Raw genomic sequence first — 72,089 nt, 5'->3', positions numbered from 1 at the left:
CGGTGTTTAAGGAGAAAAGCTTCCATGAGGCAACAACATATTACTTTTCCGAGTGTCGGTAATGATGTTGCAACTACTATTTTGCCAGCTTTAAGTGGGAAGTTTGACATCTTGAAAATGAGGGAATTGATCGCCCATTGGGTGCTCATGCATGAGCATCCATTTACAGTTGTGGAGGAAGAGGGTTTGAACAATATGATGAAGTATGAGATTCCTGGATGGACTCCGATTTCCTGCCATACTTGTAAAAAAGATTGTATGAAGGTATATGAAAGTGAGAAGGCTAAATTGAAGACTTTATTGAAGAGTGTGACAAAAATCAGTTTGACTACAGACTTGTGGAATTCAAGGAATCAAAAGATGAAGTATATGGTGTTGACCGGGCATTGGATAGATAGTACTTGGAGGCTAAATAGATGTATCCTCAACTTTGTTCGTCTACCTCCTCCCCAGACTGGCATTGCTATTACGGACGACATTTTCAACTGCCTAGTGGGATGGGAAATTGAAAATAAGGTATATACTATTTCTGTGGATAATGCTTCAAGTAATGATGTTGCGATTAAGGTTTTGAAGGAAAATTTTGAAGTTTCGCGGACACTCCTTTATGGAGGTAAACTGTTTCATGTGAGATGTTGTGCACACATCTTGAACCTGATTGTTCAAGATGGACTTTATCAAATTAGGCATATCATTGACGACATCTATGAGAGTGTGTTGTATATCAACAGTTCAGAAAGTAGGCTTAAGGTATTTTCTGAGATTGTTCAACAACTTAAATTGCCTTATCGGAAACTTAATCTCTATTGTAAAACAAGGTGGAATTCTACCTATGAAATGTTGGCAATGACAATTAAGTTTAAAAAGGTTTTTCCAAGATTGAAAGAGAGGGATATCAATTATCATAATAATCTGAGCAACGAGGATTGGGAGAAAGTGGAGAAAGTCTGTGAAATTTTAAAAGTATTTAGTGGTTCCACCAAACTCATTTCAGGAAGTGATTATCCAACGTCTAATTTATTCTTGAAGGACGTGTGTGTAGTGAAATGTATGTTAGATAGTAAAAGTGAATCTAAAGATGATTTTATTAGGGTAATGGTTAGGAGAATGAAAGAAAAGTTTGATAAATATTGGGGGGAATGTAATGTGTTGACGTTTGTGGCTGCTGTATTGGATCCTCGGTTGAAAATGAGGGTTATTCAGTGGGCATTCCCTAAGATGTATTCTGAGACAAAAGCATGGGCAAATATGATGACGGTCCGGGATGTATTGTATGAGTTATATGGGGAGTATATTCAAGCTAATCAAGGTGTGACTATCGCCCATGCTTCTACATCACAAGGGGATGTACATGGAGCCATTGGTGAGGGACCCGAGGCCTGGGATGATTTTAGCAGTTTTTAGGACGTGATTGAAACTGTTGAGCCTAGTATGTCTGAGTTGGACTGTTATTTGGGAGAGGGATGCCATAAGTGTGTGGGAGATCATGACTCATTCGATGCCTTACAGTGGTGGAAGGCAAATTCAACCAAGTATCCTATATTGTCTACGATGGCTCGTGAGATACTAGCCATTCTGATCACTACGGTTGCTTCAAAGTCTGCATTCAGTGCTGGGAGTAGGGTTATTGATAGCTACCGAGCTTCTTTGTCACCAACTACGGTGGAGATGTTGTTATGTGGATCTGACTGGTGTCGCACTTTGAATGGAGTGAAGAAAGGGTGTAAAGTAAATTCCATTGATTACATGTTTTGTTTAATTCAATATTTAAAATTACTTTATTCTAACCTACAGATTATTTTTATCTCTTTTTCATTTTAGAAAGAGGAGGATCACTTGGAGATTCAACTTCTTGTTCTGTTAGGTGATGGGAGTCAGCAGATTGGTTGATTCACCCGTGAGTTATTGCCTGTGGCAGTAGGATTCTACAGGTCTATATTTATTATTTTTGTGCTAAGGTTTGCATTTTCATCGTTACGGTTTATATAAAATAACAATTGTACTTAATGTGTTTCATATTGATTTGTTTGTAGGAGGAGTGGGGCTACAATGGACATACAACCAATTATCTTTTGCTGTTATATATATTTTTTGATGGATGGGGATGTCACTTGATGTATAGTTATGCTAACCCCCCATTTTGTTTTGATGAAAACTTAATTAAGTCAAGTGAACTAAACAAAAAACCTTTAGTTCACTTAACTTAATTTGTGATACATATAGTATGTTGAATGATAAATTATTAATAGCAGTAGCATTTGATTTAATATTTATTTTAAGTAGGTTTAATTGTTGGGTGATGTATGAGGACATGAGAAGAAAAAAATTACAATATGTAGAATTGAAAAGTTGTTTGAGGATGGCCAAAAATCAAAATGAATCTTGAAAATTTTACAAAAAACTTCAGAGGATTAGACTTGCGTGTTGCCAAGGTAATTAAAATTTTTTTTTTTTTTGATTTTTTCTTAAAAAATTGAATTTTTTCGAGCCGGCTTAACTCAACTCTATAAGCCGGCTCGAAATATTCCCAACTCTTTCCCGAGCTGAGTTGAGCCATGAAATCTGCGGCTCGGCTTGTAACGCCCCACTTGAGGTACGTAGTTACTGTTCTTTCGTTTGCTCTTATTTGAGATGGTTTAGTGGTAATATTGTTTGATTGACATTAGTACGAGTGTGGTGTTGACTAATTGCCTTGAAATTGGTTAAAAATAGAAGAAGTGTAGTGTGTCAAGCTTCGCCGGGGCGAAGAAGAATCTTCGCCGCGGCGAAGATATGTTGAAACCAAGGGAAACTTTCTGGACAGTTTCACCGCGACGACAGAAGTTTCCTCGCCGCGGCGACGGCCCGACCAAAATGTTTACTAAGTTTTAGATATTTTCTTCATTAAGGGCAATTTGACCATTCTACCCCTAATTAGCAGGAAAAGTGGGGAGTAAATTGTAAGGAAATTTCAAGGAGAATATGTTAGTATGGGGGTGTGTTAGTAAGGAATCAAAGGATATGGATGGAATTTCCATAAAAGAGCAAGGGCAAAATGGGAAGAATGAGTATTAAGAGATATTAAAAAGGGTTTAGCCTTTGATTGTTCTTATTTTTCCAGTTCCCCACGCCTCCTTTATTCTTCTAAACTCTCTCAAATTTCCTTCCATCTTTCAAGGATTCCAAGAGCCTTTTGAGAAACTTTTAGTAGGGTTTTAACCTAAAGCCCTAAGGTAAGGGTTTGTGCTTTAGATGAGAGTTTTCCTATGTTTTGATTAGAATCTCATGTTGTGATTGTTGGTGGAAATTTAGAGAGAAAAGCAAGTTTCCAAAGGAAAGGAGAAGTGTTAAAGAAGCAAATTTCTCATAAGGTAAGTAAACTCAACCTAAGTTGAGATCAAGAACTCTTTTGAGTAGATTGAAATACATATGTGCTTTCTTTTAATTGTTGAATGAGAGTAGTATTATGTTTGAGTTATGAGTTATGAGAAGGTGGTATTTGCTTGATGTTGGGTTGAGTTGATAGAAGTTGGAGGAAGTTTTGAGCAAGCTTATGGAAGTGTTTTTATTGTGACAGGGAATTTAGATGGTTGTGAGGGAGTTTCTCCCATTTGGTTGATTAAAGAAAACAGAAAAGTTAAATTAGAGTAGAGTTACTTATGCACATGAGTTGCTTGATAAAATGCCAAAGAATCATAAGTAAGGGTAGAAAGCCTTAATTGTTGCTAATGTCATAGTTACTTTCATAAATGCATTAATGAGTATGAGCCATTGATGTGCATTAATTATGCTTTACTTATGCATTAGAAAAGAAAGAGTAGAGACTTTTGAGTTTAGACTACTCTAAGAGTAGAAAGAAAAAGAGAAGGAGCACTATAGAGTAAGCTAGAGTAGTGCTTAATAAGAGAATAGAGTAGGGTGTGCGATGGGGAACCGGTGAGTACGGATAGAGTATTCCGCATGTACGCCGCATTAATAAAGCGGCCAGAGTATCAGAAAGAGAAGTGGTGTAGCCGTAGTGTACATGCGGATGAGGGCTATACCCGAGTTTACCCGAGAGATTCTATGCACTCACATGGCCAAGGGTTTCGAATCCATGCATAACCAAGTCCGATCGGCTAGAATGAGTAGAAGTCACACGGAAGTGGGAGCGAGTCCAGCGTGCCTCCGGTCAGATGGGGCCGTGACTCTAGAAAGAAAGTTAGTATAGAAGAGTATGAGAAAGAGTAATTAGCTAGTGATTAAAGAAAGAGTTAAGAGATATTTGAGTTCAGGGGTTTACTTACTGAGCCTTGTTTGTGCTCATCCAGTTGTTCCCTATGTTTTTGCAGGTTCTAGATGAGGGCACAGTCGGATGGACATCGGCACACGAAGAGAAATGGCTACACTGTCCACCCTCTTTTGATAGTTTTGCATATGTCACAAACCTTGTATATATTTGTATAAAGAATGCATATGTTTAATGAAAGAAAAATTTTGGGCCCAACTTTTTATATTATGGTTACGTGTATTTTCACTGTGCATGTTTTTATAAGAATCGAGTCGTTACACGGCTCAAGCTCGGCTCGATTAATAATCCTCTCTCACGAGTCGAGCTCGTTAAGCGGAAAACTCGGCTTGTTAACACCCCTATCAGTGAGCATACGACGACAATTATGTTGGGGTTTTTGGAGAGTGAGTGTTGGTGAGTCCAAAGGTGGTGAAGTGAGTGATTTTCATTGAGTGAATCGACTAGAAAAGGCAAAAATCAATTGGCCAAAACAACGATATGTTGCCAGTGATTGGCAGAGCGAACATGGGAAGGGTGAGATGAGTTTTGGTCAGGAGGTTGAGGGGAGTGTTTTTGTGGTGATGAGGAGTGTTGTCATTGTCGGAAACATGCCTTAGTTGGCTTGGGTTGTCGACGTCGACAGTGGTGTTTGGGGTGTTTTTACAAGATTTCAAACTTGTAAGAACCTATAGAAATTTTAGGGGTATTTTTGTTTAATTTCATACCTTTGAACATCGATTCAACCTGTCAATCCCGGACTTTTCTGGGTTTCACCCCAGGTTGGTTATTAAAACATTGAGTTAGACTACAAGATTCAGAATTAATTATGTACATGTGCATGTGCATGGTTTAAAATTATTGATGATTTTCTCTTGACGCAAATAGCTTTCCATGTATGAAACTAATGAGCACGTTGGTACTTTGCCTTTGCTTCAGAAACAAATATAGTTTCAGTCGGTTCCCAATTCTAGCCGACTCTATAGTTTCATTTTCATTGACCATTCTCTTTTATATGCATTATCAGTGTCACTCTTGAGACCAAGAGCGGACCTAGGATTTTTGCCCAGGGGGACCTCTGTAACTTCACCATTGTTTGTCAAGCAACCAGTGACAATTTTAAAAAAATCACTAAACCTTAAGCAAAGGAAATAATATAATATCAATAATCTGAAAGAAAATAATGCACCAATATAATACTTTACCACTTGAATAAATCTATGAGAAACAAAATCTTGAGTAAATTATGTTGAAAATAACATTCAATTCATGAGGAAACACAAGAAAATTTTTATGTGGAAAAACCTCTTCAAGTGAAGAGAGCAAAAGACCACGGAATCTAACGATCCACTTAAATCCAATATAATTAAAAGAGTTTACAACAATCACAATCCACAAAAAATGTTCTACACAAACTTCTTATTTCTTTTTTTTTTTCTTTAATATATATATATATATATATATATTTTTTTTTTTTTTTGCTTTTAAAGATTATAATATAAAATTTCATGACTTTGATCAAGCCTAACCTAAGCTAAAGTTAACCAAAACTTAAATTAAGTCAATGTTGCCTTGACTTTTAATATGAATTAATAAAAAAAAGGGAATTTTTCTTAGTATAAACATAGATAATAACTCAAACTTCTTTAATAATTTTAAGCAGTTAGACGGTGACGTTTGAATTGTAGGAAAGTGGGGAGTGAAGGGTGAAGAATAACATTCAGTAAAATATAGTTAAGGTTTAATTTAGGAAAGCAGAAACATTCTTAAACACAAAATGCAAAACAAACATATAAGATCCATGTCTTTTTCCATCAAATTATAATAAAAAACCTTAAAAAAAAAAAGCATAATTCAACCCTAAAATAAACTAAAATGAAATGAACAATACACATACCTAAAACTGAGAAAACATAAAACGAAGCTAGTTGTTACACCTTGATGAGTGAAAGCTTCAATAATTTTAGTTTTCAAAAATTTTAAGAATGAATAACATAGAGAAAGTGAATGAAAGAATGAGAGAATAAAAAATTTTAGAGATAAAATCATAAAATACAGATACACGTAGAAAAAAAAGTAGAAAGAGTTTTAAACTTTTAATATGATGTAAACATGGAATATATATATTAATAACAAGTTTTTTATGAGTTTGAATATATGTATAATATTTCTTATCTTTTAAAAATTTGAAGATAAGCTATATATATATAATTTTTTTAACAAATGTGAGGGTAGGCCTAGACCTGGCAAACGGGCGGGTGTACCCGCGGGTCAACGGGTACCCGTACCCAACGGGCGAGTACGGGTAATACATATCTCGACCCGTGGAAAATTAACCCGTACCCAGCCCGCCCGTGACTTTTACGGGTGGACCGGGTACTACCCGCGGACCCGCAAATTCAAAATTAAAAAAAAAAAAAATTAATATTTCACGGTAGCGGCAGCAGGTCACGGCAGCAGCAAGTCTCACTCACGGCTATACCTGGGCAAGGGACCGGTCCCTTGCGGGCCCAGGCTTGGGCCCGTTTGGGACTGGTCCCAAATGGGACCAGTCTCTCATGGGCCTGGGACCGGTCCCAGGCCCATGAGAAAAATCAGGACCCGGACCAGGCCTTAGGCCTGGTCGGGACTGGTCCCATGGGCCCAGGACCGGTCCCATGGGGTTTGGAAAATTTTATTTTCCCCCCTCAAATTTTTTTATATTTTGGGGGCAAAACGAATGTTTCCGCTGCGTATACGGGACCGTTTACTAACATTTTATTCTCTATTTCATTGAGCCAGCAAGCATTCTTCATTTCATTTCAATACTATTTTCATCTCCAAAGACCAAATTGCATCTTCCATTTTCATCTTCTATTCTTCTTCACTTACGCTAAAATCTCCCATGTAAAAAAGAAGACGTAATGGGAGAGGAAGGAAGAAGAAAGAGAAGAGGAGACGAAAAAGAAAAGAGGAAGGAACAAGATTAGAAGAAAGAGGAGGAGAGGAAGAAGAATAGAGGAAGGAAGAAGATTAGAAGAAAGAAAAGAGGAGACGAAGAGAAAGAGGAAGGACGAAGAAAGAGAAAAGAGAAAAACGTTATTGGAAAAAGGGGAAAGGGATAGAAGAAAGAAGAAAGTGACGGGGAGAAAGAGAAAAAATGAGAAAGATGAAAGTGAAGAGAAAAGAAAGATGAAAGTGATGGGGAGAGAGAAAAAAATAATTAATAATAAAAGTTGCAAGTTATTTCCAATATACAGGGACTCATGTGTAAATTTTAGGAGTGTATTTGCGGGTTTTTAAACTTATAAGGACTGAAAAATTATTCAGAGATCTGTTTGTTATGTACCGGTCTAATCGGTTGAACCGGTCAACCCGAAAACCGACCCCTTGATCGAGTCAAGAAACAGTCCGATTTTTAAAACAATGTCCCAAAGTCAAAAAAGAAACAAAATAACTTACAAAATGGGGCTCTTGTTGGTCCAAGGATAATTAGAACACTACTATAAACAAAGCCATCAAACTCGACTCTCTAGTCTCTCCTAAAGGCTGAAGTCATAGTCAGTGAGGACAACTCTTGCCATAACAACTCAATTTACTTGTTAATTATAATCGACGAACTATAAAACAAAGCATGGTATATCTGTAGCTAGCATTTATGTAAAACTGCTAATGTTGCTACAGTTCCTAAAATGAAAATATTATTATTTTTGAATAGCCTGAAGTTCGTGAAAATAAGTTTGAGATTTGTTCAGCAGATAATGTAACAATCTCAATGATGGAAGGAAGATAAATATAATTATGTCGGTGATTGTAGGGATTAGTTCATATATTTGTTATTGTTAAAAAGATGAACCTATTTTGGTAGAAGGAATGCTTGTCGTGGCGGTGGAAAAGGATGTCGTGGCGAGCGTGAAGAAGTTCTCTGAATTCAAATCAAAGAACCCATCACCACAGCAACATAAAAGTTTGTTGTGTTGTTAGAGTCATGAAAGTGACTCTATTTTGATGATAAAAAGACCCGTTTGTGTAATTAAATTGAAGTTATATTGAGACAATTAAAGAATTTATGAATTTATTTACGAAAAATAGCATCCTAATGTTTTCTTATGAATTTAGCATATTTGGAATGAATTTGGAAATGGTTTGAGTTGATATTAGGTTGTGGTTTATGGATTAGGGGTGATTTTGTCTCATTTATGCTGTTCAGGGGGTAAAATGTCATGTTTTCAAGGGGTTGATTTTGTCACTTTTCAATCATGCAAGGACAAAAAGGGAAGTTTGCCACATTTTGTATAAAAAGATAGCCAAAAGTCGTAGATTGGTGGCTACTGCCCACCAAAACCTTTCACTTTCTCTGATCGAGCTTCGGCGAGCATCTCCGGTGACTTCCTACCATCCAAAATCACCTCATCCACAAACCAAGGTTGGACGATGCTTCTCCTCCGCTTACCGGCAATGTTTCTCCTTCCATCGCCCACCACGTCACATTCCATCCATGATTCTCCAATCTTTGATGACATTGAGACTCCCCAAGAGCCGATCTACCTTCCCCAAGGTTCGATCTATCCTTTCCAAGCTTCAATTGCCACCAAAATCATCGGAATCCACCATTGCCGCCGCCGCGCCTTTTTCAGCTTCCATGCTGGTTTTCATGCACTTTCTAATGACCTTTCATCTCCCTAGGACCTTTTCCAAACTCCCCATCACCTGAGCTTTCCATCAGTACCTTCAAATCCCACTTCTGCCACCATTTGCCAGAAGACCCATTAAAAAACTAACGTATTTTGGGGAGTTGCAACTGTTTGTATTCTGGGCCATCCATTGGTCGTCTCCGCTCCTTCTTCACATCATCTCGTTGTCGGTTACATCCTCTTCGCCATGACTAGCTCCGTTCCCAATGTTCCAGCCTTCGTCAACACCACCATGAGTGGCTGAGCTCTTGGTTGCCTGTTACAGCGTAGGCAAGATCATGATCGACACTGATGGATCTTCTCAATAGTTCTCGACTAGTTGGATGAGCTCGAATGTTGGAAATTTTGTTAAGTTTCTTGTATTTAGATTATATTTGCTTTCGTTTCAGTTTGTTTGCGATGCTTTAATAATATTCTGATGCTTGACGTACTGAATTGAAAATGTCCATTGAGAACGTCTATTGATATACAACTTTTTGCATAATTGAATGTCGGTTTGAGATTATTGAATATTGATTATGACTTTAAATTGCTTAAGTACTGATTGCAATCAAGTTGTATTAGCGTTCAATATCATTTCTACTAGGAATGCATTTGTTGTGTAATTGGTTGATTGGATGATACAAGTTGATAGGTTGTACTTGTTAGCATTGTACCAACTAGTGGTGTTTAATGGTTTAGCGTTTTTCAGTTAATCAATGATAGTCTTTAACCAGTCGATCTGTAACTAAGACAACGGGAAGATAGGATAGATTATATCTAGATTGCCAAGAGATATTTTTATTGATTTGCCTAGCCTTGTAGGTTTAGGAAATTGAACAGCGAGGAGAGGAATTGTGAGAGTTGGTCTCGAGTCAAATCGAATCTGTAGCGGCAACGCTTTTAATATTGTGTTTTAGTTAGCAATTTATTTGATGCTTTTAATTTCCTACAATTAATTAGTTTCCTTAGTTTTAATCAATCAATTCACCAATTCCCCTTTTGTTAACTCAAATATACATTAGGTAGTTAGTCTTTGCTCCCAGTGGATTAGATCCTGCTTACCGCTAGCTATGATATTTATGTTTAATTTTACAACTGTGATGACAGGTTCGACATGCGTCGATAGAAGTTCACTGCAGCGAAAGAAAGGTTCATTGCTGCTTGCATTGTGCAATCTGCAGTTTTTTATTTCTTATCAAATTATGTTATTTTCAGCTTTAGATTGAATCAATTTCTAGTCATTGTTCAGTTATATTTAATCTTCTCTTAACTGATGTTTGAACAGTTAAAATGGTTATGTGATCTAATCCCTTTGTTTACTTATTAATAAGGGAATTAACATTGTATGTAATGTGGAGTTTATGTTGAAATAAAAGTTTTCTTTCTTTAGTTCAGAAGCGTTCATTTTTTTCAAGTCTAGATTTTAGTTTTCACTCCTCTGATTTCCAATAATTGGTACTAGACTAAAGTTTTCTTAAAGGATCTGTGGAAGTGTTTGTTATTTCAATTTGTGAGGATACATTAGAGGGAAAGAAAGGGTAGAGGAAAGCTTGAATTGTGTAATGGCTTTGTCAAGTTCTTCGTTACCACCAGTTCCATATTTTACAGGAATTCATTACCATATTTGGGTAGTGAAAACGAAAGGTGTTTTACAAGCTGTAGATTTGTGGGATGTCACTGAGACAGGAAGAGATTTTCCTAAATCGCTAGAGGATCCAACAGTTGCATAATTACAATTGTATAAAGCAGAAAGCAGGAAGAAGATCAAGGGCCCTATCTTACTTGCATTCGGCCATATTAGATTCAATCTTTGTGAAGATTGTGGCTTGCACTACCGCCAAGGAAATATGGGGAAAGTTGCAAGAAGAATATAGAGGATTCGAGAAAACACAGAACATGAAGTCTATTACTTTGAAGAGGCAGCTTGAAAATATGAAAATGGAAGAGATAGAAAGTGTAGTGATGTATTCAGACCGGTTGACGAAGCTTGTGAACAAAATAAGGATCTTGGGAGAAGATCTATTTGAAGAAAGAATTGTAGAGAAAGTCTAGGTGAGTTTGCCAGAGAAATTTGAGTCAAAGATTTCATCTGTTAAAGATATAAGAGATATTAAGCCATGACATTGGTTGATTTGATGAGTGCGCTTGAGGCGCAAGCATAGAGAAGAAAGATGAGAGATGAGAAGATCAATCCAAGTTATGAAAACTCAAAGATGAAGGACAAAATCAATTCTCTTATAGCAATTGCAAGAGAGATAACCATTCAGAGGTCGAATGCTGATTTAAGGGGAAGACTCCACCACCCTGAAATGCAAATTCTACAACATAACTAGTCATAAAGAGAAGTTTTGTTACCGGTGGCAAAGGCAACAAGAGCAACAACAACCTTATCAAGAACAACTATAAGCTAGTGTTGTTGAAACTGAAGAGGTATTATTCTCGGCCTTGATAAGTAACCAACACCTAAGCATGAAAGGTGTTGGATTTTAATTTGATGTTGATAGAATGCTTTTTATAGAATATAACTCTAGCAAGAAGTTTGGAGTGAAAAGAAACCAACACTCAAACAGTAAAGTGTTTGGTTCAATTTGTTGATGAAAAAAAAAAAAGGCTTTAGACTCCAACATAACTTTTGAGTAAGAAGAAAACCAACCCTCAAGCTTGTAAAGTGTTGGATAATTTGATGATGAAGAACATGCTTTTGACTAAAACAAGAAGTTTGGAGGGAGAAGAAGTCAACACTCAAGCATGTAAATTGTTCGAGTTTATTTATTGAAGAGATATGACTCCAGTTGAAATTTAGAGATGAAACCTGTTAGTGCATATGCCCTAAAACACTTGATAGATGTAAGGTTTAGGGAAACGTTTATATATAAACTTTGTAATGTTTTATCATTAATAAATTGACGATTATTCTATGCTACTTTGTGTCATCTATATTTAATTATGTTACATATGTCCCTGAGCTTGTTCTAGAAAGAATTCTATTTTCAAAGAGTTTGAGAATATGAGTATCAGGATTCTTTTGGTGTGACTCACTTTTAAGTATGTTCATGATCGGATCTGATAATAATCAGGGGCAATATTAACACAAGATCAGCATTAATGTGTGCCGCCATTGATTAGCATGAGATGTTGATGGTCGGGTGATGAGACTTATATTGTAAGGGCATGAGTGATGAGTTGATTTATTAGAGAATGAAGCATCGAACGTGACCGTTGGACGATTGATCACATTAGTATAATATCTTCAATCAATGATCATCATTATGTGCATTAATGTCATTTTATCCTTAGACCTGAGATGCGATTATGTGTCTTGTGCATGGGTGCTTGTGGCTCTTCAGTACGTTATCACTAGATTGTTTATATCCAGTGTGTAGTGCTTGTTGATTGATTGCGGCCATGATATACTGCTAGCTGTCACTCATGGTCTGTAAGAAAGATGGATATTAGGAGTTGATATTTACCTTACTATCGATCGATAAATGAACCTAGAAAGGTCACACACATTATGGATTTCTAAGCTTGATGGGAATCAAGGATTTTCTCATTAAAGAGTTAATGAGGATATTAAAGTTTCCAAAAGTCCTAATTGACTAATTAGTAGAATCAATTAAAAGGGTATTTTTTGTAATTGGATATATTAATTGTTAATTAATTAAAAAATATAAAGTCCAAATAAGGAGACTTTATAAATGGATTTAATAATTAAACTTGGAACCAAATTGGGCTAGCACTCAAATGGGCATAGGTTCAGTTATTAGTTAATCCATCAGCTAATAACTTAAACTGGAATAAGATATTCTAGGAATTGCCTACTAATCCAATATTTGGTGGTTGTTTAAAGGAGGCTTAGGGTTGATTATTTCATAAGAGAAAAATTATAAAAAACCCTAGACACCAATATTCTCTGCCATCCTACGGTAGAAGTTGTTCTTGATTCCATTATAGTAGGTTAATTCCCATCAGCGAGAGATCCTTTGTGTATAGATCTAGAGGTACTACACTTGGGGTACTCTGTGAGGATTCAACAGGGAGAAAGAAATAGCAAAGGAGTTGGTAACCCTTTCTTATTGACTTATTTTGTATTCCGTGTTTTTTATACATCTATACATGCATGTGTGTAACGCCCCACTTGAGGTATGTAGTTATTGTTTCTTCTTTTACTCTTATTTGAGTTGGTTTCTTGGTAATATTGTTTGGTTGACCTTTGATTGAATGTTATGTCGAGTACTTGCCCTGAATTTGGTGGAAAATAGAAGAAGTTTAGTGTTTCAGTCTTCGCCGGGGCGAAGAAGAATCTTCGCCGCGGCGAAGAGGTGTTGAAGTCAAGGGGAAGCTGCTGGACAGTTTCGCCACGGCGACAGAAGTTTCCTCGCCGCGGTGACCGTCCGACCAAAATGTTTACTAAGTTTTAGATATTCTCTTCACTAAGGACAATTTGACCATTCTACCCCTATTTAGCAGGAAAAGTGGGGAGTAAATTGTAAGGAAATTTCAAGGAGAATATGTTGGTATAGGGGTGTGTTGGTAAGGAATCAAAGGATATGGATGGAATTTCCATAAAAGAGCAAGGGCAAAATGGGAAGAATGAGTATTAAGAGATATTAAAAAGGGTTTAGCCTTTGAAAGTTCTTCATTTCCCATTTCCACCGCCTCCTTCATTCTTCTAAACTCTCTCAAATTTCCTTCAATCTTTCAAGGATTTCCAAGAGCCTTTTTGAGAAACTTTTAGTAGGGTTTTAACCTAAAGCTTCCTAAGGTAAGGATTTGTACTTTAGATGAGAGTTTTCTTATGTTTTGATTAGAATCTCATGTTGTGATTGTTGGTTAAGTTGTAGAGGAAAAGCAAGCTTCCAAAGGAAAGGAGAAGTGTTAAAGAAGCCAATTTCTCATAAGGTAAGTAAACTCAACCTAAGTTGAGATCTAAGAACTCTTTTGAGTAGATTGAAATACATATGTGCTTTCTTTTAATTGTTGAATGAGAGTAGTAATTATGTTTGAGTTATGAGTTATGAGAAGTGTGGTATTTGCTTGATGTTGGGTTGAGTTTGATTGGAGTTGGAGGAGGTTTTGAGCAAGATTATGGAAGTGTTTCTCTTTTGATAGGGAATTTAGGGTTTATGAGGGAGTTTTCTCCCATTTGATTGATTAAAGAAAACAGAAAAGTTAGAGTTAGAGTAGAGTTATTTATGCACATGAGTTGTATGATGAAATGCTCAAGAGAATCATAAGTAAGGGTAGAAAGCCTTAATTGTTGCTACATGTCATAGTTACTTTTCATAAATGCATTAATGAGTATGAGTCATTGATGTGCATTAATTATGCTTTACTTATGCATTAGAAAAGAGAGTAGAGAAAGAGTAGAGACTTTTGAGTTTAGACTACTCTAAGAGTAGAAAGAAAGAGAGAATGAGCACTATAGAGTAAAGCTAGAGTAGTGCTTAATAAGAGAATAGAGTAGGTTGTGCGATGGGGAACCTGTGAGTACGGGTAGAGTATTCCCGCATGTACGCCGCATCAAGAAAGCGGCCAGAGTAGCAGAAAGAGAAGTGGTGTAGCCCGTAGTGTACATGCGGATGAAGGCTATACCCGAGTTTACCTGAGAGATTATATGCACTCACATGGCCAAAGGTTCCGAATCCATGCATAACCAAGTCCGATCGGCTAGAATGAGTAGAAGTCACAGGGAGTGGGAGCGAGTCCCAGCTGTGCCTCCGGTCAGATGGGGCCATGACTTACTAGAAAGAAAGTTAGTATAGAGGAGTTACGAGAGAGAGAAATTAGATAGTTTTATTAAAGAAAGAGTTACAGAGATATTTGAGTTCAGGGGTTTACTTACTGAGCCTTGTTTGTGCTCATCCAGTTGTTCCCTATTTTTTTTGCAGGTTCTAGATGAGGACACAGTTGGATGGACATCGGTACACGAAGAGAAATGGCTACACTGTCCACCCTATTTTGATAGTTTTGCATATGTCACAAATCTTGTATATATTTGTGTAAAGAATGCATGTGTTTAATAAAAGAAAAATTTTGGGCCCAACCTTTATATTATTATTACATGTACTTTTACTATGCATGTTTTTATAAGAATGGAGTCGTTACAATGTGTTATTTGCATTAAATCGCCATCACCTCGATCATAATGGCACAATTGAAGAGGATGTTTTAAAATCCGGGCAACCGAGTGCTTCCACTAAATGTTCCTAACCCCAACAAAACCAACAGTTGGAGCATGTAAAAGTGTTTGGTCATTTTGTGCTTACACGGTTGTATCTATTGGATTGTATTTGTGATTATTACATACCTAAAAGCTAGGAGGAGCAAGAGATTGAAAACATGCTTTCAAAGACTCCAAAAGCAAATTTGGAGAACAAGAAACCAACACTTAAAGCATGTAAAAGTGTTTGGTTGTTTTATGTTTACGCGAGAGGAGGAGTAAGCTTGATGAAGGTTGTGAATATGACACTTTGAAACATCCTTTGAAGTTGCTACCAAAATGGTTCAAGGAGAAGTGTTAAAAAGATGAACCTATTTTGGTACAAGGAATGTTTGCCCCGACGGTGGAAAAGAATGTCGCCGCGAGCGTGAAGAACTTCTCTGAATTCATATTAGAGAACCCATCGCCACGGCAATAGAAAAGTTTGTTGCAGCTACAAAAGTTTGTTGTATCGTGCGTTGTGCAACCTCAAGTTTTTTAGTTCTTATCAAATTCTGTTTTTTTTTTTTTTTTTTTTTTTTTTTTTTTTTTTTTTTTTTTTTTTTTTTTTTTTTTTTTTTTTTTTTTTAGATTGAATCAATTTCCATGTATTGTTCAGTTATATTTAAACTTCTCTTAACTGGTGTCTGAATAGTTAAGATGGTTATGTAATCCAATCCCTTTGTTTACTTATAAATAAGGGAATTAATGTTGTATGTAATGCGAAGATTATATGAAGTTTATGTTGAAATAAAAGTTTTCTTTCTTCAATTCACAAGCTTTCATTTTTTTCAAGTCTAGATTTTGTTGTTCACTCCTCCGATTTCCAACAATAATTTTATATGCATAGCACTATTCAAATTAATAACCATCAAGCTTTATGAATTTGACTGAAAATTAAAGATCAAACAATTCTAATTTAGCTAAAATCGTAAAATCTAATTTTCGTGGGCTAACTAAACTAAAATCAAGTGGATTTATCAAGCTAGAAAGAGTAACATGATAACGGAAGAGTTTGAAAACTAAAATGGAAGCTAATTGGAATAAAGAGGAAAGAGAAAGGAAATTTAGCTAATGAATTGAATAGATATAATAAGAAACATATAAATTCCTTTGTTAGGTTTTTAAAACAAGCCCGATCTCAACAATTTTCAAAAATGAAATTTTTTTGGCCTTACTCACCAACCACCACCAATTCTCTTCTCTTCTCCTTCCGGTGGCCGAAAATTGCTCACCGTCACTACTTTTCGGGCCACCACAATCTCTCTCTCTTTTCCTTTTCTTCTTTGCTTTCCCTTCCCTTCTTTTCTTCTCTTCTCTTTTCTCTTCTCTTTTCTTCTCTTTCTTCTTTCTCTTCTTTCTCCTTTTTCTTCTCAAAAATAAAAATTTGTTCTTCATGTGCAGAATTTTATTATGGCGACATGGCTAATATTCTTGTTAGTGCCTTCTTACTCCCAGATATATTCTGTAACACTGATACTGTTGCAACAATTTTTAAAATGAAAACCGAGCATATTTTAGGTGCTGTGCATATAAATCTGCTATTCCGGATAACATAAGTTCCTTCAATTAGTTCAAGAATTTCAGGCAGGATTTCTATTTAGATAACTCTTTTCTAATGCAATTTTTTCTTCTCTCTTTGCATATAAAGCCGAAGCGTCCGAATCCTGGTCTCTCTAATACTACATTAAATACATTTTACAGCACAGGGGTTTCACAGCCAGTATGAATCCAAATTCATTGAAACTTGTGGGGTATAGCATAGCATTCCAGGCATATTGATTTCAAGCAAAGCCTCATTTAAACTTGGGTCTAAATTTGAAAGTCCAGGCACTAGGGTCGGCAGCTTTGGAATATTCACAAGTATAAGTCTCCCAAAAACCTGCAATGTGAACATTCCAAGAAAAATGTACCTAACACTAATAGTTAATAGACTTGACCTCTATTGTTCTTTTTTCTATTTGCATGAGCATGTACAAAGAGCAAGGCTCATTTCTACGTCTACAAAATTCTTTTAATGGCAATAAGAGGAAGAAACGCTAACTTCTTGAGCTTTTCATGCCTCGTATGTCTGCTAAGGGCATCTTATTCCCAGACAGACAAATTACTTCAAGGCCAACTGCTTAAAGATAGGGATCAGTTGGTTTCTACTTTTGGGAACTTCAGGTTGGGATTCTTTAGCCCTGAGGGTACAAGAAACCGTTATTTAGGAATTTGGTACTATAAACCTATAGATAGGAATTCCAGTTGCTACACATAAAGCTTCAATAATCAGCCAGTGTGGGTTGCCAACAGAAATAATCCAATTTCAGACAAATCTAGAAAACTTATAATAGACAGCGTGGATGGAAATTTGAAAATTTTGCACAACAAGGGAAATCCTATTGCAATAAGTTCATTTCAAGCAGCGGGGAATACAAGTACTACTCTGTAGAAATCTGGCAATTTTGTGCTGTATGAAATGTATTCAAATGGATCTAAGCAAGAGTTGTGGCAAAGCTTTGACTATCCAACAGATACACTTCTTCCAGGGATGAAACTGGGAATTGACTTGCAAACTGGGAATAGATGGTTCCTGCAGTCATGGACTGCCGATGGCTCTCCTGCCTTAAGGTCTATACACTTGGCATGTACCCAAATGTCACAAACCAGTTAATTATATGGTGGAATGAGGAAGTCTACTAGAGTGGTAGGCTTGGGTCAAATGGGGATCCCATTGTCTCTTATCCTAGGCGTGATTCTGACTCCTACGAATTCAGTTTTGTTAAATGAAGCTCAAAACGGTGGCGTTTGAGAAAGTGGGAGTTTTAATTCGTTGCTTGTTAAAGAAATCTGACGGCTGCCATTTGTCCAAGAAAGTCAAACCTATAAAAGAGGCCAAATTTCCAGATTTGCTTTTTCTTCAAACTCTCTCTTTTGCGATCAACATAGTGCTCTGCTAAGTTTTCAAATTGGGTCCCAATTTCTTCTAATCTATTTTAGATTTCTATAATCTTGGGTTGAAAGTCGAGCTTCCTTCAAGGGTAGAGAATCTAAGTTTGATTTCTCTTGTGATTAAGGGTTGCAATTAGGATTTGAGGATTGATTAAGTGTGTAAAGATTTGGAGTTGATTCGGTCTTGTAATCTGTAAACTTTTAATCTCTTAGTGTAGTGAGCCCCAAAAGTTCTTGGAGCTCAACGTGAATGTAGCTTATTCCCAAATTTAGAATAAGTGAACCACGATAAATCCATGGTGTTCTTGATTGTGTGTTCTTGCTTCTTTGTGTGTGTTTTAGATTCTTTAGAATGTGTTTGATGTTTGTTCCAGCATAGTGCATTCTAATTTTAGCATAATAGTGGTATCAGAGCAAGGTCTAGAGTTTGATAATTGTGGGGCTTTTTGATCTATGAGTCTTGATTGCAACTTAGGGTTAGAAATTCCTAAAATCAAAGTCTCAATCTCGTGAAAAGGGTCAGAAAACATTTTCAATTTCTAGGGTTTCTCTCGGTAAAATCCCAAATCAAACACTGAGTCTTTAGAATGACTATCACACATGATGAGATCAGGCAATATGATGGGAACATCAATTTTAATAGCTGGAAGAAGAAAATGAAGGCATTGCTATCTCACAATAAGGTATCAATTGCACTGGAGAAGGGCGCAAAAAAGTAGATAGAGGAGAAATTGAAGAAGAGAGCTGAGGTGGATGAGGAAGCCTACAACCTAATCATCATGAATCTCTAAGTGTAAAACCCCTCCCTAGTCAGGTATTTCCTAAGTATTCCTTGGCCATTGAGAACCTAGAAAATGCATGCCTAAGAAAGAAGTTTATTTTAAAACCCTATTGAAAGAATAAACCTGTAATTTAAAAACACTTCTTTTTTTTATTATTTCTAAACTATAATAAGTTTATTGTACAAGTCAAATAATATAGTTTCCTTTCTTTGAGTAAATTATGAAATCCATAGTAATAATTACTAGAACATACACACTTTTACAAACTTTACTAGCAGTTTGATTTCCTTTATTAACACAAACATATTTACTCTATTATAGAATATGGACATATTTACTACATTATGAAATATGAACATAATTACTTCACTAAATACTAGTAAAATCATTCAATAGTCATCATTAAAACATCCCTTCATGCTCATGGCATCACTTGGAATCCTCTCCTAGCTTCATGCCTTAATCCTTACCTGCAAAACATATAAACATCGTGGGGTGAGCGCTAATCGCTCAGTAAGGGGATATGGCTATTCTAACTTTCATGGATTTCTTACACATACAAAACGTTCATACATTCACAACATATTATTCATTGTCAATGTCATAAATCATAGTCATGATATTCACATTGACTTTCTTATACACATAAGTCATAGTAAATTTAAAACATCCTAAAACACTAAACATATATGACTCATGCAACATTCACAAACATGACATGCCTATTTTTTTTATCTAGGTATTTGACATTTTGTTTATCTTTACAAACCCATCGGATTCATTTGAACCATTATCTTGCTCTTGATTACCACCTCAAAGTACTCATGGTTTCATAAAATTCCAATACTCTGATCTTGGTTTCACACCTCAAGAGACTTATAGAATTCATATACCATTACTCTGGTCTTGGCCTTACGCCTCAAGAGACTCACGAAACTCATATACCATTACTCTTGTCTTGGCCTTACGCCTCAAGAGACTCATGGAACTCATATACCATTACTCTGGTCTTGGCCTTACACCTTAAAAGACTCATGGAAACCTTTCTTTAACATTTCATAAATCCTCCATAAGTCAACTAAAATAGGCTATATATATTATCATTTAGAAAGCATTCATAAGGGATAACATCTCCCATTAACATACATAAACATTACATATGCATTCAACATACATGTCATTTATAGCTAACTTATGGACACGTTCATTCATCTAGCATATACCGATGACCACTTTCATAAATCTTTAATCAATTGAACGAAATTACTTGTCATGAATATTTTCTTAATATTTCTCATTTTCTTAATTCGCTTAAAATTTCATGATACATAAGGAATTTCACTATGTGTCTTTTAGCATTCTTGTTCATGTTAGGCCATAGGATTTATTTAGTGCCTTAACCGAATTTCTTTGGAAATTCGGATTTTTTTTTATTTGGAAGGTGGATGCCGCATTCTTTTGCATGCCTATTATTCAATTATCATTCAAGCATTTCCCAAACACAAACCAAGTCATAAAATCACATAAAACCCTCCCTTTCACATTCAAACAAGTGTCAACCATTGTCCAACTACAAATCTCTTAAGTGGCAATATCCTCCTCCTTTTCCAACACAAACCTCAACCAACACCAATTCACACAATACATAAACAAACCATAACTTTATACATCAAATTAACATAACAAAAATTAAGGTTTATTAACCCTAGGTGTTGATAACATAGTTTAAAGGAAGGTTTTCCCCTTACCTTGTCAATCAAAACTCAAAAGAAACACTACTCCTTGGCTCCAAATAAACACCTTCACTTATAACAAGCATTAACACTCATGAAATTGCTTTAATACATTCAAACTCATCAAGCTAGGGTTTTAGGAATTACCTTAACCCTTCAAATTGAATCTCCTTAAGGTGTATCTTGATCTCCTTCAAGTAATTGCTTGGAACCCGAAGAAAATTTGAGAACAAAATGCTTGGATTAGTGGCTTTTATGGTGGATTTGAGAGAGGAAGAAGAAGATGATGCATTTGGGGTGTACAAGGCCGACTCTGCTCTCTTAAAACCTTATAGATATTTATTTTATTACTACTCTATTGTGATTGGTCATTAAAAGTTAGATATAAGGGTCATTTGGCGTATATTTTTCATATAAGGGCATTTTGGTCATTTCAACCACACCATAATGATTAACACTCATTTAATGTCATTTGACTTCTTTTAAACATTTGGTAATTAAGCAATCCCAATAGGTAAATGACTAATTTACCCTTAGTGCACTTTTATGGATACTTAATTCTTATAGATTTGTGTGAAAAGACCATTATACCCTTGGTTACTGTTTAAGCCTTTTAACCCTATCAATCTACTTTATGACCATTCTACCCTCATTTCTCTTCAATGACATCACCCCTTACACTTTATAATGGCCACATCTCAAAATGCATGCAAAATTGACCATTTTACCCTTCCATTCAAAAAAGAAAATTACTTGTAAAGGTAAAATTTCATACCTTAGGACATCGAAATAATAACGTGGGGTTTACACTCCAACAACATCTTAAGGAAGGTAGATGGCTTTGAAATGCCTATCATGCTCTGGGGTAAGCTTGAATCTCTTTATGCTTCGCAATAAGCACCTAATCTTGTATATCTTAAAGGTGTCTTATTTCCTTACAAGATGGATAGTTCTAGGACAATAGATGAGAACCTTGACGAGTTCTTGAAAATGACCCTAGTGCTTAAGGGTACAGATCAAGAACCCGGAGATTCCAATTTAGACATGATATTGTTAAACTCCCTAATTGAGGAATATCAGGTTGTAAAAAGTGCGTTACAATACACTGGAACTGTCCCTAGTCTAGATTTAATAATCTCAAGATCAAAGACTAGGGAACTAGAACTTAGAGTGTACAAAAGGAGTGGTAACAATCTGTTTGTGAAGGGAATAAGGGAGTTAAGCATGTTAGGTAGTAACACACAGTTTGAAAATGGCCCTAGCAATAAAAAGAAGGGTAACAACAGTCACAAAACAAAAGAGGAGACCAGAAAATATTTCTTTTGTAATAAAATATGACACTTGAAGAAAAATTGTTTTGCTTGGATTAAGAAGCAGAAGTAGGGAAATACAGAGAGCAACCTACATCCACTAAAAACAATATTGAAGAATCAGATGTCCTTACAGTCTCTAAATCTGATAATGTAAATGAATGGGTACTAGATTCAGGTTGCTCACTCCACATGAGTCCTAATAAAAATTGGTTCTAGGACTTTGAGGCTAATGAACTAGAAACTGTGTTTATGGGAAACAATAATGCCTACAAAGTCCAGGGAATCGGTAGTATAACCTTAAGGCTTGAAATTGGAAAAATCATTAAATTGACTAAGGTTAGATACATTCCAGAATTAAAGGGTATTTGATCTCTTTAGGAACTATAGATGAGTCTAGGTGTTGTTATAAAGTTGAGAATGGGTGCCTAAATGTCTAGGAATAACAACATAGTCCTCAAGAGAGTGATAATAAATGGACTATACATTTTATGTGGGAACCATGATTTTGAATGTATAATATTGCTATCATACTGAACGCCCACTCAATCTAGTAGGATATGTAAGTATAATCCGTCAAATCTTATTTTCAGATTGTAAAGGTCAATGGCCATTTATTAAAGCTCTTTGAGGGATATTATACAAAATCTGTCCTTTATCACATCTTTCATGCATGGTTGCTGTGGACTGAAGGAAAAGGCTTAGAGCTCATAGACACAGGTCTTGAGGATGGATCAAGCTCTACTAAGGAAGTACTGAGATGCATTCATGTAGGTCTCTTGTGTGTGCAAGACCAAGCAACAGATAGACCCATAATGTTTGATGTTGTTTCCATGCTTACAAATGAATCTGTGCTACTGCCTGTGCCAAAACAACTAGCATTTTATATCAATGAAATTACTGAAATGCCAGAAATTGCTGATATTAAGTAAGAAAATTGTTCCGCTAATGATGTGACAATTATAGAGATAGAGGTTAGATAAATATTCTAGTGATACAATTATATCGGCATCAGTGTTGTTATACAAGCACAGACATGCATTCATATAATTGATGATTTGTGGGAGTGGAATGTTATTCACCACACACACACACACACACACACACACATATATATATATATATATAATCTATTTTTGTAGGGAACATAAGATGCCTTGATTCAAGTCACGGGTTTCAGGCAAGATTTCTCTTTAGAATAACTCTCTTGTAGATTTTTGGAGCCAATTTTTGTTGTTCCCTATCCAAAGTGAAGCTAAAGCTTAGAAATTTAGGTCTCTGCGTCATTACATTGATGATGCAATATCGAAAGCAAATATCACGAATGTGGAATATGGCAAGCTAGAATCAAGGCTTGATTTACTGAATTATTCTTTATTAAATATGCTGATTACATGTAATCTCACCATTAAGGTGAAATATTGTATTTCTTAGTTTATACTTTACTTTCTGTATAAATAGAACTTTGTATAAACATACAATATATCAAAATACATATTACAATTGTAATTCCTCTTCTCTATTCCAGCATACTCTTAGCAATTTAATTGCAGCTCTTGCCTTTCTCTGATCAACTTCTGACATGGTATTAGAGATTTCAGCCTAGCTTTGCTTTTGCCCAAAAACAAACCTCTCCAGTCTTTGTTTTCCTAATCTGCAAAACAAGGCACTCAAAGTTAGTATCAATCCCATAAAATAGAACAACCTTTACCTTCATCCACTATGGATTAAACCAAACTGCCAACAGCCTTGGATCACAACCAAACTAGTAGCCACACAGAGTCCACAACCAATTCAGATGGCCTCACCCAAATGAACCAAACTAGCCCTCAAAACCCAGACCTGTCAGGTCTGAATACCAACCCAATAGGTCCAAATCCTTACTCTCTCTTTCAACTTGTGTCACCCTTTGTCAAACACCCAAAACCAGGTGATCCTCTCTATTCTCTGGAAACTGACGGCTCGGAGCTTATGCTTGTGAAGCAACCTCTCACTGGTTCTAACAACTATGCAACCTAGGCTCGCAGTTTTCGACGAGCCCTAATCACAAAAGACAAGGAGGGGTTCATAGATGGAACCACTGAACCTCCAAAAGATCTCCTTAACTGCTTAAACATTGGGTAAGATGCAACACCTTTGTCCGAGCATGGCTGAGCAATTCCGTGACCTAGGATGTTGTTGTTGGACTCCCACAAATTGAAGAGCCCATAAAATGTGGGCGAATATTGCCGAAATGTATGGTCAGCTTGATCTCGCCAAGATCTTCACCCTTTGGCAAAGACTTGTCGAAACCAAGCAAGGTAATCTTAATATTACAACTTACTTTAATCGGCTTTATGCCATTTGGAATGAACTTGATGCAGTAGCAAAGCCCTTTGAAGGGTCGTCGATGACACTCCAATAAATCTAGAGAGCCAAAGACCAGGAGCACCTTATCCATTTTCTAATAGGTCTGAACGAGGCTCTTCTCCCATTTCATACCCAAATGTTGGCAACCACACCAACCCTATCTTTGTACTGCACTTACCAGTTGGCGGTGTAAGACGAAAGTTAGCGTCAGACCACCCAAGAACAGTCACGATCTGCTACTCCTGCAGCATTCGCTGTCACTCATAGAGATTCTGATGGTGCAAAGAAAAATGGCAAGGGAAAGGTGCATGGGAATGTGAGGGCACATATGGGTTCAAGAAATGGCAATGGAAATGGCAATGAAGGAAATGGTTTTGTGCTGCTAGTGATTCAAGAGGAGAAGAGTTTTAATTTATATGGGAGTCAAAATGTGATGCACGGTCCAGATCAACCCACTTCATCCAATGGCCCAAATTTCTCATTTCACATCAATGCATCCAACGGCCCACACTTAGCCACATTTAATGGGTCCTATCAAGCCAATGGTTTTGGATCATCAAAAAAAGATAAATTATGGTGTGATCACTGCAGGAGGAGGAATCACAACTAGGAAAATTGTTAGAGACTTCATGGCCGACCATCCAATCAGAATTTGGCAATCCAACCGTTATTCAAACTACCACTAATTCAAAAAATATGGTTACTGCACTGATGATCAGTTTAGAACAATACCAACAGCTCATCCAAATGATGAACAATATTCCTCAAGCAAACACGACATCCTATTCAAGTACAACCTTTTGTTTGAATTTAATTAAAGATGATATCTGGATTATTGATTCAAGGGCCAGTGACCACATTATTTGCAACCCCAAATACTTTCCCACATATCCACATAGTCCTCAATATTTGTTCCTCTACCCACCAGAAATGTTACACTAACCACACACATAGGAGCTGTCCAACTCACACTGCACTTAATTCTTAAAAATGTTTTATTTGTCCCAACTTTCCGTTTTGATCTTGTATCTGTCTCCAAAGTTTGTCGTGATAACAATTGTGTTTTAAAATTCCTTCCTAACATGTGTGAATTTCAGGATTTGACTAGGAAACTGGTGGGCTTGAGTAGAGTTCAAAATGGTCTTTACTACTAGATGGGCGATTTTGTCGCAACTTTTAATAAAATATCTTATATTACCAAAAAATAATATTTCTGATTGTAATACAAGTATTAATAAAGATTCCTTTATTTTCCATCAACGATTAGGTCATAGTGCATCTGTTCCACAACCTAAGTGTCTAATTTGTCCTCTTGCTAAACAGTCTTGCACAACTTTTCCAAAGAGTACCACCCACACTACATGACATTTTGCTCTTGTTCATCTCGATATATGAGGAGCTACCATACACCCAACTAGGCCTGTAATTGAACCGAACACGAACAAACAACCCCGTTCGAAACTCGTTCGATAAGCATGAAGGGGTGTTTGATTTCGTGTTCGAACTCGAATGAACACATGATGACTGTTCATGTTTGTTCGATTAACAAAAAGTCAGGTCGTGTTCGTTCGATTAACAAAAGGTCAGTTCGTGATTGTTCGACTAACTCGTAAATACCTGTTCTAATAACTCGTTCCATAACACGTAAATACCTATTCGAATAACTTGTTCAAATAAAAAATATACACTAACTTTCCAATTCATGCTCTAAAAAACAAATATACAACAATTTATAATTCATACCCATTTAATTCAACATTTGAAAATAAACCAACTCTCTATCTATATTTATATTTTAAATAAATCAATAAAAAAACTCAGTAAATTAAAATAACTAACCATCATAAATAATAAAACTTCAAAATAAATTTAATAGAACAATAAATCATTCAAAACAAATTTGGTTCCATATCAAACATGACACAAACAAAAGGAATTTGCATTTTGCATAGATATATATATATATATATATATATATGTGTGTGTGTGTGTGTGTGTGTATACAAAATTATTATCATACATATATTAATCATAGGTTAAATATGTTATTAAATTATCAAAATTATAGGTTATTTTATATATATATATATTATTATTGTCTACATATATATTTTGTATCAACACCTATAAATTAATGATCAATACAAATATGTGATTAATTTAGGTTTAATTAAGCTATTATGTTATTAAATTTGTTATGCTATATATCACTTGATTATACAATATGTTATATTCATAAATTTGTCATATTATATTTAATTAAACTATTATATTATTAAATTTGTCATGCTATATATCACTTAATTATACAATATGTTATGTTCATCAATTTATCATACTATATTTAACTAAGCTATATTATATTATTAAATTTGTTATGCTCTACATTACTTGATTATACAATATGTTATGTTCATCAATTTACCATACTATATTTAACTAAGCTATTATATTATTAAATTTGTTATGCTATACATCACTTGATTATACAATATGTTATGTTCATCAATTTACCATACTATATTTTTTTATTTATTAATTAAAATGCTATCTTATAATATTTAATTATTGATTACATTTGGAAAAATATGAAGCTATTATGTTATTAGATTTATTATATTACATATCACTTGATTATACAATCTATTATGTTATTAAATTTGTCGTGCTATGTATCATAATAATTTATTACTTTTTAATTAAAATGCTATATACTTATATATTTAATTATTGATGACATTTGGAAAAATAAAATCCAAACATATTGTATATATAAGAAAAACAAAAGTATCATAATATTTTATTATTGATTACCATTAAAAAAAATTCATCCAAGCTAAACCAAACATAATATAAAAATGAAAAAAAAATATAAATTATAATAATGCATACCATGTTTTTCGAACATAAATGAACGAACAATTGAACAGATTGTTAGCGAACGAATGGATCAGTCAAACGTATAATATTCGCGAACATAATCGAACGAACAACCCATGTTCAAACTCGATCGAACATATTATCGAACGAATATCGAACTGTTCGCGAAGAGTGTTGAATAGTTATCGAACAAACATCTAGTTGTTCACAAACTGTTCGGTTTGTTTGCTGCGCTACACCCAACCATGATGATTCTAGGTTTTTCCTAACAATTGTAAATGATTTTTCTCGGGCAACTTGGGTATATATACCTCATGACCTCAAAAACACAAACACTCACACATATTCGAAACTTCCTCTCCATGGTTACGACTCAGTTCAACTTGTCTGTCCAACGCATTAGAACAGACAATGCGTGAGATTTCTTTAAGTCCCATTACTCGTCTTTATTTCTATCCATGGTTATCCTCCATGAAAGCTTCTATGTCTACACCCCTCAACAGAATGGTATCGTTGAGCGAAAACATAGGTATCTGTTAGAAGTCGCCCATACCCTCAAACAGCAAGCCAATATACATATTCACTTTTGGGGCGAATGTGTGGTCACCGTCACTTACCTGATCAATCGGATGCCATCTCGGGTTCTACAAGTTAAGACCCCATATGAGGTTATCTTTGGAAAAACACCAAACATTAGTCATATTCAAGTCTTTGGGTGTTTATGCTATTCCATTATCCTTGGTTCCCATGACAAGTTTGGCCTCCGAGCTATTCAGAGCATAATTATGGGGTATCCAATGCATCAGAAAGGATACCGTTTATATGATCCAGTTGAGCAAAAGTATTTTGTGTCCAAAGATGTAATATTCCATGAAGACAGTTTCCCTTTTTTGAATGGCCACTACCTCAGATACTAGTTATGAATCTGCACCACCATTTTTGGAGGATAATCCATCTCCAACAGGTCTTTTCTTTACCATGCATCTTGCCATTGATACTCATTTGCCTTCACCAACTCCAAACAATACATTAGATTCTCCCCTAACTGCTCTATAGTCTCCTACATTAGACAACAGCTCATCTCCTTCTTCTCTCGTTATGACACCTGAACCTACCCCAAGGCGGTCTACACGCTCCACTCGACCTCCCATCTAGACTGTTGATTATGCCTATCCTACCATACAGGCCACTTCAGGTACCCTTTATCCAACTTCTAATTATGTCAATTATAACTGTCTATCTCCTACCCACAGGATTTGTATTAATCAGATCCAGCCATGAACCATCTTGCTACACAAACGCACGCCGTCAAACATGAACAATGGCACCAGGCCATGGCCAATGAGCTTACAGCTCTTGCCCAAGATAATACATGGGAACTTATTCCTCACCCTATCCACAAGAAACCAATTGGCTATAAATGGGTCTACAAGATCAAGCATCGGGCTGATGGTTCCATTGAATGTTACAAAACCCGTCTTGTTGCCAAGGGCTTTTCTAAATGGGAAGGTTTTGATTATCAGGATACTTTTTCTCCCCTTGCCAAACATGTCACAATGCGGGCCTTCCTTTCCATTGCTTCTATTCGAGATTGGTCCCTTCACCAGATGGATGTCCACAATGCCTTCCTCCATGGTGATTTACATGAAGAAATTTATATGGATCTACCTCCGAGACTTCACCGACAGGGGGAGAATACTACATGTCATTTGCGAAAGTCCCTCTATGGTTTGAAACAGCATCTCGACAATGGAACACCAAATTCACAGAAGCTCTTACTAGCATAGGATTCACTCAATCTAAGCATGACTATGCACTATTCTCTTGGAAAAGAGGTAACACATTCATTGCCTTTATTATCTATGTGGATGACATCCTAAATACAGGAAATCATGATGTTGCAATCAAAGCTTTAAAAGAGCGTTTACATAGACATTTTTGTATAAAAGATCTAGGGAAGCCAAAATATTTCTTGGGAATTGAGATTGTGAGATTCGTAGCAGGGATATCCCTTAGTCAACGAAAATACGTACTTGAACTTGTATCAAACTCAGGATTATCTGCATGTAAACCAAGTGCCATACTCATTGAACAGAATACCAAGCTCACCACACAACAATACAATAATGCGACTTCAGCCTTAGAAATTGATCCATTGCTGAAAGATCTCTTCAATTATCAGAGACTTATGGGGCGTTTAATCTATCTCATTATGACACGACCAGACATCAGCTATGCTATCCACATCCTCAGCCAATTCATGCATGGACCAAAGCAATCTCACATGGATGCTGCAACAAAGGTACTCAAGGATTTAAAAGGATGCCTTGGCCTAGGACTCCTCCTACCTCGAGATGGAAATCTGAATATGGTAGCATATTGTGACTCTGATTGGGCTACATGTCCAATGACAAGGAAATCTCTTACTAGTTTCTATATAAAGCTTGATGGGTCTCTGATTTCCTGGAAAACAAAAAAGCAGTCGACAGTATCCCTTTCCTCAGCAGAAGTAGAATATAGAGTCATGGCAAAGGTCACATGTGAAATCACCTAGATCCTCGGCTTATTAAAGGATTTAAGAGCTCAAGTAGAAAATCCGGTCATCCTGTACTATGACAATAAAGCCGCAAATAACATTTTAGCAAATCCTGTTTTCCATGAGAGGACAAACATATTGAGATTGACTGTCACTTTGTTATATTAGGAACAAGAATCAAGAGGGAGTAATCAAGACTAGGCATATTCGCACCTCAGAAAAACTAGTAGACATCTTCACAAAGCCATTATGTAGTCAACAACATTTGTATTTGCTTGGCAAGCTCGGTGTTCTCGACATCTACAAACCATCAGCTTGAGGGGGAGTGATGCAATATGGAAAGCAAATATCACGAATGTGGAATATTCCAAGCTAGGATCAAGGCTTGATTTACTGAATTATTCTTTATTAAATAAGCTGATTACATGTAATCTCACCATTAAGGTGAAATATTGCATCTCCTAGTTTATACTTTACTTTCTGTATAAATAGAACTTTGTATAAACATACAATATATCAAAATACAGATTACAATTGTAATTCCTCTTCTCTACTCTGGCATACTCTTAGCAATTTAATTGCAGCTCTTGCCTCTCTCAGATCAACTTCTGACAATTGAAATATTTATTATTATTTTGGCATAATCCAGGATTCGAGACAAGTACTGACTGAAATTTAGTTAAATCCTATGCAGATAATTGATGATTTCAGGGATTTTTTTGGCCATATATTTGGTGCCATGATTAATCAGTTTCAACCCCTTACATATATTTTAAAACACTGTTACCACGTGCATGTAATGAAAACAAAGCACAGTTCAGTTACTCTGCATATGAATAAATTTTTTCCTAGATAACATAAGATGCTTTGTTTCGACTCATGGTTAGAATAACCATCCCTGGTGCCAGTTCTTGTTCCTTTTCACTCTTTTGAAGCTAAATATTCTGAATTCGAGTGGAATATTTGAGTTGAATTTGGGGTGTTTGGTTATTAGTGTGCAGATCGAATTAGAGAAATGAATATATTTAATAAACAGAAGGAAAAAAAAAACTAAGGCTAAGTTATTGTTGCCAATGTTGTGACAGATTCCACATTAACCTGGCAAAGCTAGTATTAAATATAAACATGTCCGTTATGTAAGTTTTAACAGAAAAGTTCAATATTAGAATGATCATCTCCGAAAGCTTGCTCTGTTTCTAAACAAAAGGAAATAGAACACCAAAATTATTCAACAAACATGAGCTGGGGCTCTAATTGGAGAAAAGCAAAACGAAATTTAAGATATATTTTGAAAAATGAAATTTAGCATATGAATCTAATTTTTTCCAGATAACATAAGATGACTTTTTTCAACTCATGAGTTTCAGTCAGAATTCATGTTTACAATAACTGTCCTATGCTGCCAATTCTTGGTAATCGCAAAGCTAAAGATTTTGAATGTCGGACTCTACGTCACTACATGAAATATTTTATGGGGCATCAGGATTTTCAATATAAAATTTATAAACAAGTTATATAAAATTTCCAAATAATTCTTTGCAGATGAATTTATGTACTTACTTTAGTTTGTAAAGCAAGTTATTTTAAATATATCTCAAAAACCTTGATCAAATTCAGCTTGAAATTCTTTAGCCCTAAAAATTCAATAAAACTGCATAAAATATAATATGTCCTTCCACTAAAGTTTCATCATTGAAACCAATACAAGTATCAACAAAGTATGACACTGTCACATTTTTACCATTAAATTTTATAAATTTAATAGTAGAATATTAAAAGACGATATTACTTTTATTGAATTTAAATATGATGACGTGAAGATAACCTTTTTTTTTTTTTCTTTTTTTTTTTTTTTCGTTGAGCAACTTATGTATTACATTAAAATCTCTCAATAATGATACTCTATATATGAATAATCGCTATATAATCATAAAAAATTATAGTCTCAACTCAAGATAATTATAAATAAGAATAAACTCCATATTATAATAAGTTATAATTTTTTTTAATTCCTGTCCTAAGAAAGTTGTCTTCACATAGTAATAATTATTTGTATATTGCAAAAATATATATGCTATGTTATGTTAAAGTTTTAAGATGAAATAAAATATTTATTTAAAGTTGTTTGGGACAATGATATATTTAAGAATTGTTACTCTATCTTTTAACTTGCGGATACGTAATAACTCAATAGCATGAGAACCTTCTTGTTGAAGTCAAAATATTTCTAGTCTTTCAAGCATATTTAGAACTTCTTGGCACGAATTTTTTTGTATTTCTGTACTATCATTCTTAGGATTATTTCATTTCTCTTCTTGTTTAATTGCAGTAATGAGTAATAATTACTATAACAATGAATTGAAATCCTAATACTTGCTAAAACGTAAATTATAAAATAAAAAATCAAAACAATAATTTTTGTAACTACACTTCTCTTAAGTTATAATCTCTTTATAATAATGTTTGATCCCACCATTATAACTATAGAAAGGTTTTACTATATAAAATTTAAATACTTTATTATTATAAATATATTTAAGTAAAAAGTCAAACCGGTCAAACATATCAAACATGTTTTAAGATTAAACTAGAACACGATCCATTATGAAATGGATTATTAACAAGTTAGCCCATTAATGACTCAAATTGAAAAAACCAAACCCAAACCCATTTTAACGAATGGGTCCTATCGTTTAACAAAATAGCTAGGATGTGACGATTTTAATATTTCCTTCTTTTTTCTTGTTCTCTCTTTAATTTTTTTTTTTTTTTTATTTCCCTCTAGTCTCCCTTTTCTTTTTCCTTCCTCCCCTTTGTTAACAAGATAAAAGCATGATCAAAACGCTGTCGTTCTGCAGTTTAAGTGGCAACCAGAAACGCTGACGTTTTTACAATTTAAATGTTAAACAAAACTGTGTCGTTTTTGACCAGTTTCTTGTCTTCTCTGTTTTAGTAAAGTTGAGCTGAAACTTCTCTGCATATTTAAAAGAGAAGTCAGCTGCATTTCGTAAATCTTAATCAAAAGAGCAAGTCTTTTTCTTCTCAGATCTTCACTTTAAGCTTCAAACACTTTCAATCTCAAAATTCCACATGGTATCAGAGCCTTGACAAACGTCAATGGCTGAAAGATCCTCCTAAGTCCATCAACACTGACAAGATGCTGAATAACTTCAACAATTCCAGTAACTTTGCTTCGATTGTGTTCTCATCCAGTTTACAAGTAATTAACCCTAAGCTCACCATCGACAACTACCGATTCTAGAGATCGCAAGTTCTGTTTTCCGTGGGTGCTCATGCATTGGAAAATCACTTGATAGGTACTGTTCCTTGTCCTCCACCACTTATTTGTGTTAAGAAAGATAATGCTGGAACTGTTGGTGAAACTATAGACAAGGAAAATGTAGTTACGGAAGAAGTTAATCCAGCTTATATTGCTTGGAAACGTACTGAAAGAGTCTTGTTAGTTGGCTGTTAGCTTCAATTTCAGAAAGTATGTTTGGTTATGTCTCTAAGTGTCGTTATGAAATATGGTTTGTACTAGAGAATGAATTTGAAATAGATTCTAAGGCTAGAGCTTTGCACTTAAAGAACTTGTTGCAAACTACTCATAAGAAAGACTTACGCATTAATAGTTACTTCAAGAAAATGAAGGAGATTGCAGACAGTTTATCTGCTAGTGGACAGTCCATATCAGATGAGGATCTTCTTCAATATGTCTTAGATGGTCTTGGCCCTGAGTATGATGCTGCTGTTGTGAATTTAACCTCACGAATTGAGTCTAAAGTGGATTCTGTCTCTTTGCAAGAAGCAAAGTTTTGCTACAAAAATATGAAATAAGGCTAAAAAAATTTAATACTTTGGACTTCTCAAACAGCTCAGCTAACTTAGCTATTGCATCAACTGGAAATCAGTTAATATCAGCTGTGAAACATGAGAATGTTCCAGTGTTTAATGGCTCTACATTGAATGCTCTTCATAGCTTACAAAGTCAAAAACCACACTCCACTTATCCTGTTCCTGTAAACTCAGTCTCTCAAAATGCTTCAACATAGCAGCCTAGTGGCCAAACTAATATGTCCTGGAATGCTTACAGACCTGCTATGTTTAATAATTTTGGTAGAGGTAGAGGTAGAGGTAGGTTCAACAATAGAGGTAGACCTATTTGTCAAGTGTGAAGTAAACCACGACATATTGAAGGATTTCAGTCAGGAATGTTTCCGTCTCAGTCACAGTTTAGCAATGGGCACTATCAAACTGGAAATTCCCATTTTAATCCTGGTTCCTATCAATATGCATCTTCACAGTTTAATCCTGGTTCCTATGGAAATTCAGGACACTCTAGACAGTCTGGACAATTTAATTATGGCTCTTATGGAAACTTTGGATACTCTGGTCCTATTGGTCTTCCAAGTCAGCAGATATCATCTGGTCCTGTTGGTCTCCTAAGTCAACAGATGATGTCTGGATCACAAGCTCACCAAGCACACTTTGCTATGCAGTCCCAACAGGTTCCTACTTTACCTACACAATAGTACCCAAATATGCCTCCACAACTATATCCAAATATGCCTCCACCACACTGCCCAAATATGTCAACTTCCCTTGCAAACTCAACAACACCTACTGATCCTATCTGGTACATGGATTCAGGTGCAACAGAACACATCGCCTCTGATCCAGCTTAGTTGAATGCCAGCAAACCATATGAAGGTACAGATCAATTGTAAGTGGGAAATGGTGAGTTCTTAAACATTTCTCACACTGGTTTTTCTTCATTACCTAGTGTATTACAGTCCAAATGTTTGTACCTTAAAAATATCCTGTGTGTGCCTAAAATCACCAAGAACTTACTAAGCATTTCAAAATTCACTAAGGATAATAATGTGGTTGTTGAGTTTAATTCTAATTACTGTGTTGTGAAGGACAAAATTTCTAGGACTGTGCTACTCCGAGGAGATCTTAAAGAAGGGCTTTATCGACTAATGCTACCTTCTAGTATGTCCATTCGACCCTCACTTTCCTCCCAAGTCAAACCTCCAAATTTACCTTCTGTTAATTGTGCATTGTCTAAACAGATTCAACATTCAGGAGAAGAACCTTTAGGGTCAGCAGTGTTAGAGAAGTCAAAATCCGTAATGTCTGATGACAATACCATATATAGTAATGACATTGTTTGTGTTAAATCTTCTTGCAATAAAAATAAAACTCCAGTTTCAGTTTCAGATATCTTAGTACCTGTTGAAAATTCCAAGATTGATAGCTCGAATGAATGTCAGCAACATGATTTATCTGATAAAACATATCATATGAATGCTCTGTCTGATGTTGTGTTTTCTGATGCTGATTTGCTTAATTCTGCTCTTATTACTCCACAAAATATTAGTCAAGTCTCTTTAGACAGCTCATCTCCTCATGCTGAAGCACTTGTTACTACCAACACTAGTATTAATTCATTGATTTGGCATTAAAGACTAGGTCATCCTCATAGTAAAGTTTACAATCAAATCATTCATCAAACTAATTTTCTATCAAGAAAATTACATCCTGTTGAATTATGTGATGCTTGTCAATTAGGAAAGATGCATCACACTAGCTTTCCCAAATCACATTCTAGAGCTAACTTTCCTCTTGAACTCATCCATAGTGACATATGGTGTCTTGCGCCTATTGCCTCAACTGAAGGTTTTAGATACTATGTGCAATTCTTAGATGATTTTAGTAGGTTTACTTGGCTATTTCCCCTTAGAACTAAGGCTGAGGTTAGGTCTATATTTATCAAATTTCATCATTTAGCCGAAAGACAATTTGGTTATAAGCTTAAGTGTATTCAATCTGATCAAGGAGGTGAGTATAAGGGATTATTGCCATATCTAACTAGTGAAGGAATTCAATTTAGATATTCTTGTGCTTATGTACATCAACAAAATGGAAGAAGTGAAAGAAAGCATAGGCATGTTGTAGAAACAGGTTTGACACTATTAGCCCATGCATCTATGCCTTTAAATTTCTGGTGGCTTTCTTTTGAGACTGCAGTCTACTTAATAAATAGAATGCCTACTGATGTACTGCAACATACATCTCTTTATCAGCTATTGTTTAAATTTCCTCCTGTGTATAATACCTTGAAGGTCTTTGGTTGTGCTTGTTTTCCTTTCCTAAGGGTTTTTAATAAACATAAGTTTAGTTTCCATTCAAGTAAGTGTGTTTTTGTTGGATATAGTTTGATGCATAAGGGTTAAAAATGTCTTAGCTCAGATGGTCGAATCTTTATTACTCCTAGTGTTAGGTTTAATGAACATGAGTTCCCTTTTTCTTCTGGTTTCACCACTGTGAAATCTGTTCAGCCCACTTCATCTGAATTCCCTTCATCTACATCTACATTTTTCCCTTTCATTTCCATCCATAATCCTACCAGCTCAGCTAGCTCTGGTTCTCCTGGAGTAGCATGTCCTTCAAATGATTCTCCTCCAACAAGTGGTAAGGATTTACTCTTCTGCCCATCTATTATTCCTGTCATTCATCAATCTCCATCATCCAGTGCATCTCCACCATCAAATACACTGCCTATACCATCATCTAGTACTTCTCTACCATCAAATACACTACCTATACCTATGTCATCATCCAGTGCATCTCCACCATAAAAAACACTACCTATACCATCATCTAGTACTTCTCTACCATCAAATACACTGCCTATACCATCATCTAGTACTTTTCTACCATCAAATACACTGCCTGTACCTATATCATCATCCAGTGCATCTCCACCATCCAAAACATTGTCTGGTACTATCACAATAGACTTAACATCTTCACAACTTCCTAATCATTCAACAACTCCACACAACTTTCACAACACTGAATCAGCCTTATATAGTTCTCAAAAACCAGAATCAGTCATACACAATTCTCAAAGAAAAACAGAACCAATCATACACAATTCTCACAGAAAAGCTGAACCATCATGTTCCATTGAAATTGATCTGAACCTGTCCAAGTTTGCTGCCATTCCAAGCTCTTCAAAGGTGCCCATAAACACTCATCCTATGGTTACAAGAAGCAAATCTGCTGCTGTTTTTCCCAAAACAGCATTACTAGCTACTGCCTCTATAATACTTGAACCCAGCACTGTCCAAGAAGCCTTATCTAGTCATGAGTGGAAGTTAGCTATGCAAGCAGAGTATAATGCTCTACTTGCCAACCAAACCTGGTCTTTTGTCCCTTTTTCTTTGGAAATGAATGTTGTAGGGAATAAGTGGGTCTTTAGGACAAAGTTCAATGCCGATGGATCACTGCAAAAGTATAAAGCAAGGCTTGTAGCCAAAGGCTTTCAACAAACCCCTGGCCTTGACTATTTTGAAACCTTTAGTCTAGTAATCAAGCCTTCCACAATACAGATTATTCTTACCTTGGCAGTGACAAACAATTGGGATATCCAGCAGGTGGATGTAAACAATGCCATTCTCAATGGCACACTAAATGAAGTGGTTTACATGACTCAACCTGTTGGTTTTGAAGATACTGTACAACCCACTTCAGTTTGCAAGTTAAATAAAGCCCTTTATGGACTTAAGCAGGCTCCAAGGGCTTGGTTTGACAAGCTTAAACAAGCTCTTCTACAGAAAGGCTTCGTTAATTCTGTATCAGATTCGAGCCTGTTCATCCTGCATCAAAATGGTCAAGTCACTTACATTTTGGTTTATGTTGATGACATATTGTTAACCGCTTCAGATTTGTCCTACATAAAGCAGTTAGTGCAGGAGCTTAATGACCAATTTGCACTCAAAACACTTGGCTCAATTCATTAATTTTTAGGACTGGAAGCAATAAGGACAGCCACTGGTATACATTTAAAACAGTTCAAATATGCTAATGATTTACTTGCCAAGACAAATATGTTAGAAACTAATGCATGTGCTATTCCTATGGCTACTAGTGCAAGACTGTTTTCAGGAGATAGTGATCTGTTTTCTAATCCCAGCCTGTTTAGAAGTACTCTAGGCGCGTTACAGTATTTGACTTTAACTAGACTAGATTTGAGCTTTACAGTTAATAAGTTAAGTCAATTCTTACAAGCTCCTACCACCCTTCATTGGCAAGCTTGTAAAAGAGTCCTCCGATATATTCAGGGTACTAAAGATCATGGGCTGAAAATCACTCCTGTTGTCTCTCTTCAAATTGAGTGTTATGCTGATGCTGATTGGGGAAGTAATATAGAAGATAGAAGGTCAACTAGTGGGTATTGTGTGTTCCTAGGTCCTAACTTAATCCAATGGAGCTTCAGAAAACAAAAAGTAGTGGCTCTTTCCTCTACTAAAGCTGAGTATAGGGCATTGGCACACACAGCCACTGAAATTGCTTGGCTGAATAGTGTGTTTACTAAATTAGGACTGTCTTTCAACAAAACTCCAGTTATATGGTGTGACAATGTGAGTGCTGGAGCCTTGGCCTCAAATCCAGTTTTTCATGCTGGTCCCAAGCACATAGAAATTGACACTCATTATATTCGTGAACAAGTATTGGCTAATAAGGTTGTTGTTCAATATGTACCTTCTAAGTTGCAAATTACTGACATACTCACTAAGCCTCTTCCTGCTGCTCAATTTGAAGAATTAAAAGCAAAGCTGACTGTTAAATCTGACGGAATCTACTGCAGTAAGTAAGTAAAATGTTGAAATGTTGGCAGTAGTGACTGAATCTGTTGTAGTAAAAAAGTTGGCAGTAATGAGTAGTGACTGAATATGCTGCAGTAAAATGTTGTGAGTAGTGACTGAATATGCTGTAGTAAAATGTTGAACTAGTGAGCTGTTTATGTTGGTTGTATGTTTGTTAATGTTGGCAGCCGTTGTGAGTTGATTAATTGTTGTGATATGTTGGCTGTATGTTTGTTCATATTGGCAGTGTTGTGTGTTGATTAATTGTTGTAATAAAGATACTGCTGTCTAAAGCAGTATAGTAGTGATTGATGCATTATGGCATTTGGAAGATTGGTTAGTTATTGTGTTGCAGCTATTGGTTGTAAAGGCAGTGAAGAAGTGAAGTTAAGCAGTGAAATTGTTACTCTGAAGTTGTTGTTTTTGGAAGATTGGTTAGCTATTGTGTTGCAGCTATTGGTTGCAAAGGCAGTGAAGCAGTGAAGTTAAGCAGTGAAATTGTTACTCTGAAGTTGTTGTTTTTGGTGAAGTTGTTGTTTTTGGAAGATTGGTTAGTTTTTATTGTTACTCTGAAGTTGTTGTTTTTTGGAAGTGAAATTGTTACTTTGAAGTTGTTTGTTTTTTGTTCTGAAGGTTATTGTTCTAAAGCTTTGCTCTGAAGTTGTTGGCATTGGTATTTGGTGATCAGTTTCTACTCTGAAAATCAGTTTCTACTCTGAAATTGTTACTCTGAAGTTGTTGTTTTTTGGAAGTGAAATTGTTACTCTGAAGTTGTTTGTTTTTGGTTCTGAAGGTTATTGTTCTAAAGCTTTGCTCTAAAGTTGTTGGCATTGGTATTTGGCATTGGCATTTGGTGATCAGTTTCTACTCTGAAAATCAGTTTCTACTCTGAAGTTTATGTTGCAGCAAACTTGAGAATATCTGCAGATTTTATAAGCATAATTTATAAGCAGTGAAATTGTTACTCTAAAGTTTATGTTGCAGCAAACTTGAGAATATCTGTAGATTTTATAAGCAGAATTTATAAACAGTGGAACTTGAGCTTCAAGTTTTTTTTTGGCCTGAGCAGAATGTAGCTGCAAGTTGAATTGGCAAGCTGAAGCTACGAAGTAGTTCAGCTTGAGGGGGGCTGTTAGCAAGATAAAAGCATGATCAAAACGCTGTCGTTCTGCAGTTTAAGTGGCAACCAGAAACGCTGACGTTTTTACAATTTAAATGTTAAACAAAATTGTGTCGTTTTTTACCAGTTTCTTGTCTTCTCTGTTTTAGTAAAGTTGAGCTGAAACTTCTCTGCATATTTAAAAGAGAAGTCAGCTGCATTTCGTAAATCTTAATCAAAAGAGCAAGTCTTTTTCTTCTCAGATCTTCACTTTAAGCTTCAAACACTTTCAATCTCAAAATTCCACACCCTTTACCTTTTTAATATATATTATTTTTTTTCCTTCCTTTCCTGCTTTTCTCTCAGGTTTCTTTTCCCATTCTGTTTTGTTTTTGCCACTCATATATTTTATATTCCTCTATTATGCCTTGGCGACCCTCCTTTCCCTCTCTTTTTTCTTCCCTTTATTTCCTCTCCGTTCTTTCTCTTCCTCTCAGTCTGTTTATTTATTCTTTGTTCTCTTTCGACGACTCTCCTCTCCCTTTCCACGTTCTTTCATTTCTTTTTCTTTTCAATATATATTATTGATGCTTGATTTTTTACACTAATTACTCGCACATGTGAAATGCTAAGCGGACTTAGACGTCACACGTGATATGTAAATATTTAGTTAAATGAATAGTGAAAGACAATGTTTAAAGTGGTTTGGATGCTCAAAAGCGAGTCCTACATCCACTGCTACTGTATTAATAAGAGGGTAAAGGTCAAGTCGCATTCCGCGAGTTGAGCTACCGTTTAGAGATAATACAAGAGAGAGAGAGAGAGAGAGAGAGAGAGAGAGAGAGAGAGAGTTATTTTAGAGTAAAATTAGCCAATCTTGCAAACGGGAGAGAAGGCCCCTATTTATAATGGGATAAACCAAGGTTATGATTACTAAATCTGCAACTGGGTGGGTACCATGCAAATCCTTCTCTGCATTCCATTGCTCCTGCCAGAGTGATTTCCTCAACTTATGTAGGGTTTGGACACAGGGACGATTTCTAACCATCTGCTAACGTGGCACTCACCCACTGCACTGACAAGGGCGTGCCACTTACGTCATGACGTGGCTACGTCTGAACGGTCGCAGAACCTTCCCAAATTCTGGCCACCTCATGCTAACAAAGCTACATGTCAGTCTTACCTTTTTAGGCATAACAGAAGTCTCCTAGTTTTTAAGGTTTGAGGATCAAACCTTGAGAACTTCACAATTATGCCTTGATTTGAAATGTCCCGAATGATGCTCGGCCGAACCGACTTGACTATAAGGAGGTCGCGATACACATTCTTATGAGCGACTGATAATAGGGATGACGATATTCAGTGTTTGAAGCTCGTGGTACTTTGGAACTGTTAAGCCTTTTTAGGTGATAAGTCCCTGGTCGTATCACCTTAGTGATACAGTATAGGCCTTCCTAGTTTGGCCCTAATACTCTTGCACTTGGTTCCCTTGTGCCAAGAAAGAACTTCTTTCAGAACCAGGTCGTCGACCTAGAAGTCTTTTCTCCTGACTTTAGAGTCTAAGAATCTTTTCGTATGCTGCTAATAGGCTGTTATCCTTAGCTGAGCTTTTCCACGATGTTCTTCAACTAAGTCCAGACTTGCATGCATAAGTGTTCCATTGTCTGTTTCATTAAACAGGTCTCTTCAAAGTAAACTAGTCCCTACTTCCATTGGGATCATTACCTCGCAGCCATATGCTAGCGAGAAAGGTGTTTCTGAAGTAGAGGTTCTCGAAGTTGTTTTGTATACCCATAGGACTTCTGGGAGGTCATCGACCCAATTACCCTTGGCGTCGCCAAGCTTAGCTTTTAGAGTATGCTTGGTGGTTTTGTTGATAGCTTCAACCTGACCATTAGCTTGCGGTCTTGTAACTAAGGCGAATTTTTTATGTATCTCCAGCTCATCATAAAACTGCTTGAATTCTTTATTGTTAAACTATTTCCCATTATCAAAGATGAGGGTATGAGGAATTCTGCAGCGGCACAATATATTTTTGAAAACGAAGTCCTTGAGCTTCTTGGTAGTGATCGCGGCTAATGGTTCAGCTTTTACCCACTTGGTGAAATAAGCGACCACTACATACTTAACCCCTCTCTTTCCAGCTAGCATGGGTCCAATAAGGTCAATCCCGCACATGGAGAATGGTCGGAGGCTGGTCATGGTTATCAGCTGGTGGGAAGGAACTTATGGTATGTTCACAAACCGCTTTGTCACACTTTTTTACAAAGTTGAAGGTGTCTTCTTGAAGTAGGGGCCAATAGTACCCTTGACGAACAACCTTGCTAGCGAGGGATCGTGTGGCCATGTGATTACCATAGATCCCTTCATGTATCTCTCTCATGATGTAGTCTGCTTTCTCATCGGTCACACATCGAATGAGAGAAGTACTAAACCCTAGCTTGTACAACTGATCCCCTATGAGTATGTAACGAGCAGCTCTGGTTCGTAGGGTTATTGCTTCAATCTTATCGCTAGGCAAGGTCCCATCTCCGAGATACTAAATAATTGGGGTCATCCAGGAAACTGACTCGGTCATGACCACAGCCTGTTCAAGCGAGCTGATACTTGGGATCTCTATGTACCGAACAGGAATACTTTCTGGTGCATCCGAGTCTAGTGATGAGGCTATTTTTACCAAGGCATCCGCGGCTGAATTACTGTCTCTAGGAATCTGAGTGATCGTGAAGTGCTTAAAAGACTCGAGCGCGACCTTAACTTTCTTTAGATAACTAATCATGTTTTCTTCTTTGGCTTAATACTCCCCCAAAATCTGATTGACAACCAACATGGAGTCGCTGTGAATACTGATCGCAGTTGACCCCATTTCTCTTGCCAACCGCAGTCCAATTAGCAGTGCTTCGTATTTGGCCTCATTGTTCGTGGCTTTGAATCCAAATTGAAGGATATTGTGGATGCGAGTCCTTTCAAGACTAAAGAGGAGAAGGCCTACCCCGGCCTTCCTCCTGTTCGAGGAACCGTCAACATAGAGGCTCCAATCGATAAATTTTAGACAATTTCCTGGGTGACTTCGCTGGCTTGTTGCTCGGATTCTTGGGTCGGTTGGTATGTAAACTCCGAGATGAAATCGACAACAGCCTGCTCTTTAATGGTTGCTTTTGGTCTGTACTGTATATCGAACTGACTTTGTTTTATTGCCCACTTGAGCAACTTACCCAAAGCTTTTGGTTTCTAAAGGACTTGCTTGAGCGAAATGTTTGCCAATACATGGATTGTGTAGGCATGGAAATAAGGCCGCAACTTCCTGGAGGGGATCAGTAGGGCATAAGCTAATCGCTCCATCTTTGGATACCGCATCTCAGCATCCAGTAGTCTCTTGCTCGCATAATATACCAGCCATTGGACTTTGTCTTCTTGCCGAGTTAGGGCTGCACTGACCGTATGCTGAGAGACGGATAGGTATAAAAGAAAAATCTCCCAAGGGAGAGACTTGGACAAGAGAGGTGGTTTCCGAGGTGTTCTTTAATGCTCTGGAAAGCCTGTTCGCAGTTCGGAGTCCATTTGAACTTTTTGTTGGCCCTAAGTATATTGAAAAAGGGCAAGCAGTGATCTGTTGCCCTTGATATGAAGCGACTAAGAGCCACTATTCTCTTATTGAGACTCTGAACCTGTTTTTGGTTAGTTGGGCTTCTCATATCGAGGAGCTTGAATCTTTTCAAGGTTAATTTCTATTCCCCTCTAGTTAACCATATATCCCAGGAATTTTTTTAGAGGATACTCTAAATGAACACTTGAGAGGATTGAGCTTCATTCTATACCTTCGGAGTATACCAAACATCTCAACAAGATGTGTTATGTGATCTGAAGCGACATGTGATTTGACCAGCATGTCAGTAACATAGACTTTCATTGATTTTTCAATCTGTTCAGAAAACATTTAGTTAACCAATCGTTTGTAAGTCGCCCCAGCGTTCTTTAAGCCAAATGGCATAACCTTATAGCAATACAACTTCTGTTCTGTAACAAAAAAGGCATGTTCTTCATCTGGTGCGTGCATCAGAATTTAATTATATCTCGAGTAGGCATCCATAAAACTTAGTAGCTCATGCTTGGAGGTGGCATCAACGAGCTGGTCGATCCTCGGCAAGGGAAAGTTGTCTTTTGGACAGGCTTTGTTAAGGTTGGTGAAGTCACCGTAAGTCCACCATTTTCCATTAGGCTTCTTTACTAAGACCGGGTTGGCAACCTAGCTTGGGTAAAGTGCCTCTCGGATGGATCCGTTTAAGAGGAGATTATCTACCTCAACTTTCAAGGTAGCATATTACTCGGGGTCTATTGCTCTTCTCTTCTGGCGAAATGACTTGACCGCACTATCAATATTTAGGGCATGACATATAATATTAGGGCTGATCCCGACCATGTCGGCATGTGTCCATGCGAATACATTGATATTTTCCCTGAGGAAGCTTGCCAGGTCGTTGGCAAGCTAAGGGCTGAGATTACTCCCGATTCTCAACACTCGGCTTGGCTCGCTTTGATCGACCGATATCTCAGATGGGTCCTCGACTGGCCCACTGCTAGGGCATTCCTGGATGTGAGGATCCATGTTATCCTCAACTGGGCCAGGTTGTGGCTTGATCCTGCTGATCGCCATTACCTACTCAAGGATACTAATTGGAGTTCCTTTTCCCTTGCATGCCATCTATACTACCCTCATATAGCAGTCGCGAGATACGCATTGAGATCCACTTACTTCCCTTATTCTCGTCAGGGTAGGGAACTTCATCTTCAGATGGTAGATCAAAGTAACCGCTTTAAAGCTTCGTAGTAGAGGTCGTCCCAAGATGCCATTGAAAGCGGATGGACGGACTACTACTAAGAACTTGGTTATTTTGGTCATCTCGTTGGTCTCTCCCAACATGACTTGGAGCGAGATCGTCCATCTGGGAATCAAATGATCCCCAGTGAAACCATACAGAGAAATAGAGGCAGGCTTCAGATCTGCCTCGTCCAGTTTCATCTTTTCAAAGGCTTGCTGAAACAAGATGTTCACAGCGCTTCCTTTATCCACCAACATTCTGTGGACCTCGCACTGACCTATTTCAGGCTCGATGACGAGAGCATCCTCATGGGGATGATGCAATCACACCACATCCTTCTTGTGCAAGGTGATTTCCTCCTCCCTACGAACCTTGGCGGGTTATGGCGTCATGCTCATCACACTTATGGGGTCATGATGGGCTACGCAAGCATACATTTCCTATGCACCTCAAGAATTCCCTGCGAGGTGTGGCCCTCAAAAGATGATCCTCACATAATAAAGAACTTTGCGACCATGATGCTTCTTCCTCAACTCCTCTTAATTTTTCTCCTGAACAGGGGCAGAGTCATCGACATACTCTTTGAAGTGCCCCTGCATAATGAGGTCCTCAATCACTTGTTTGAGGGCCCGACACTCATTGGTGTGGTTCCCATTATCCCAATGATAGCGACAGTATTTTTTATTATTTCTAGCTGAAAGGGGATTTTTCATAGGCTCAGGTTCTCCGAGCAAACCAGCCTCCTCTGATTTAACCAGAATAGCCAACACCGAGGCATTCAGAGGAGTGTATTGACTCCTGTCATGATTGCGACAAGGACTTGGGGCATAGGATTTATTAGGCTCGTACTGCTACTTCTTTCCTTTTCACTGATCATCATTAGCCCATCTGCGATCAGCCCTCCTATTCTCCCCTCGGTTAGGAGCGTTGTCCGCAGGATCGGGGTCGTGGTGATTGAGAGCGGCCATAGAATTTTCAATGCAGACATACTTTTCAGTAAGGTTGTAGAAGCGAGTAAGGAAAACAACATCCTCAGATTGTAGTTCTTTCCACAAGTCTGTCTGTGGGTGAACTCTCGCAATGATAAGAGTCCGAACGGACTATTCAAGAGTATGAGCCACTTTGTGGAGCTCCTTGTGGAACTTGTCTATATAAGATTGGAGGGATTCATCCCTCTCTTGCCGTATATTGCTTAGGTAGCTTAGCGGCATCAAGAACTTCCTGTTCGCCTAGAAGTGCCTCAGAAATGTTGAGCTCATTTGAGGCCATGAGCTAACTGATCCTGCCGGGAGTGACCTAAACCATCACTTGGCACAGGCAGTTAAGGTTACTGCCAAGCAATAGCATTTTTCCAAGTCAGAGACTTGCTGGAGTTCCATGAGGTCATTGAACTCGTACAAATGATCCTGCGGATCAAAGTTCCCATCGAATGCTTGCATGTCAGGCATTCTGAATCTCGATGGGAGAGGGGCAGCTAACACTGTCGAGGAAAAGGGAGATGCCTCTACGACCTTCCTTTGCTCGTTTAGCTGAGCTTTAAGCTGATCCAGAGCTCGTTGTAGCTCCTCAATCTGAGGCAACGGCGCTATTTGGGGATCACTTTCTGCAACGTGGGTTCGACCCTCACGATTGCGATTAAAGAGAGACCGCAAATCGGACTCTTTCGCACCTCGGTCAGAAGCTTTGGCCAATCTCGACACACGCTGGCTGGAGTCGTGTGATGGCATCAAGTGATTCGGGGAGTCTTCCCAACCTATGCGATGGTACGAACTGACCCGCAGACGATGGGAATCCCCTGGCGACAAAGATCGAAGTCGTCATTTTGGCGATATTGGGAATCTCCCCGCCTTGCATTTTTATGGGAGTGCTTGCACGATGTGGCATGGGATGGCTCATGCTGCGACATGTCGTCGAGCCGCAATGCCATGGGTATTCTGCCCAGGACATGATCGATGTTCGCTAGTCCTTTGGAGCCCTTTGGTCCATTGAGCGGCACTTGCTTTCCCTTTATTTGACGCGCTGTAGTGCGCGGTGTGGGCTTTTGCCCTTCTCCATGCTTTCGCGTGACCTGTAGACGTTTTTGGCGATGGCACCACCAAGTTGGATTCGGATGGCACAACCCGATCCAATCGATCCAGCCTTTGGTTGACTGTTTGGAGAGTATTATTGAACCTTTCCAAGTAACTCATGACGACTAGATCGAGTCGCGAGCTTGAAGGAATATTCCCCATGACATTTTGCCGGATAGGCGGCACTTCGAGAGGAGTGTCCTCTTGTACCTAGGGAATCTCTTCATTGTCATAATTGGTTCGCTCAGATTCAAAACCGCGAGCCATTTGTTGTTGCGGGACCAATTAGTCAGAGATTTTCTGATGAAGAGCAGATACTAAATCAAGCCTTCCTTCTAGCGCCAAACTGTTGATGTTTGATTTTTGACACCAACTACTTGCACGTGTGAAATGCTAAGCAGACTTAGACGTCACACGTGATATATGAATATTTAGTTAAATGAAGAGTGAAAGACAATGTTTAAAGTGGTTCGGATGCTCAAAAGCGAGTCCTACGTCCACTGCTATTGTATTAATAAGAGGGTAGACGTTAGGTCGCGTTCCGTAAGCTGAGCTACTATTAAGAGAGAGAGAGAGAGAGAGAGAGAGTTATTTTAGAGTAAAATTAGCCAATCCCGCAAACGGGAGGGAAGGCCCCTATTTATAATGGGATAAACCAAGATAATGATTACTAAATCTGCAAGTGGGTGGGTACCATGCAAATCCTTCTCTACGTCTCATTGCTCACCTGCCCGAGTGATTTCCTCGACTTATGCAGGGTTTGGACACAGGGATGATTTCCAACCATCTGTTGACCTGGCACTCACCGACGGCACTGATAGTTGCATGCCGCTTACGCTATGACGTGGTTGCGTCTAAACGGTCACAGAACCTTCCCAAATTCTGGCTACCTCATGCTGACAAAGCTCTACGTTAGCCTTGTCTTTTCAGGCATAGCATACGCACGTGTGTGTGTGTGTGTGTGTGTGGACCGACTGTTTTTAGTCTTTTGTATGTTTTTAATTACTCTTAAAGTTATGTTGGAGGAGACTATGACTGTATGACAAGTTCAAAGACAAAAATAAAGGCCCAGAAGAATTAGAGCTCTATCCATCCGTAAAAATGGTCCCAAACTTAATACTCTTACGATATCTACACACATCTAAACACCCAATGCCGTCAGCCGATTGCCTTATAAACTTGAAAAAGAAAGGCCAGGGCAATTATACCAGAGCTCGTGCGTACTGTGGTATAATTTCTTTAATGGCTGTCAAAGAAATTAATAACTTTCTTTTGAGCTTGTCATGCTTTCTAGTCTTGATGATAGCTTCTTATTCCCAAGAATATAAAAACAACTTACAAGTCGGCCAACGGCTAACAGAAAGTGAGAGGCTAGTTTCAGTTCACGGTAAATTCAGGATATAATTCTTTAGCGCTACGTTTACAGGACACACGTACATAGGAATATATTACTTCGAAGGAAGCAAACCCGTGTGGGTTGCCAACCGCCACGACGCATTGATTCATAGTTCCGAAGGTCTTGTAATAGACAGATATGATGGTAACTTGAAAATTTTACAGGATTGGGGAAATCCTATTGCTGTAATTTCGGTTCAAGGAGCAAAAAATACAGTTGCTACTCCATTGGATTCTGGCAATTTTGTCTTACGAGAAATAAATTCAAACGGAACTAAAGGACGAGTGCTGTGGCAAAGCTTTGATTATCCGACCGATACACTTCTGCCAGGGATGAAACTGGGATTCAATTTGAAACCTGGGCATACATGGTTTCTACAATCATGGATTACCAATGACTCTCCTGAGCCAGGGTCGTATACCCTTGGCATGAACCCCAATGTCACAAACCAGCTGATAGTCTCGTGGCTAGAAGAACGAGAATTCTATTGGACTATTGGGCTTTAGATAAATGGACGCTTCGACTTCTCTTCCTCGAAAGCTGATGCTTCAACTTTCAAATACAACTTTAATTACACTTCCAATGAAGAAGAAATCTACTTCAGTTGTTCAGAAAATGCTTCCGCGTTAAAAATTACTGCAGACGGTGTAATTCAAGAGATCAGAAATAATGGGTATGATATTGGTAATGTGTATCGTGAAGCATGCATATCATCTATTGGTAATTTCCATGAGTCTATTAAATATTATTTCGTATCTGAAGAAGGATCTAAGTTCAACGAAAATGACAGAATGAACTACGCTGATTGTCTGGCCGAATGCATAAAAAGCTGTTCCTGTGTTGCTTTTGGCCCCATATATATGAAAAACCACACCGGCTGTGAGATCTGGAAGGTGGGGACGAATTTAACATATTCTGACACATACAAGGACGGTTCAGGGCGCATATACATCCTTCACGGTAAGTCTTCTTCGTAATATTAAGGTTCAAAAATATTAATATGCTTTTCATTCGATTTAATTTCGTTTACTATTGCAGGAGTGGAGGAGTCATTAACCAACCAAACAGAAAACATGCGGTTGCCAGGTTCAAACACTACAGGTAATAAGCCGTTGTCAGGGTTACACAATACAGAAAAAAAGCCGTGGCGAAAGTTAATCATTTCCGCAGCTAGCGCTCTAGGGGTGATCTTCTTGTGCTGTGTAAGCTACCTGGTGAGGAGAAAATTGAAGGCAAGAGGTATGCAATCTATCGAAACAAAAAGCATTTTCACGGTTGATATGTTTGCTAGCTAGACAAACTAATATAAATATTTTTCAGAGAATTAACGTAATTGAAGCCTTTTAAAATATGATCACCAAAACCCGCATTTTAAACAGAGTCGTTACATTCATATATTTTGGCAAAGGGACATCTTAAGAACTAAAGAGTTTCTTACCTTTATCTTAATTTTCTGAAAGGAATCACAAGAGTGCCTCACATGGTAAGGAGGCTATCTGCAAGCAAACTTGCATTCACATAAACCTCACTTATTCTATTGAATTGCAGATAATTGCTGATCTGCTGGCTGTAATTATAGACCGACAGTCTTAATTTTTTTTTTTTTTTTTTTTTCTCTTTTTGCTGCAGAGGAGAATTGGTGGCGGTCATTCATAATTGCGGTAGGAGTAGGTTTGGTGCTACCTCTTTTGTCCTACTTATGTTATTGGATATGGAGAGAATACAAGGCTAGAGGTAATCACTCGAATCAAATATTATAATTAAATATCAACCAATAATCATAGTCTGAACTATACCTTTCATGTATCTTGATTAGTGGAACGCATAATGAACCGAAAGAAACTATTACAAGAAATTGGAGAAAAAATGTCAATTCCCACCACACGACAAAGGAAAAACACAAAACAAAGATCAGAGCATGAAGCATGAGTTGAAGATATTCGATTTTACGACAACTGCTGCAGCCACAGACAATTTCTCAACTGCAAATAAGCTTGGAGAGGGTGGTTTTGGTCCAGTTTATAAGGTGAAATCGTGTGCCTTTAATTATAATTTAGGTGTAAATAATTACTATCAATAATTAGTTTCAAAGAGCCATTATTTCAGGGACAATTGCTAGATGGACTAGAAATAGCGATAAAGAGACTCTCAAGAAGATCAGGACAAGGCATAGTGGAGTTCAAGAATGAAGCTAAACTCATTGCAAAACTCCAGCACACTAATCTTTTGAGGCTTATAGGATGTGCTCTCCATGGAGAGGAAAGAATTTTGGTATACGAGTATATGCCTAACAGGAGTTCGGATTCTTTTATTTTTGGTAAGTCACTTCAAACATGTTGAGGAATTTGCAGTGTATATATATGTTAATACCCTTTTATTCTTTTGTTTCTATTGCTTTGAGACAGATTCTACTGATAGAAGGAACCTACTAAAGTGGAAAATTCGTTTCAATATAATTGGAAGGAATGCTCAAGGATTGATTTATCTCCATAAATATTCAAGATTAAGAGTAATTCGTAGGGACTTGAAAGCTGGTAACATTTTACTTGATGAGCAATTGAATCCAAAAATATCTGATTTTGGCATGGCTAAATTTTTTGGAACAAATGATTCTGAAGCTAACACAAACAGAGTTGTCAGAACATAGTAAGTATATTGTTAAGCTTAAAGAGTATTCGAACAAAAAGTCCTAAGTTCTCAATCAAGCAATATTCACAGTATTTAGAAGAAAAAATAATAAGAGGATAAAAATAAAGAACACACAACAATTATAGTGGTTCATAATCAGTTGATCACCTACATCTACTCTTCAAGGCAGTAGGAATTCATTTACTATATGAAAGAAAATCTTATTAGAGCTTGCAAATCTTGTTTACTAGATAGATTCCCAAGAAAACCCCCAGTGTAATTACACCCGAAACAGACACAAGAGTGCCTCACCTCTCATATCAAATACAAAGCATTAATCAGCAATCTATACACAAAGAAAGAGAATAAAAACAGTTACAACTAGGCTCACCACCATCGTCGATTTCATCCTGCGAATATCAATGCTCCACCTTGACAATTTCTTCAACAAACTTTCTCTCTCTGCAACCAAGAGAGAACAATGGGGAGGAAGAATAGAAGATTTTTGGTCTAAACCAATTTAGATTGTCAAACAAATATCCTGTGGGAAATTCCAATTATGCCCCTTTCTTCCTTCTAAATTGCCTCTGACCAAACATATAGAAGTTTGACTCCACATAGGCACAAATCAGGTGCCACATCAGGACATATATGTTACATTTTAGAACACCAAAAACATATGATAGTTTTCTACGTGTGACTATGTAAAATGTTTTCTCCTTCCAAAGCTAAAAGCAATGTTGAAAATATTATTCAGTGGTTATATGTCTCTAGAGTAGCCATGAGCAGCATCGTCTCAACGAAAATTGATGTTGTTGTGATGTGGCATTCTGATGACACACGTGGAAGTCAACTTGGAGTTTGGCTGGTCAAATGTAAATTGTTAAGGCTTGAGGGGCAGTTCAGTCTTTTGCTATCTTCGAATGACCTAATATGTTTTAGGTTTTGTGCGCAGCTCACTTCTCTCCTTTCTCTCTTGGTTAACAGAGAGAGAAATCAGTTAGAGGTGTTGTGCTGGAAATCCGAGGTTCGTCCATGGAATCAACGGCGATGGTAGGTGTGAGCTGTCCTTATTGTTTAGTCTCTCTTTTACTGTATAAATATGTACTGATTTCTGCCTATTTGATAATGTATGAGTGGTGAGAGCATCTGGGTATACGGGTGCAAAATCAAAGGGTTTTGTATCGAGGTAATGCCTTGTGTAAAAGGGTGAGCCGATTGTTCTGTAAGGTTTCTCAAACTCATAGTAAAATCCTTTTTCTGGTTGCTCTGAAGAGTGGATGTAGGTAATCTTTAAGATTACCGAACCACTATAAATCTGGTGTTATTTCTTTTCTTTTTATATTACAGCTTAATTGTTTTTCTTGTATTTGTTTTGGGTGGATGAATGTTTCTGGGTTATTGCATGTTTATACTGTTTTGGATCACATTTTGCAACATATGTATTTAGCTTTGGAGTCTCAGAAAATTGTCAGCAGCAAGAAAAATAATAGTAGCTACGACACAGAGCGCCCATTCAATCTTATAGGATATGTACGTATTCACTAAAACTGTAGAATACTGAAACTTATTGGTTAGTTTATGCAATCTTTTATTTTGATTGTTACTTCGGCAGGCATGGCAATTGTGGAATGAAGGTAAAGGTTTAGAGCTGATAGACCCAACACTACATGAATCATGTTCTCCGAATGAAGTGCTCAGATGCATTCATGTCGGCCTCTTGTGCGTACAAGATCAGGCAAACTGTCGACCCACAATGTCCGATGTTGTTTCCATGCTTACAAATGAGACCATGTCTCTTCCTGCTCCTAAACCACCAGCCTTTTTTATAAATGTTAATTCTGAACCCCCAGAGGTTCCTGAATATAACTCAAAAAGTTGTTCCATATATGATTTAACGATTTCAGAGTTGGTAGCAAGATAAACACGTTAAGTAATACAATTATCATTGCTGTTGATACTGAACTACAAGAAGGGACATAGTTGAAATGTGGGATGGCGATGATAAAAATGCCTTACCCGGGAGGGTTTCAGATAGTGATTTGTATGTTAATTATCAAAATGATCATACTAGGAATACTTTGGAGCCAATAAGATTACCAAGGCCTGGAAAAAGACAAGGATATACGATAAGTAAAGGGCATAAAAATTATGACCTTATGCTTAATTTGCAGCTTGGAATCAGGTACTCGTACCTTTTCTAATTAATTCTCATTTATTTTACAGAATAGTTCTATATGTTTTGCCTTTCAATGTTTTTATTTATCATGGATTATAAATATGTTGAAGAGATTTGATAGGCATTCAGTGGGAAGACCTGCTCCAGCAGCATCCTTTGATTTAAAGGCCTCAGCTTTCGATCCCAAGGAAAAGGTATGGAGAAAATTTCCACCGGAGGGAACTAAACACACTCCACCACATCAATCCTGTGAATTTAAATGGAAAGATTACTGCCCATTAGTCTTCAGGTAAGCCCCTTATTTTAAAATTAATTAGACATATTTAATGGTGAAAATATATATGTTAAGAGGTAATCAACAATCAACATTATGGTGCCCAGTGAAAAAAACAAAATTTTTGATGCCGTGGTAGCCATAACATAGATCTAACTGATTTGAGTTGAATTAGGGGTGTTCGGTTATTAGAATATAGATTCAATTACAGAAATGAATATATATATATAAAGAGAGCTTGCTCTGTTTTTGGACAGAGTAAAAGCAACTAACTACAGTTCCAAGTATGTATATGAAGTTAATCAACTACAGTTAAAACTACATTCATAGTATATAAGTTTTAACAGAAGAGTTCAATATGATCATCACAGAAAGCTAGCCATGTTCCTAAACAAAAAGAAACAAAACACCAAAATTATTCAACAAACATGAATTTTAGCCAGTCGCAGGTCTAAATTTGAAAGCGCAATTTTAATAATACTGGAAGAAAAATGTCCTCAACTGGGGGCTCTGATTGGAGAAAAGAAAAAAGAAATTTGAAGTAAAAACTTTATCCAAAGGTCTGGTATTCACTATCAGGTCCGCGAGTGCCTTCGGACATTACCATTTTTTTTTAAGTTTTTATGGGATTTTTCTAAAATTCATTTACTGAGTACTTCTTTCCCATGGAGAAATTTGTTGATCAGATTCATATTATTTATTATAAAAAACAAAATTCTTTTCTATGTCACTTACTTTCTGTTAAACATTAATATGTGGAAAACATGATTGACAAACAGACAGACTTGAGTACTTGACGAGCGATACATGGAAAACGTAAGATATGATAATATAAACACCATGGTCTTTCTTTTGATTCATTTGACAAAAATTCCACGAAGGGGTTCACACGCCTTTTTTCTCTTATAACAAACAGTGATGTTTATTAACAAATTTGTGAGGTGAGGGAACTATATATATGATTGATGCATTGACCATATCACAACATGTTTAAGTACAAGGGATCTTATATAAAATTTCCAGATAATTCTTTGCAGATACAAGTTATTTAAATATATCTCAATGTATTTATACATGTTTTCTGCATTTACTTGATTGTGTAGAAGGACATCAATCCCAATTCGCTTAATTTAATTATCTTAAAGATCACACGATTTAGAATCTCAAAAAGTTGATACAAGACTTGTGAACTTTCCATGAAAGCAGTTGGCGGAAATAATAGACTAAAATCACCAGTATTGACTAGACACATTAATCTAAATTATGTAATATCTTTATGTCATGTGTGAATTTTTTAAGTCTTCTTTATTAAATTTAATAATTATATTGAGTGAATGTATTTGTGATAGGTAATAATATTGCATAAACTTGAAAACCAAAATCATTTAGCCAACAACGTCCCGAGAGAGCTAGCACTGCAACTCATTTCTGCATTGTATAATTCTATTGATGGCTATTAAAGTAAGAAATCAAATCCTTTTGAGCCTTTGTTGCTTCATCCTCTTGATGCAGCCTTCATATTCTCAGACGGAGAGAGACAGTATAATGCCAGGCAAACTGCTTTCAGATGGGGAAAATCTGGTTTCAGCTAATGGGATATTCGGGCTTGGTTTCTTCGGTTCTTGGGAAAATCGTTACTTAGGAATATGGTACAATAAGGGAGATACAAAAGGGGAACCCTGCGCGACTCCTTCTGGCAGGTGTCAGCCAGTGTGGGTTGCCAACAGGAACAACCCTCTCTCTGATACTTATGAAGGAAGTCTTATTATAGACCACACTGATGGCAATCTGATTTTAGTCAACGGAAACGAAATTATTGCAACAAGTTCGATTCGAGTAGCTGGTAATACAAGTGCTACTCTACTTGACTCTGGCAACTTTGTGCTATATGAAATGAATTCGAATGGATCTACTAGGCGAGTGCTGTGGCAAAGCTTTGACTATCCCACTGATACACTTCTGCCTGGAATGAAACTAGGAGTTAACTTGCAAACTGGGCGCAAATGGTTTCTTCAGTCATGGATTTCCGAGAATTCTCCTGCCCAAGGGTCATTTACCCTTAGCATGGATCCCAATGTCTCAAATCAGTTGATCATGAGTAGGCGTGGGGATGTCTACTGGACGAGTGGGCGTTGGGTCAATGTTTATGATTAATTTAACGACTCTGCAGAACCATCGCCTTTTTTATTCAATTTTAGTTATACTTCAAATGAACTAGAATTTTTTTTCAATTTTGCTGATGTAGTTGAAAATTCAATGATCAAGATAAAATATGACGATACACTTAGAGATGACAACGACATAATTGTTTCACCATGTGACGATTTTATGCGCGATGATTCGTGTTGGGATGGGAAGGTTCCCTCGTGCAGGTCAAGTGTTTTTAGTTTCACGGTCAAATATGGTTTCATGTCGAGTGTGGGTTTCAAGTTCGAAGAAAGTGACAACATGACCTCGTTTGATTGCTTTGCCAAATGCTTCAATAATTGTTCTTGTGTTGCCTTTGCTAATGATACTGGCTGTGAGATCTGGGGCACAGGGACAAACTTCACGGAGTCTGACGACAACTATTATTCTCATCAAATATTCACCATGAACGTCGAACCGCCGGAAATCCAAAGAATTAAACCGGAAATTGATGGAGTACCCAGAGGTAGATTTGATTAGACATTTAAGTTGAATTTTTTATCACACTCCCCCATTCATATTTGATGCATCCTTTTACCCCACACTCAGGATTGTTTGCTTGTTTAGAGAAAAAAAAAAAAAAGGATTTGAATCCCAAACTGAAGAACCACCTCAAATATATTTATTAGAAATTTTGCTATAAACTCTTATGACAAAAGCTTGATGCTTTTCATTTGAATTATTTTATCATTACAGAAAAGAATGAGTTGCCCCGGTCGATATGGATAATCATTGCAATAGCAGTCGTGTACTACCCCATGAGCTATCTAGGAAGGAGATTAAAATACGATCGCGAGTGTAGAGGTATGGTATCTGTCAAAATATATTTAATTAGTTATTGATGAACAATCAAAATAAGAATGAGTAAAGACAGTAAACAGATAACGAAAATGAGATAAAAAGGGAAGAAAGTTAGGGAAAAATTCAGATCTTTGTATTGTATATCTTTTTGTTAGTTTACAAAGGTACTGTTCGGCACTCTATATACAACTTGGTGTTTTTACAACTGAAAGCCCAACTTGCATCAACTATATTGGGGTGGATTATAACAGAATACAGTTAGCTAAGCTAACTGAACAGTAACCGAATGCAGTTAGCTTAGCCCACTAATGTTCCATTGAATATTGGTCAACTTTCGTCAACTCTTTCTGTGTTTCTTATATTCACATCCTGCCGTAAATCAAACCTCTTTGAATTCCTGTATTTCTTCCATATTCTAACATCTTCCCGTAAATCAAACTTCCTTGAATTCCTTATCTGCTACTTTAACTTCATTCTTCTGACTTCTCAATCTGCTTCAAACTTCATTTTAACTAGCGCAATCTGCACTTTCACAATTTGCAATCTTCTAAAATCTGCACTTTCACAATTTGCAATCTGCCAGACTTTAACTACAACTCTGCATGTCTCAATTTGCAATCTGCCAAACTTCAACTACAACTCTACACTTTCACAATCTGCAGTTTTCCAAATTTCAAATATTTCAAACTTTAACTTCAACTCGGCACTTCACAATCTGCACTTTCACAATCTGCAATATGTCATTCAGCACTTCAAAATCTGCACTTTCACAATCTACAATATGTCACTCTGCACTTCACAATCTGCACTTTCACAATCTGCAATATTTCAAACTGCAACTACAGCTCTGCACTTTACAATCTTGAGAACTTATCCTGCACTTCTGCTCATCTTCAATTCAGTTATACTCCACTACAACACTTCAACTTTATCTTTCAATGTAACAGCAACATTCTTCAAGCAAGCATTGTCTTCACAACACAGTTACAACTTAGCAGCTGTGCAATGAAATGAAGGCATAACAATCTGCAACTTCTTTAACATTTTTCAAACAAAACAACTCCACAGCACAACTACAACTGAACAATTTTCAAACAAAAAAAAACAACTCCACAACACAACTACAATTGAGCAGCTTACAAAGAAACAATTACAAACAAACTGCAATTTTTCAGCTTTAAAAGAAAAACAATTTCATGACAAACTTCAGCTTAACAATACAAACTGTAACTACACTTTACAGCTATAAGACAGAATTTTGCAGTGACTACACAGTTATTCAGATAATCAAAACTTTCACTGAATTCCAACAATTTAAGTACGAGATGTTGAGTTGATTGAGCTAGAGGAAGGTGGAGCTTGTACAGTTAGTTTGAGTCTTAGAGTTTCAAACCTGGAGGCTGGCAGAGCCTTTGTAAAGATGTCTGCTTTCTGGTGTTCAGTGGGCACATAATGGACTTTGAGATTGTGAGATGTAACCTGTTCTCTGACATAGTGTGGACAATACTGATGTGGGTAGTCTATTGGTGAGATAGGCAGCTGTTTGAAAGGCAAACCACCAAAGCTTAAGAGGCATGCTGGCTTGGGCTAATAAAGTCAATCCTTGTTCAACAATTTGTCTATGTTTTCTCTCTACTCTACCATTTTGTTGGTGAGTGTGAGGACATGGATGTCTAAAGGTAATACCATGTTCTTGTAGATAAAGTACTAGTTTCATATATTCACCACCCCAATCGGTTTGAACACATTTTAAAGATGTGTTGAATTGCTTTTCAACTAGGACATGAAACTGTTTAAAAGTGTTGAAAGTTTCAGATTTAACCTTTAAAGGAAAAATTCGGGTGAATCTACTATGATCATCAAGGAATTGAATGTAATACCTATAGCCTTAGGGAGATGTGATAGGGGAAGGTCCCCAAAGGTCTGAATAAACTAATTCAAGTGGTTGAGACGCATGATATGTGGATCTAGGATATGTGGACTGGTGTAACTTGCCAAACTAGCAAGCAGAACAGAATGTTATATCATTTTTAGCAGGATGAGGTAGCTTTAAGGTGTCAAGTACTTTTGCAAGAATGGTGGAATTAGGATGTCCTAACCGGTTGTGCCACAACATGACATTAGTAGACTGAACAGGAAATGATTGAAGAGAGTTTGTATTATTGAGTATAGATGCATCATCAGTACAGATTACAGTGTTGGATATAAGTGGTCTAGTGTATTGCATGTAGTTTTGATTAACAAAATCAACACAGGCAGATTTACAATTATTGAAAGCATGTTCTGACATCAGTGGTGTAGACAACATTTTTGCAGGAAAAGAGGTGCTACAAGACTTATTACATGACTTATTTGTTGACAAGACTGGACTACTTTTATGCTGAAGTTGAACAGAATGTTCCAATTCTTCTGCAGAGGTAGACAATGAGTGACTTGGAGCTTGAAGTTTGCATAATCCATCTTTAAGCATTCCTTTGAGAATGATTACTTTGGAGTACTAGTCCTTAAGCACACAAGAATCAAGAAAAAACTCAACAGTGACAGGATTATCTTTAGTTAATTTAGAAACACTAAGAAGGTTTTTTGTAATGTGTGGGACACACAAGACATTCCTAAGATGCAGAGTTCTAAATGGACAGTTTAAATCAGCATAACCAATATGAGAGATAGAAAGAAGCTCACCATTGCCAACCTGAAGTTGTTCACTGCCTTCATAGCTGGTGCTTCCTGTGAGTTGGGAGAAATCAGAAGTGACATGATCTGTAGCTCCTAAGTCCATGTACCATGCAGCATCATGTACTGTGGAAGGTGTTGCAATGTAGTTTATGGCTACAGGATGAGAGTTGTGAAGCTGTGTTTGAGCCATCAAAGCTTGATTGTGCAGATGAGCAGCAGTATGGGCAGTGGCTGAGTTTGGTTGACCATCAACATGTCCAACTATGGATCCAGGTGTTGGAGACATTCCTGAAGCTTCTAAGTGATGATTATGCACATACTGATGACCACCATGAGTGCCCACTGGATAGTAGGAACTTCCAGCTCTAGAATTTCCAATTCCAGGACTTCCAATTTCAGAGTTGAATGAATGTTGTCTGGTGAAACTAGGAGAGTGAAAATTGCTTCTAATTGAGGTGTTATGTCCTGTAAAGTTCACATCAAACCAGTGGTAACAATTCAAGGCTAAATGCCCTGTTTTTCCACAAACTTGGCAGATGAATTTACCTCTCCCACCCCCTATGCCTCTTCCTCTGTTCCCAAAATTACCTCGATGAAACTGCTGACTATATAATTGATTTTGAGGCAGGGGATAATTAGCCTGGTTTTGGTTTGGTCCAAAGAAGGTAGAACTAAAATTAGGAACATTAAAGGGATTAGGAGGACTTTGAGTGGGGTTCTATTGCATAGGTAATGACACAGGCTGTGTTTTCTAGTTCTCATTCTCAACTGAGAGAGCAGCAACATTAGCAATACCTCCATGGAACTCACCGTAAACTACAGAGTTCATTACTGTGTTTGCCCTTTCAAGCCTAAGTTCCAGTTTCTGTAAAATTATTTGTGCTTCTTGGACAGATATAGGATCAAGCTTAGATTCTAACCTAGTTGTGATATTCACAACAGCTGCATCATATTCATACTCTAAACCATCAAGAATGTAATTAAGCAACTCTTCATCTGTTATCACTATTCCGCTAGAAGACAAATTTTCTGCAAAACTTTTCATCTTAAGAAAGTAGTCATGCATGCTCATATTCTCCTTTCTGGTATTTTGTAAAAGACTCTTAACATGTAATGTCTTAGCCCTAGATTCAGTGAGGAACTCTTTCTCTAATGTGAGCCATATATCAGTGGCAAATTGACACTTGGAAATGACATCAAACATTGACTCTGATATGGATGAGAGTAGCCAACTAACTAACATTTTATCAGTCTTCTTCCAAAGTATATATTCAGGGTTAGATTTCTTGGTTACCTCTAAGTTTGAAGAATCCGATTGAGCTCTGATAAATGGAGCTGGGCATGGAATTAATCCAGTCAAGTGTTTTTCAAGATCATGTGCTCCTACTGCGAACAGTATCTGGGACTTCCCAAATCGATGATTGTCCCGATTCAGTTTTGGTGAAATTGTTGGAAGTGTGGGCGAATACATTGAAGATGGGTTGATGAGATTAACAGTGTCTGGGATTTTGTTCGAATTGTTGAATGAGGAAGGATTTGAAGAGGAATCAGCCATTAGTGATGTTTGTCAATGGCTCTGATACCAAATGAGTAAAGACAGTAAACAGAAAACGAAAATAAGAGAAAAAGGGAAGATCTTTGTATTGTATATCTTTTTGTTAGTTTACAAAGGTACTGTTCGGCAGTCTATATACAACTTGGTGTTTTTACAACTGAAAGCCCAACTTGCATCAACTGTATTGGGCTGGATTATAACAGAATACAGTTAGCTAGGCTAACTGAACAGTAACCGAATGCAGTTCGCTTAGCCCACTAATGTTCCATTGAATATTGGTCAACTTTAGTCCACTCTTTCTGTGTTTCTTATATTCACATCCTGCCGTAAATCAAACCTCTTTGAATTCCTTTATTTCTTCCATATTCTAACAATAAGCATTGCAAATTTAACTTTTCAAGAATTTAAAATCCTCGTGATCAATTTTTGCATTTAAGATAAATCAGTAATAAATATGTTTTATGTTTTTAAATGAGTGTTTAAAGACGATAAATTTTATAAAATATGGTAGCAAGCCTCACGGTACTCTGCATTTCCAAGAGTGCTTCATATGATGAGGAGGGAATAAGCTGATTGGAATTTCATTCAATCAAGTCATGCCTGAAACAACTTTCATACCTTTATCTTAATGTTTTACTCACAAATCCTGAATTCCTTCTAAAATATCAGCGGTAGTCAACATCGATTGCATGGACAAGAAGATTATAATTTTTCTTTTTCCTTGTATGCAGAGCTAAAGGGGTGGAAGTTTTTAATCATTGTGATAGCATTTTCTTTAGTGTTACCTCTACTGTGCTACTTATGCTATTTGATATGGAGAAATACCAAGGCTAAAGGTAATCAAATGGCACAATTGTTATAGTTAAATATCAACCAGTAACCATATTCTGAACCATACTTTCCATTTATCTTAATTAGTGGAACGCATAAGGAAACGAAGGAAGTTATTACGCGAACTTGGAGATGATGTATCTCTTCCCCAAACATCTGGTGTCGGTAGAACACAAGAAACAGATCAGAATGTGAAGCACGAGCTGAAGTTATTTGATTTTCAAACCATTGTTGCTGCTACAAACAACTTCTCAACTGCAAATAAGCTAGGAGAGGGTGGTTTTGATCTAGTTTTTAAGGTAAAATTGTGTAAATTTTAATAATCGTAAGTGTACAATTAGTAAATATTAATGAGTATGGAGATTTCAGGGCCAATTGCTAGATGGGAAAGAAATAGCAATAAAGAGACTCTCAAGAAGATCGGGACAAGGAATACTGGGATTCAAGAATGAAGCTAGACTCATTGCAAAACTCCAGCACAATAATCTTGTTAGGCTTTTAGGATGCTCACTCCATGGAGAAGAAAGAATTTTAGTCTATGAATACTTGCCTAACAAAAGCTTGGATTTCTTCATTTTTCGTAAGACTTCAACTCTTACAACCGAGGTTCTTACAACAACAATTCTATCACTTTTATCAGTTATTCATATTTCTTTTTTTATCTAAATGTGCTTGGACAAATTCTGATAGAAAGATTCTATTAAATTGGAAGAAGCGCTTCAACATAATTGAAGGGATTGCTCAAACATAATTGAAGGGATTGCTCAAAGACTTTTTTACCTTCACAAATATTCAAGATTAAGAGTGATTCACAGAGACTTAAAAGACAACATTTTGCTCGATAACCAGATGAATCCAAAAATATCTGATTTTGGAATGGCTAAAATTTTTAGATTTGATGAACAGGAAGCAAACACGAATAGAGTTGTTGGAACATAGTAAGTACTTGTTACATTTACAATCAAACATATATATGCTGTTGCTTTGTCCATTTTCACATAAAAACATTTTCATTTTCAAACCCTAAAAGAATTATTCATTTATTCTTCAGTGGCTATATGTCTCCAGAGTATGTCATGAATGGTGTTGTCTCAATCAAAACTGATGTTTTCAGCTTTGGAGTCTTAGTACTGGAAATTGTAAGTGGCAAGAAGAACAATGGTTGCTATCATACTGAACGTCCACTCAATCTCGTAGGATATGTAAGTATATATAGTCAGTCAAATTTTATTTTCATATTGTAGAGGTCAATGGCCCTTTATTGAAATTCTTTGAGGGATATTATATGGAATCTATCCTTTATCACATCTTCCAGGCATGGCTGCTGTGGAATGAAGAAAAAGGCTTAGAGCTCATAGATCAGGACTTGAGGATGGATCAAGTTCTCCTAATGAAGTACTAAGATGCATTCATGTAGGTCTCTTGTGTGTGCAAGACCAAGCAACAGATAGACCCACAATGTCTGATGTTGCTTCCATGCTTACGAATGAATCTTTACTCCTGCCTGCACCAAAACAACCAGCATTTTATATCAATGATACTACTGAAGTGCCAATAATAGCTGAAATTAACTCAGAAAATTGTTCAACTAATAATGTAACAATTTCCGAGATGGAGGCTAGATAAATATTCTACTGATATGATTATCCCGTCATCAGTTTTGTCATACAAGCACAGACATGCATACATATAATTGATAATTTGTGGAAATGTTATTTGCCACATATATTCGGTTTTATGAATAATGCTCCTCTATATATATTTAGGTCACGGGTTTAGGCAAGATTTCTGTTTAGAATAACTCTCTAGTAGATTTGTGGAGCAATTTTTGTTCCCTCTCGGAAGTGAAGCTAAAGCTTAGAAATGTAGGTCCCTGCATCATTACATTGAAATATTTATTATTATTTTTGCATAATCCAGGATTGATGATTTCTAGGATTTTTTTGGCCATTTATTTGGTGCCATGATTATTACTACATGCATGTAACGAAAACAAAGCACAGTTCAGTTACCCTTCAAATGAATCTATTTTTTCCCAGATAACATAAGATGCTTTGTTTCAACTCATGGCTTAGAATAACTGTCCATGGTGCTAATTCTTGTTCCTTTTCACTATTTTTAAGCTAAATATTCTGAATTTGAGTTGAATTTAGGGTGTTTGGTTATTAGTATGAAGATTGAATTAGATAAATGAATATATTTAATAAACAGAGGAAAAAAAACTAAGGCTAAGTTATTGTTGCCAATGTTGTGACAGATTCCACATTAATCTGGCAAAGCTGTTATTAAATATAAACATGTCCGTTTACAGTATGTAAGTTTTAACAGAAGGGTTCAATATTAGAATGATCATCTCCGAAAGCTTGCTCTGTTTCTAAACAAAAAGAAACGAAACACCAAAATTCATTTTCTAAGTACTTTACCACGGAGAAATTTGTTTATCAGATTAATAGTATTTATTATTAAAAACAAAGTTCTTTTTTATGTCACCTACTGTCTGTTAAGCGTTAATACGTGGAAAGCATGTCGCCTACTTTCTGTTAAGCATTAATATAATACGTGGAAAACATGTCACCTTCTTTCTGTTTAAGCATTAAAACGTGGAAAACATGACTGACAAACCCAATTCCAATTCCAAAACATATCACCTACTTGATTGTGTCAAAGAAGATTCATCAATCCCAATTCCAAAACATATCTATGGTTAACTAGTTGGACTAAAGTTAAGGACACGAATCACACGACTTAGAATCTTAAAATGTTGATACAAGACTTGTGAACTTTCCATGAAACCAATTGGTGGAAATAATAGACCAAAATCACCAGAACTGACTAGATACAATAATCTGAAATATGTAATATCCTTATGTCATGTGAATTTTTTTAGTCTTCTTTAATTATTTATAATTAACATGATGAAAAATTATTAAATTTTTTGCTAGAATTATATTGCATGAACTTGAAAACCAAAATAATTTAGCCAACAACGTCCCAAGGGAGCTAGTAGTGCGACTCATTTCTGCATTACATAATTCTGTTGGTTCTCATAATGACCAATAACCTCCTTTTCAGCAGGATGGTTAGAGGACAGGAAGGAGTTGGGAGATTTTATTATTGAAACTTGATCAATCAATTGGATTTATAAAAAACCAAAGCATGATCCTTATTCAGTAAAGTAATTTAGGGAAGCCTAGAAAATAGTAAAAACAACGAAAAATAATATTCTTTTTGATGTCACCTAAATTCTGTTATATATTAGTACGTACTTTCGAGCATAAAGGTTACAGGAAGGAGCTAGGCTGAACCTGGAAAGCACGACTAGTTGGACTAACGTTAAGGACACGAATCACACGACTTCATTATGAAGTCTTTTTCAGATTTGAACATATGAAGTTTCAGTGAAAGATCTAAGACTAATGAAGTCAATTTTCACTGCATATACTCGTAGGCTTCATTATGTATCTTGAAAAGTATCATCAAACTAACTACTACTTGTAATTAAACTTCGGACCCTTTTACAAATTTATCTGAATCCATAAAATAAATATACATTGGGAGGTTCAGGATTGTGGGGCACTAATAATTGTCGCGTAGGACTGATTTAATAGAAGGCAGTTTAGAATATTCACAAGTTACACATGTCCTCCTAATTTGACAATATCAACACCTCAAGTCAATAGTCTTGATTTGCACTGTACTTATACTATTTAATTAAATTAACTTCAAACAATTCATATAGCTTGTACTAAGGCTCATTTCTTCATGTTCACAATATGGCTGGAAAAGGAACAAATCGCATCCTTTTGAGCTTTTCATGCCTTATACTTCTGTTTGGAGTTTCTTATTCCCAAACAAACAAATTACTTCAAAGCCAACTGCTCAAAGATGGGGATCAGCTGGTTTCCGCTTTTGGTAACTTCAGGTTGGGATTTTTTAGTCCTAAGGGCACGACAAACCGTTATTTAGGAATATGGTATTATAGGCCTCAGGATTGGGAGGGCCAACAACACTATGGTGGTCAAGATTGCTACAAAGACTACTTCAGTTCTCGGTGTGCACTCAACAATAGGATTCAGCCAGTGTGGGTTGCCAACAGGAACACTCCAATCTTGGATAAATCCGGAAGTCTTACAGTAAACAGCACAAATGGAAATTTGCAAATCTTACATAAGAGTGGAAATCCTATTGTAATAAGCCCAGTTCGAGGAGCTAGTAATACAAGTGCTATTCTGGAGAAATCTGGAAATTTTATCCTTTATGAAATGAATTCTGTAAAAACAATATTTTCAGAATGAAGTTTTTGCTTTCTTGTTCTTTATTTACCGAAACCTTTCAATAAATAACAGTATTACATCCCTATAATCAAGAAACAAATCAACCAAAGAAGGAAAAAACGTCAACCTAAATCAGGAAACTAATATTCACTTGCTATATAAAGACAATATACAGATCACATTCCAATACCCCCCCTCAAGTTGGAGCATGCAAATTTTGAATGCCCAACTTGCGAAGAATAAACTCAAATTGACGTCCACCTAATGCCTTATTAAAGATATCAGCGAGTTGGGAACTTGTCGAGACATAAGTTGGTCGAATGGTACCATTGTAAATAGCATTAAGAACAAAATGACAATCGATCTTGATATGTTTTGTTCACTCATGAAACACTGGGTTTGCAACAATATGTAAGGCTGCCTGGCTGTCACAATACAGCTTTATCGGACTGGGATGGTCTACCCCAAGAGTCAAAAGAAGTCCTTTCAACCACTTCAGTTCGCAAGTAGTCATAACCAAAGATCGATATTCTGCCTCAGCAGATGAGCGAGATACGATATGTTGCTTTTTGGTCTTCCAAGAAATCGGCGAGCTCCCAAGATGAATATACCAACCAGTCAAAGATCGACGAGTTAAAGGACAACCCGCCTAATCCGAATCACACCAAGCATAAAGATGCAAGTCACTGTCAGACGTCAGCATAATTCCTTGTCCAGGATTTCCTTTCAGGTAGCGAACAACACACAAAGCAGCCTCCCAATGCTCTTGTCATGGCTAGTGCATAAACTGGGCCAACACATGCACGCAGTAGGATAACTCAGGTCGCGTAACAGAGAGATAAGTAAGGCGACCTACCAAACGGCGATAACTTTCTGGATCATTTAAAATATCACCATCTGCCAAAGCCAATTTATGATTCTGTTCGAGTGGGAAGGTGGCAGGTTTAGCTCCGAGCAGACCTACCTCAGAGATAATATCCAATGCATATTTACGTTGACACAAATAAATTCCTTCAGGACTGTGAGCAACTTCAATGCCGAGGAAGTATTTCAACACCCCCAAATCCTTCATATGAAAGCAACAACTCAAATACTCCTTGAATTTTTGAATGGCTGCATGATCATTTCCTGACACAATAAGATCATCAACATATAGAAGAACATTAATTTGTACCGTGCCTCGTCACAAAATGAAGAGAGAGTAATCAGAGTACGATTGCCTGAAACCATAATGTTTCAAAGCAACAACCAATTTTGCAAACCAACATCGAGGAGCTTGTCGTAATCCATACAAAGATTTCTTCAGATGACGTACCATCCCTGATTTGTTAGAATGAAAACCCAGAGGCAAACGCATGTATACCTCTTCCTTCAAGTCTCCGTGCAAGAATGCATTATGCATATCCATTTGATGAAGTTCCCAATTTTTAGCCGCTGCCACAGCCAGAAAAGTACGGACTGTAACCATTTTTGCCACTAGCACAAAAGTTTCATTGTAGTCAATTCCTTCAACTTGCTTATTGCCTAGGATTACCAATCGAGCCTTGTAGCGTTCAATGGTCCCATCCGCATTATATTTGATCCTGTACACCCATTTACAACCTATGGCTCGTTTTCCTGGCGGTAATGGTTTTAAAATCCACGTTCCATTATCCTCTAGTGCGTGTATCTCTTTTTGCATTGCTTTTTTCCATTTCTCATCTTTTAAAGCTTCAGCAAAAGAGCTAGGCTCAACACCTGCAGTAATGGCTACCAAGAAAGCACGATGTTGCACAGAAAATTTATCACAGTTCACATAATGTGCTATGGGATAAGGACTACCTGAGGAATGTTGATGGGCGTGTGAGTTTGCAGAGGGGCTCAATCGTTGCACTGTGTGTAAGACATAATCTCGCAGCAAGACTGACTCTTGTCGTTGCCGGTGACCACGGCCTAGTAATACTTCAGTTTGCTGGCTATCAACAATTTCATTTGCACCATTCTCATCTACAATCGCTTCTTGATCTTGTGCATGACCAATAGATTTCTCTGTGCATTGTTCATCATTTACATGATAATAAAGAGGTATGTCTTCGTCGGCTACGCGTTCATCAAAGGCATTGTTGTAGGTCTTGTCGTGTTCAATATTGTCTTCTTTCTTGTAAGGAAACTCATGCTCCACAAACACAACATCTCTCGAGGCAAAGAGCTCACCTGTAGCCAAATCATACATGCTCCATCCTTTCCTGCCGAAAGGATATCTAATAAACACGCATTTCCTACTTCGACTAGCAAATTTATCTCTTCCTTGTTTTTTATTATGAACATAAGCCAAGCATCCAAATACGCGGATGTTTTTATACGAAGGAGCCTGTCCAAATAACATTTCATAAGAGGTTTTTCTGTTTAATAAAACAGATGGAGTCCGATTGATCAAATATGCAGCCGTCAACACGCATTCTCCCCAAAACTCAATAGGCACGTTTGCTTGAAAACGTAGTGCACTAGCCACATTGAGTATGTGACGATGTTTCCGCTCTACTCTCCCATTCTGTTGTGGAGTTCCAACACACGAAGTTTGATGGAGTATTCCATTCTTCACAAAATAATCAGCCAAACAAGTAAACTCAGTTCCATTATCACTATGCACTATTTTCACAACTTCATGAAATTGTCTTTGCACCAAAGTAAAGAAATTTCGAAGAGTTTGTCCTACTTCAGATTTATCATTCAGCAAATACACCCATACACCTCTTGAGAAATCATCAACTATTGTCAAAAAATAACGTGCACCACAAAAAGTTTGAGTTCTATAAGGACCCCATAGGTCACAATGAATCATTTCAAAAATACTTGAAGCTTTATTATCACTAGACACAAACTCTCCTCGACTTTGTTTTGCTCGAAAACAAATTTCACAGCTTTCAATACATTTATCACTATTTCTATCAATTATTGGTAACAATTTAATAACTTTTTCAGACGGATGCCCCAACCTTTGATGCCAAAGTTCAAATGTATTTTTCCGTGTTGTCTTCAAAGCTTTAGCTGAAAACATGCCTTGAAAGTAATAGAGCCCCTCGCGTTGTTCACCCACACCAATCAACATCCTCGTATTGCGGTCCTGTATAACACAAAATTTGTTAATGAATTGAACTATGCAATTTGACTCATCAATTAATTGTGATACCGAATTGGGCACATATAACACATTATTTAATTTTAGGTGCTTATGCAACACCACTGTTCCTTCTTTCTCCGCCATTGTTTCCTTCCCATCTGGCAGTCCAACTGGGCACGCAAGAATGGACTTCACATTGCTCATCAACTCAAGACTTCCTGCCATATGATGAGAAGCGCCAGTGTCAATTATCCAATCTACTGTTTTATACTCACCATTCAGTCGTCCCTGATTTCCTTCTTTTTGTTTGTTCAAAAGATATAGCAACTGATTCCATTGTTCACTACTTAAACTGCTCAATCCGTCAACTGTCTGTCCTTGAGTCATGCTTTCCTGAGTTACTGCTGCATTTGCCCAAACTGGACCACCACGTCCTCTTCCTCCCGAAGAGAAGGACTGTTTTAGACCTCCTTGTCCTCGTCCCATTCCGCTTCCTCGAGGTCTATTTCCCCACCAATCTGGATACCCAACGAGCTGAAAGCATGAGTCTGCATTGTATCCTGTCTTACTGCAGTTTGTGCACACCGCAGATTTATCCTTAGTGTCAGTTCGTCCCTTTGAGTTTGATCCTGTTTGAACAGCAAAAGCCATGGGCTCACCTCGTTGTTCCCTTCCTTGAGTCATGTGACGAACTTGCTCCTCTTGAACAATCATAGCATATGCTCGATTTAGGTTTGGTAATGGTTCGGTACTCAAGATATTGGAGCGCACTGTGCCATAGGTTGAGTCATCCAAACCCATCAAGAACTGATGTAGTCTCTCTTCTTCACGCCTCTTATCCAATTCTGTCCCAATGTTGCATTTGCATCCTCCACATCTGCACATCGGATTCTGCTCATAGTTTCCCAACTCTTCCCAGATCATCTTCAATTTTCCATAATAACTTACCACAGCCATTCCTTGTTGTTTACATCTAGCCAACTCAGTTTTAAGCTGCTGAATACGTGGTCCGTTTCCTACAGAAAACCGCTCCTTGATATCATTCCAGAGTTCCTTCGCAATCTCCATGTATGTTATGGTCGATCGCAAAGTCGGTTCAATTGTGTTCAATATCCATGATACCAACATGGAGTTGACTGTCCACCAATCTTCTTGCTCCAGTGAATCTTCTAACGATGGCTTCACTGTCCCATCGATGAAGCCAAACTTCTTCTTGGCATGTAAAGCTGTCTTCATCGCCCTTGCCCATTCGTCATAATTATCACCCTTCAACTGAACTTAAGTGATGATGTTCCCTGGATTGTCGCTAGTTGATAGATAATAAGGAGAAGCGGTGAACCTTGCTGCGGCGTCTTTGCCCTCCTTCTTTCCGTCACTTTCATTCCCTATCATCGCACCAATACCCTCCTTTTTTCCGTCACTGCCATTCCCTGTCATGGCTCTGATACCATGTAAAAAAAATATTTTCAGAATGAAGTTTTTGCTTTCTTGTTCTTTATTTACCGAAACCTTTCAATATATAACAGTATTACATCCCTATAATCAAGAAACAAATCAACCAAAGAAGGAAAAAGCATCAGCCTAAATCAGGAAACTAATATTCACTTGCTATACAAAGACAATATACAGATCACATTCCAATAAATTCAAACGGTTCTACAGGGCGGGTGTTGTGGCAAAGCTTTGATTATCCGACTGACACACTTCTGACTGGAATGAAACTGGGATTCAACAAGCGAACCGGGCATAAATGGTTTCTTCAGTCATGGAATAATGAAAATAATCCGGTCGACGGGTCATATACCCTTGACGTCTTGGGCAGCCAGTTGCTGATCTGGTCTGGAGGGGAAATCAAATGGAAAAGCGGGGACTGGCAAGATGATTCCTTTACACATGGTCGTTTACAAGATATTTTCTACAACTTCAGCTACACTTCAAATGAACAAGAAATATACTTCAATTATTCTGTGAATGAAGATGTTACATCATTTCCAGCATTGATACTTGATCAGGATGGACATCTCAGAATAGTACGCGACAAAAGATCAATGACAATTGAATGCTCTGTTTTTGGAGGGTGTGCGCCGTTTGAAACAATGGAACACGAAGGTAATCCTGCTGCTCCTATATTAAAAACTTTCTTGTTTATGTGAAGAAACTACATGAGAATTACTTAAGAAAAACTATTGTANTAATAATTTAATAACTTTGTCAGACGGATGCCCCAACCTTTGATGCCAAAGTTCAAATGTATTTTTCTGTGTTGTCTTCAAAGCTTTAGCTGAAACCATGCCTTGAAAGTAATAGAGCCCCTCGCGTTGTTCACCCGCACTAATCAGCATCCTCGTATTACGGTCCTGTATAACACAAAATTTGTTAGTGAACTGAACTATGCAATTTGACTCATCAATTAATTGTGATACTGAAATCAAGTTGCACTTCAAATTGGGCACATATAACACATTATTTAATTTTAGGTGCTTATGCAACACCACTGTTCCTTCTTTCTCCGCCATTGTTTCCTTCCCATCTAGCAGTCCAACTGGGCACGCAAGAATGGACTTCACATTGCTCATCAACTCAAGACTTCCTGACATATGATGAGAAGTGTCGGTGTCAATTATCCAATCTACTGTTTTATACTCACCATTCAGTCATCCCTGATTTCCTTCTTTTTGTTTGTTCAAAAGATGCAGCAACTGATTCCATTGTTCACTACTTAAACCGCTCAATCCGTCAACTGTCTGTCCTTGAGTCATGCTTTCCTGAGTTACTGCTGCATTTGCCCGAACTGGACCACCACGTCCTCTTCCTCCCGAAGAGAAGGACTGTTTCAGACCTCCTTTTCCTCGTCCCATTCTGCTTCCTCGAGGTCTGTTTCCCCACCAATCTGGATAACCAACGAGCTGAAAGCATGAGTCTGCATTGTGTCCTGTCTTACTACAGTTTGTGCACACCGCAGATTTATCCTTAGTGTCAGTTCGTCCCTTTGAGTTTGATCCTGTTTGAATAGCAAAAGCCATGGGCTCACCTCGTTGTTCCCTTCCTTGAGTCATGTGACGAACTCGCTCCTCTTGAACAATCATAGCATAGGCTTGATTCAGGTTTGGTAACGGTTCGGTACTCAAGATAGAGCGCACTGTGCCATAGGTTGAGTCATCCAAACCTATCAAGAACTGATGTAGTCTCTCTTCTTCACGCCTCTTATCCAATTCTGTCCCAATGTTGCATTTGCATCCTCCACATCTGCACATCGGATTCTGCTCATAGTTTCCCAACTCTTCCTAGTTCATCTTCAATTTTCCATAATAACTCACCACAGCCATTCCTTGTTGTTTACATCCAGCCAACTCAGTTTTAAGCTGCTGAATACGTGGTCCATTTCCTACAGAAAACCGCTCCTTGATATCATTCCAGAGTTCCTTCGCAATCTCCATGTATGTTATGGTCGATCACAAAGTTGGTTCAATTGTGTTCAGTATCCATGATACCAACATGGAGTTGACTGTCCACCAATCTTCTTGCTCTAGTGAATCTTCTGATGGTGGCTTCACTGTCCCATCGATGAAGCCAAACTTCTTCTTGGCACGTAAAGCTGTCCTCATCGCTCTTGCCCATTCGTCATAATTATCACCCTTCAACTGAACTTGAGTGATGATGTTCCTTTGGTTGTCGCTAGTTGATAGATAATAAGGAGAAGTGGTGAACCTTGCTGCGGCGTCTTTGCCCTCCTTCTTTCCGTCACTTTCATTCCCTGTCATCGCACCAATACCCTCCTTCTTTCCGTCACTGCCATTCCTTGTCATGGCTCTGATACCATGTAAAAACAATATTTTCCAGAATCAAGCTTTTGCTTCGTTATCCTTTATTTACCGAAACCTTTCAATATATAACAATATTACATCCCTATAATCAA

General features: G+C 37.2%; 1 protein-coding gene and 1 long non-coding RNA gene across 2 annotated transcripts; both read left to right on the top strand.

The window, feature by feature from the left end:
• Nucleotides 1-986: 986 nt before the first annotated feature.
• On the top strand, nucleotides 987-2,101 carry LOC116136893. Its single transcript, XR_004129072.1, has 3 exons — nucleotides 987-1,728; nucleotides 1,822-1,931; nucleotides 2,034-2,101. It is a non-coding gene; the product is annotated as an uncharacterized LOC116136893 (long non-coding RNA).
• Nucleotides 2,102-45,963: 43,862 nt separating this feature from the next.
• On the top strand, nucleotides 45,964-62,425 carry LOC116136848. Its single transcript, XM_031422516.1, is given in 29 exon segments — nucleotides 45,964-46,132; nucleotides 47,699-48,126; nucleotides 48,175-48,628; nucleotides 48,707-48,769; nucleotides 49,298-49,402; nucleotides 49,485-49,591; nucleotides 49,593-49,694; nucleotides 49,775-49,985; nucleotides 50,074-50,314; nucleotides 51,054-51,070; nucleotides 51,073-51,118; nucleotides 51,544-51,559; nucleotides 51,761-51,829; nucleotides 51,912-52,173; nucleotides 52,471-52,481; nucleotides 52,586-52,669; nucleotides 54,262-54,874; nucleotides 54,995-55,402; nucleotides 55,633-55,745; nucleotides 58,573-58,762; nucleotides 59,308-59,389; nucleotides 59,849-59,979; nucleotides 60,887-61,098; nucleotides 61,169-61,378; nucleotides 61,479-61,574; nucleotides 61,577-61,737; nucleotides 61,851-62,001; nucleotides 62,115-62,168; nucleotides 62,171-62,425. Coding segments are annotated over 29 exon segments (5,061 nt in total).
• The last annotated feature ends 9,664 nt before the right edge of the window (nucleotides 62,426-72,089 follow it).

The sequence above is a fragment of the Pistacia vera genome, unplaced genomic scaffold (genome assembly GCF_008641045.1).
Source record: "Pistacia vera cultivar Batoury unplaced genomic scaffold, PisVer_v2 Contig320, whole genome shotgun sequence".
NCBI classification, from domain to species: domain Eukaryota; kingdom Viridiplantae; phylum Streptophyta; class Magnoliopsida; order Sapindales; family Anacardiaceae; genus Pistacia; species Pistacia vera.
Note: the sequence above shows the minus strand (reverse complement) of the source record. Positions and strands in the feature narration are given on the sequence as shown.